The sequence below is a fragment of the Oncorhynchus tshawytscha genome, linkage group LG28 (genome assembly GCF_018296145.1).
Source record: "Oncorhynchus tshawytscha isolate Ot180627B linkage group LG28, Otsh_v2.0, whole genome shotgun sequence".
NCBI classification, from domain to species: Eukaryota; Metazoa; Chordata; class Actinopteri; order Salmoniformes; family Salmonidae; genus Oncorhynchus; species Oncorhynchus tshawytscha.
In genome coordinates this window covers 7,836,938-7,909,026 of record NC_056456.1, presented here as the reverse complement: position 1 = coordinate 7,909,026, position 72,089 = coordinate 7,836,938, and the positions used below count along the sequence as shown (strand labels likewise).

Below are 72,089 nucleotides of genomic sequence, written 5' to 3'. Positions count from 1 at the left end.
TTTAGACCCCATCATAGCACTGAGACTGCACTTGTGAAGGTGGTAAATTACATTTTAATGGCATCGGACCGAGGCTCTGCATCTGTCCTCGTGCTCCTAGACCTTAGTGCTGCTTTTGATACCATCAATCACCACATTCTTTTGGAGAGATTGGAAACCCAAATTGGTCTACACGGACAAGTTCTGGCCTGGTTTAGATCTTATCTGTCGGAAAGATATCAGTTTGTCTCTGTGAATGGTTTGTCCTCTGACAAATCAACTGTAAATGTCGGTGTTCCTCAAGGTTCCGTTTTAGGACCACTATTGTTTTCACTACATATTTTACCTCTTGGCGATGTTATTCGAAAACATAATTTAAACTTTCACTGCTATGCGGATGACACACAGCTGTACATTTCAATGGTGAAGCCCCAAAATTGCCCTTGCTAGAAGCATGTGTTTCAGACATAAGGAAGTGGATGGCTGCAAACTTTCTACTTTTAAATTCGGACAAAACAGAGATGCTTGTTCTAGGTCCCAAGAAACAAAGAGATCTTCTGTTGAATCTGACAATTAATCTTAATGGTTGCACAGTCGTCTCAAATAAAACTGTGAATGACCTCGGCGTTACTCTGGACCCTGATCTCTCTTTTGAAGAACATATCAAGACCATTTCAAGGACAGCTTTTTTTCCATCTATGTAGCATTGCAAAAATCTGAAACTTTCTGTCCAAAAATGTTGCAGAAAAATTAATCCATGCTTTTGTCACTTCTAGGTTAGACTACTGCAATGCTCTACTTTCCGGCTACCCGGATAAAGCACTAAATAAACTTCAGTTAGTGCTAAATACGGCTGCTAGAATCCTGACTAGAACCAAAAACTTTGATCATATTACTCCAGTGCTAGCCTCCCTACACTGGCTTCCTGGCAAGGGCTGATTTCAAGGTTTTACTGCTAACCTACAAAGCATTACATGGGCTTGCTCCTACCTATCTCTTTGATTTGGTCCTGCCGGATATACCTACACGTACGCTACGGTCACAAGACGCAGGCCTCCTAATTGTCCCTAGAATTTCTAAGCAAACAGCTGGAGAGAGCTCCTATAGAGCTCAATTTTTATGGAACAGTCTGCCTACCCATGTCAGAGACGCAAACTCGGTCTCAACCTTTAAGTCTTTACTGAAGACTCATCTCTTCAGTGGGTCATATGATTGAGTGTAGTCTGGCCCAGGAGTGGGAAGGTGAACGGAAAGGCTCTGGAGCAACGAACCGCCCTTGCTGTCTCTGCCTGGCCGGTTCCCCTCTTTCCACTGGGATTCTCTGCCTCTAACCCTATTACATGGGCTGAGTCACTGGCTTACTGGGGCTCTCTCATGCCATCCCTGGAAGGGGTGCGTCACCTGAGTGGGTTGATTCACTGATGTGGTCATCCTGTCTGGGTTGACGCCCCCCCTTGGGTTGTGCCATGGCGGAGATCTTTGTGGGCTATACTCAGCCTTGTCTCAGGATGGTAAGTTGGTGGTTGAAGATATCCCTCTAGTGGTGTGGGGGCTGTGCTTTGGCAAAGTGGGTGGGGTTATATCCTTCCTGTTTGGCCCTGTCCGGTGGTGTCCTCGGATGGGGCCACAGTGTCTCCTGACCCCTCCTGTCTCAGCCTCCAGTATTTATGCTGCAGTAGTTTATAGATCGGGGGGCTAGGGTCAGTTTGTTATATCTGGAGTACTTCTCCTGTCCTATTCGGTGTCCTGTGTGAATCTAAGTGTGTGTTCTCTAATTCTCTCCTTCTTTCTTTCTTTCTGTCTCTCGGAGGACCTGAGCCCCAGGACCATGCCCCAGGACTGCCTGACATGATGACTCCTTGCTGTCCCCAGTCCACCTGGCCGTGCTGCTGCTCCAGTTTCAACTGTTCTGCCTTATTATTATTCAACCATGCTGGTCATTTATGAACATTTGAACATCTTGGCCATGTTCTGTTATAATCTCCACCCGGCACAGCCAGAAGAGGACTGGCCACCCCACATAGCCTGGTTCCTCTCTAGGTTTCTTCCTAGGTTTTGGCCTTTCTAGGGAGTTTTTCCTAGCCACCGTGCTTCTACACCTGCATTGCTTGTTGCTGTTTGGGGTTTTAGGCTGGGTTTCTGTACAGCACTTTGAGATATCAGCTGATGTACGAAGGGCTATGTAAATACATTTGATTTGATGTTATGGGAGCAGGTAGTGCTTTACCTTAAGTGTATATAAATATCTAACTAAATATTAATGCATGTATTTACAACATAATAGTTACATTTAGTTAATATGTAAATACCATATCGTTACACTTTAATAAGGGTTTAGCGCTATAGGTTATTACATAAGTGGAACAAGGATATATAATTACAAGATGTCTTGTTCCAAATGTAACTAACATGTTCTATAATTACACTTTTGCAGTCCACTGTATAGCCCCATATTAACAATGCATCCTATTATGTAACCTTGTTACATGTAACTACATAAGTCACTACCACCAAAATAAGCTAGGCTAGGACTCCGTCAGCTGTTGTAACAATACATATCCTATAATTAACTACAGCCTCAGTTATCTCATTTCATTATTATTTGGCTTGAAGGATGTATTGAATTAAATGTAAGAGCAATGTATTTACAATGGATATGCATGTACCTGGCTTCAAAGGTGTGTGAAATGTTATTCAAAATAATATCATATAATGTATAATGTTAAAGCAAGCAGCTTCAAGTAAAGTGAAACACATTAGGGTAAACTTTTTTATTGCAATCATTGGGGAAATACACTTCAATGTAGATGAACTGTTGTTATAGCACCTATAAGTGTAATTACAAACTCCACCGGATGTATCAACATGTCAGTTATTACAATGTCGTTATAAAGAAAAGTATTGTAACTGAAATGTTTCTACACAGGAACAAGCAACTTAATGTAAAGTGAAACACATCATTAATTACTAATGTAATTACTATGTAGTTACTATGTTACAATGATGGCAGACACCCAATACAGTACTTGTAATTGTGATCAATGGGAATCCATCTCAATCGAGGAAAAACTTTGTTACCTCACATTTAATTGTAATTACTATGTACCTTCAATATTATTAAATATTTCGCAGGGTATATCAAAAGTTTAGTTTTTACAATGTCGTTATAAAGAAAAGTATTGTAAATACAATGTTTCTACGCATTTTACTTACTAATGCAATTAATGTAGTTACTGTGTTACAACCTATTTTTGATAGTAGTAGTTGAAGATTGGTAATACACATTCTTGAGGGTGTGGTTTATAGTCTGTTGATTGGACAGTGATATGTTTGGAAGCAATGGAATACAGAGTCTTCCGTTTTGTGTGGAGTGACCCAAAAAACACTGATAGCAACAAAACATGCTTATAACCCTGTCAAAAGAATAAAACACATTCCTTTGCTGTAGGATCGTAGTTCCAAAGGTATCATATTGGTTGATATAAATGAAAAGTTGTGATTCTGTTGTTTTCAGCTAAATAGAGCTTGCAGGGGTTGCTTGCATTTAAAGGGTCGGCATTGACCTTTTTAAATTGATGTGGCAAAGCAGCCAGCACCGGGTACTCCCGGTTCCATTTCCTCTACAGGGTGCATGCTAAGAGTGAAAATCTTATACCTGACATACTAATCGGATGTCTTTGAAGAGTTGTTAGAGTACTTCTTTATTATTTTCTTTACCCAAACCAGTACATCCACTCAATTAAATGCTTCTTTAAAATTTTCTGATTGCTCCTTAGCTTCCAGACCTGCCCCTTTTTTTGTCTGCCACGGTCTTTCAATGTGTTCTTTGTGACATCCTGTGTGAGGCACCACAAAGTTGTTTGTGGTTGACTGTCTGGAGATTGTAACCCAGCCTATTCAGAGATCCGACATATGCTCTCCAGCAGTCACTCAGAATGGTGTAACTTCTTTGCACATGTCGTCTGATGATGGGGATTAAGGCTTCCTGTGAACGGTTTTCACCATTTTAATTGGGTGCCGTCTGTTGTTTGACCCTCATCATCCCAAACACCCAACCCTGCCTTCTCCACATTGGCCCCATCTTTCCACGATTGTGCAGAAAGATAGAAACAAGTGCATATCATTATTTTCGTGATAGGGAGTTGGCCAGTGGTTAGTCACGCCTTGGAATGGTGGGGAATCAGCAAATCCATGGGAACTAGCATAATGTCACTTATGACACAAGCTAATCGATGGGTGAAGCTGTATAATGTTGAAAGACCCAAAACATGATCCTAGGAAACATCACTGCTGATGTGTCCAAGAGCACAGAGATTAATTTATCAAATAATTCAGTATATTAAATGGGCAAGTCCTCTTTTTTTAATCCATATCAGTATATCTACTGAGGAGTACTTTGATTACCATAAGTGAAATATATCAACAAATGATCTCTCAGTTCCCAAGCCCAGATAATGAATGTTACTTCCTCAAAATGGATAATGCTATACCTTTCTCTTGTGCGAGAACTTAGATTTATCTATCTACCTGTCCTTGCTGGACCGGTTCCATTTCACGTCTATACAGTCCGATCCATGTGCGCTGTTGGCCAGAGAACTGATCTCTCTGCCTGTCTGCCTCCCTGCCTGCTTGCTCCTCGCCTACCCTGGTCTATCTCTCCCATTCTGGACAGGTGCCCTCACCACTCTCTCTCTCCCCGGAGCTTTGCTCGCCTACATCGCTGACTTTTTATTGATCTGCGGTTGGACTATTTGAATAGTGACTTTTAGGGCAATAAACAAACATGATGCTGTTGTTCCTTTTGCTGGTGTCTACCCTGGGCTTTCACAATGTTGGCGATACTTTTAGAGCCCGATGCACTGTGAATGAGGAAATATGTATTATTGTTTCTCCCTCGAGTATTGTGAGAAACTCCTCGCTTGCTCCGGAAATGCAGATGAGAACTATGCACATTTCTCCCAAACAATATGGGAGAAATTGGACTCCTGTGCTTTCATGTCAGGACTGTTCTCTTGGGATTTAACTATGTCTCTGGACTTTACACATCTCCTGAAATATGTGGCGTTAAAGACTCTGTTGACTATGGATTTTCATTCAGGTGCTGTCTGTAACTCCAAATGTTGTAACCCTCGATCTAGACTTGCCATTATCTTGCTGCTTCTTTTGTCTGGAAATGTGCAGTCCTGACATTCTTACCCCTGCCGAATTAAGTAGTCAGAATGGCCTGAAGTTTTTGCATATGAATGTAAGAAGTCTTGATTTGTGAATAAAAAGATAAAAACTGCCGACCCTGATGTATTTATGCTTTCTGAAACCTGGCTCAAAAAAATCTATTACAGACAGAAATATTGGCATAAATTGTTACAATGTTTTTCATACAGATCATAAATCTAAGGGTGGTGGGGTTGCTGTATACGTAAAAGAGAAGTTCTTGGTGGTCGTTCTGACTTCTGTTACTAAACCTAAGCAATTTGAATATCTGTCTGAACCTAAACCTTGGCTCATCTTTAAATATTGTTGTATCTTGTTGTTATAGACCTCCATCTGCTACTGTTGTTCTCTGAATTGTATTTTCAAATTGTTATCACAGAATGTCAATTCTGATGGGCAAGACCTATATCAACCTTCTGAATCAGGACTGGTTAACATCTAGCTCTGATCAACTCAAAATTGTATGCAATACCTATAATCTCACTCAGATTGTCAACAGTGTAACTAGGTCGAATATAAAATATCCTCTGAAATCCTCTATGATTGATTAGATCTTAACCAATACTCATTGTTTTAATGCTTCTGGTATTTTTGCAAATTACATAAGTGATCACTGTGCTATTGCATGTGTGAGAGATGGTAAAATTCTTAAGAAATCTCCACGTGTCATTACAAAAAGAAACTGTAAGCGGTCTGATATTCAAGTTTTTTTACATGATGTATCAAGCATTGAATGGAATAGAATGGAATTAATCCCTGATGTTGAACTAGCCTATTCTTACTTACACAACACATTCCAGGATGTATGCAATAGGCATGCCCCTCTGGATTAAGGGCAGAGAGAACCCTTGGTTTACCAAGGAACTTACAAAAATCACAAGGGAATGAAATGCTATGTGGCTAAAGCAAGAGGGACTGGTTTGGCAGATGATTGGATGGCTTTCAAACATCTTCGAAATATGGATGTGGCTATGATCTGTAAATTGAAAGCAGACCACTACCTGAAATCTACTTCACATAATTTAAATAATCCATCCAAATTTTGACAAGTAGTGAAAGGTTTGGAGTGCAAAAAAGATACACAGCTTCCCAAACAATTGGTAGACACACAGACTGTAACTGAGAGAACCTCCATTCTGAAATCTTTGAATCAGCATTTTTTAGATGCAGGCAGTTTATTTGAAAAGGTCAAAGGTATAATTGAGCCCCTTGTGAATTTACCTGACACCCCTGTGCACTCCTTCACCAGGTTCTCCTTTTCATCATTCTCTGTTTCGGAAATGTGTAAAGCCCTGAAAGAAATTGATGGGAAAAAAATCCCCTGGCCCTGATGAACTAGACCCCTGCTTCCTACACCTAGCTGCAGACATCATTGCTCCCCCATTAACATGTATTTTTAACCTCACGCTTGATGTTGAGGAAATCGCCAAGTTATGGAAATCTGCTTTTGTACTGCCTCTCCTGAAAGGTAGAGATCCTTCGCTACTTGACAACTATCAACCCATATAAAAATTGTCAGTACTGTCAAAGATACTGGAGTTCTTAGTTAGTAGGCAGCTAAAGGCCTACTTCCAAGAAAACAGCATCTTAAATGGAATGCAATCAGGTTTTAGGTCTGGCCACAGCACTTTTTCAGCAACATTGAAGGTTTTAAATGACATCCACTGTGCTCTTGATAAGAAGTTAATATCTTTATTGATTTGTCGAAGGCTTTTGACACCGTGGACCATGCTGTATTAGTACAAAGGTTTAAATGTTGTGGAATTACAGGTCATGCTCTAGATTGGTTTATAAATTACTTATAAAATCGTACACAATGTGTAATGGCGAATGGATGTAAATCTGAGTCCATAGAGGTGTGCGCAGGGTTCTATTTTGGGTCCACTGTTCATTTTGTATAACAACAACATTAGGGATCTTATTGAAACAGCGGATGTTCATTGTTATGCAGATGATACTGTTCTTTATTCAAGTGGTAATAGTTTATCTTTAGCTTTTGAAAATGCCCAGTGCATTTAACATCATACAACAGAATCTGTATGATTTAAAGCTGGTTCTAAATTCAGGTAAAACAAAATGCATGTTATTATCAATGCCAGGCATAATCATGTCATTGCTACATTGACTGGTCATACTATAGAGCAAGTTAAAGTGTACAAATATTTGGGTGTGTGGGTTGATGACAAGCTGAGCTTCACTGCGCATGTAGAGAACTTGTTAAGGAAGCTCAAGCTGAGAATATGTTTTTATTACTGGCAAAGGCTTGTTTTTCTTTGGAAGCCAGGAAGGAGCTGGTACGATGTACATTACTGGTGGTTTTAGATTTGAGTGATATATATGCAGGCTACACTGAGAGCACTTGATTAAGTGTATCATGCAGCCCTTACAAATCAAAAACGTCTAACACATAATTGTGATCTCTACAGCGCTGTTGGCTGGTCATCATTGACCTTGCGTAGGCTTAAACACTGGTATACACTGATTTACAAGGCCATATTGGGTAACATGCAATTTTATCTCTGTTCTTGTTTAGTCAGGTCGGTAAATAAATATCAGTTACGGTCCCATTCTCATTTGCTTCTAACAGTACCAAAAATTAGAACAGGTCATGGTAGAAATAGATTTAGTTACTTAGCCCCGTGGTCCTGGAATTCTCTCCTGAACATTTTAAAGTTTAATGATCTACTTTTGTTGGAGTTTAAACACTTGATCGATGTATACATCATAGAAGAGTGTAATTGTCGTTAGGACAGCTGTTTTTAGTCAATACTTTCTTGCTTTTAACGTAATTTGTAATTGTTGTACTGTATGTGTGTTTATAGTTTTGTTTAATGCTTTGTTTAATGTTGTGTTAGTGTATGGGTTTCTAAACTTGACCCAATTTAGAAACCCTTCCTCCTCTTGAACCTCCTCGGGGCTTTGTTGCAGACCTTCAATAATAATAGGTAAGATAAATGTTAGTTGCATGTATTTGAGAAGACTTGAGTGTCCCAGGGAAGCATGACCATCAACTACTATAGAAGGGGCACCGAAATCAAATCTCACTTAGGGTCCCAAATCATCTTGAGCTGACTGTGCTCCTGTCTTATGTGGAAATAAACTTTAATGGAAGTTGTCACAAAATAACTGAGTTTGTCCGTTGTTGCTATCTGCACTGTAATGCATTGTAAACATTTTTATATTTGATAAAACATTCAGCCTATATTCAGTCAGCAAAACAGGCTTTAAAAAATTCTAACAAATTGAGTAATCAAAGTAATTACTGACAGATTGATTATCAAAATAGTTGTTAGTTGCAGCTCTAAATACAGACCTAAAACACATTTTTAAACAGCTTTTACTTACTTTGCCTGAATAGTGTAGGCTCGCAAGAATAATAAATTAGGGCAGCAGCAGTTGTGCAAGCCTCCCCAGTCATGTCATACTGCCCTTCCCAGCCTGCCACCATGACAAGTAACCTAAATACCTGTGGGAAACACTTGTCAAGGTGGGTGGCAGAGCAAGAGACCCTTTAAGCTGTCCAGTAAATAATGCATGAAATATCCCAAAAGCCTGATTATGTCAGTTTCAACCGGCCTTTGTGCTTGCCTCCACCCCACTCCAGGTGTCGCCCATCTTCCCCATTATCCCTTGTGCATTTATACCTTTGTTCTCTGGTTGTCTGTTGCCAGTTGGTCTTGTCAAGCCTTCGTTTTTTCCATATTCCTGTTTCTTGTTAGTTCCTGTTTTATAGTTCTCCCGGTTTTGACAATTCTGCCTGCAATGAGCCTGCCTGCCGTTCTGTACCTCTTGACACTGCCCCGGATTACTGACCCCTGCCTGCCCTGACCCTGAGCATGCCTGCCGTTCTGTACCTTACAGACTCTGCCCTGGATTACTGACCTCTGCCTGCCTTTGACCTGTCATTTGCCTGCCCCCTGTTCCATAAATAAACATTTGATATTTCAAACTGTCTGCATTTGGGTCTGATAGATTATTAAAAACACCCTTTTGCATACAGTTTAAGTGAGCAAAAATGTCCTCAGAGTGAATATAGGTAAACGACTGATGATGCCCCCTCGTTTCAACAAATCTTGCAAGGAAACATGCACATTTAACTCAGACACAGATGCGTGTTTTAGAGACTGGCACTAAGTGATAAATGAAATGGAATGTAGGCTAAGTAATTTTATTACATTCAATTATATTCTATGATTTTCAATTAACTTATTCAGTAGCAGTAGTGATACGTCCACCTTGTTGGAAATAGGAGAACAAAAGCTTTCCAGACAGACATGAAACATTAACTTTCCATGTGTATCCATCTTTGCACGCATGCCAGATAATTTTCTGTTTGTGGCCACAGATAGAACAACTCACAGATTTCTTGAGCAGGCCTTTCTTCTGGAGGTATTTGATAAACTTGTTTTCAGGTTTTCTGTTGACAAAATATCACTGTGAACGGTTTTCACCATTTTAATTGGGTGCCGTCTGTTGTTTGACCCTCATATATCACTTAGCACACACTTAGCCATGTTCCATTCAAAATCATTAAAAACAGTTTTGGATTTGGGAGTGCACTTTAAGAGTTTAAATTTGTATACAGCTGGAAATTGTAGAAATTGTTGTGAAATATCCACTTCCAAGAAATGTTTGTAGCGTTACTCAGGAACAACAAAAAAGGCTGTTCACTTGTTCTCATGTTGTTGAACGACATCGAGGACAAAAGCGCAGTGACAGTCAATGAACAGTGAGCCATCGTATTCATGCATGAAAAAACTAACAATTAAAGGAAAGCATTGCAAGTTTGAATTTTGTAAAGTTAGTGTAGGAAAGGTGGGAAAATGATTGACTCTATAGCGACCCCTATCTTCCATATCTTCAATCTGAGCCTAGAGGAAAGTCTTTGTCCAACAGGTCTGGGGGGAAGCCAAAGTAATTCCACTACCCAAGAATGGTCAAGCGGCCTTTACAGGTTCTATCAGCTTGCTGCCAGCTCTTAGCAAACTGTTGGAAAAAATGGTCTTTGACCAAATACAATACTATTTCACGGTAAACAAATTAACAACAGACTTTCAGCATGCTTTTGTTGGGTGAAACAGAAGACAACACTGTTTATACTTTGTTGGTGTGGACAACCTACCGTCAATCATACCTTAACATTGCTACATTGGATTAGATACAAAGTATCTAAGATGAGAAAAAATGTCTAGACTGTGGTTTCTTACTCTACTATCTCGGCCATGAGGTTGCATGACTATCAGCAGGTGCAGGCAGTTCTCAGCCAGAGAACTAAAGCAGGAAATCTCCATTTACCCAGAACTTTTCCATCATTGCGCATTGCAAGCATACAAAGGTTATCACATATATACTGTAATCATGGCATAGTATTCATAATAGGAGGCAGGTAAAGCCAATACCATTAAACCAGGCATGGTCTTCTTCACTGCCCATTTTCCAAGACAACAAAAAATCAAAACACAACAACACAGGAAATACAAATTATAAGATACCCATTTCCAAATTTCCCAGTGAAACATTTAACCATCCCAGTCAGAACATCATCGTCACTAGGGCTGAGAGTATTAGAGAGCTTAGCCATATCAAGCAGGATTTTGGTCATGTTATCGGAGGAGTCAGGAAGTAAGATTACATATTCGTCATCGAGGTCCAATCCCAGGGCCTTACACTCGCCTCCCTGTGCTGCCAGCAGGTAATCCAAAGCCAAACTGTGCCTAGCCATAATTGCCTTAAGATTCTGGACATCCAGGGAGAGCTGGCTAAAACCCTTGTAGGTCAAATGAATATGAGCTTGTAGCGAATAAGTCAAATTATTAATCCATTTACCTAAAATGGATACACCAATGCTAGGAATAATGGAGATACTGAATATCTTAGCTGATTAACCTCTCTAGGGGGTGTGGGATGCTATCGTCCCACTTGGCTAACTTCCAGTGAAATAGCAGAGCGCCAAATTCAAAAACAGTCAACAGTCAAAAATATTCATTATAAAAATTCATAAAACATACAAGTGTTATACATCAGTTTAAAGATTGACTTCTTGTTAATCCAACCACGGTGTCAGATTTCAAAAAGGCTTTACGGCGAAAGCATATCATGCGATTATCTTAGAACAGTGCCCAGCAGACAAATCATTACAAACAGTTACCAGCCAAGTAGAGGAGTTACACAAGTCAGAAATAGTGATAAAATTAATCACTTACCTTTGATGATCTTCATATGGTTGCTCTCGCAAGACTCCCATTTACTCAATAAATGTTTGTTTTGTTCGATAACGTCCCTCTTTATATCCAAAAACCCTTGTTTTGTTCGCGCGTTTTGTTCAGTAATCCACGGGCTCAAAGGCAGTCACAACAGACAGACGAAAAATCTGAAAAGTATCACTAAAGTTTGTAGAAACATGTCAAATGATGTTTATAATCAATCCTCAGGTTGCTTGTCATAATAATCAATAATATTTCAACTGGTCGCTCGCATAAAAAACATCTGGGACACTGCTGTGCCCTCTCATTCACGGGCTCAAACAATTTCTCAAGACTGTTGACATCTAGTGGAAGTCATAGGAAGTGCAATTTGAGTCCTAAATCAATGGATACTGTAATGGCATTCAATATAAAACTCCATAAAAAAATCCCACTTCCTGTATGGATTTCTCTCATGTTTTCACCTGTCCTATCAGTTATGTTATACTCACAGACATTATTTTAACAGTTTTGGAAACTAGTAGAGTGTTGTCTATTCAAATCTACCAATTATATGCATATCCTAGCTTCTGGGCCTGAGTAACATGAAGTTTACTTTGGGCACGCTTTTCATCCGGAGGTGAAAACAGTGCCCCCTACCCTAGTGAGGTTAAAGGACAATGCCATATGCCTCATTGTTAATTGGAATAAACCTTTTCGTACATGTGGAAATGGGATCAGTGGAAGTTCCCTGCCTCCACAGAGGCGGAGACTGAGAGCATTGGTGAGATAGTTTCACAGAGGAAACAACATGTAATTTAGAATTACCAGATAACCTCTACTGCCGCAAATCCACATAAACCCCAGGGTGATCCCATACAATCGTTTAGAGCAAGATATGTCACTCTAGTAATTAAATATGAGACATCCACTAAATGCCACCCATAGGGTGTACTAAAATGTTGCCTGCGCTCTTCTTCTTCAAGGAGGTAGCCTGCATAAGATCTACAATGCACTGTCACACACACAGCCAAATAGCCATTGTTATAGATATATAATATCACAACACTTTCTACCTTCATATTCTCTAAAATGGGTTCAGCCACTGTGGTCCACAGGTTTTCACTCTAACCATACATCGTTGGGTGAGTACAAGTAAGCCTTTTCCTAACGATCTTCCAATTAATCATAATCCCGGGGATTATGCCATGGTCAAAACTCACGAGTTACAGTCCCTATTGCATTTGTCAAACACCCTCCCCAGATCTTGTATACCCCAGTCCCTTTCGATACGTTCTTATTACCCTGATCAATTAGCTGATGTCCATAAGAGTCCCAGGGTACAATTACGCTGGCTCCTCATCATTTGCCCTCCTCATAAAATACAACATTCCACAGGCCTGAACTGTCTCTGCCATTTTTCTACTCATTGAACCAAACAACTCTCATGGATTTGGGTTTAGACAAAATTAACACCGCAGTCCCGTTTGGGGACACTTTTCTACGTCAGTCTCAAACAAACTTTACCCACGTGTTGTTCACCCACACAAACAAGTAGTGTGGATAGAGCCAACACAGTCAACCACCAATGACCACATGCTGTCGTCTTCCCTCTCTTATACCCCCTAAGGGTTTGTGTGTTTAAAACATAACCTTGCTGGTCATATAAAACAGTTGGTTCTTCAGGGCTTAGGTCTTGCCCTTCATCTTTTTTAAGTCTTTGGTCTCGACTCACAACTGCTTCTGCCTCTTGTTTCAGGCAGTGTCTGGCTCCATCCATCTCCTGTTGGCTGAACACCTTCTGGCAGTGGGACAGATGGTGCCAGCCGGACCTTTCCTGAACTCTGACCGCCGTTGGTGTTGCCATGGTTACCTTGAATGGCCAAATCCAACTTGGTTGGTTCCATTTTCTCTCGTGGATCCGGATTTTGACCCAGTCTCCAACCTCCACAGGCAGGTAGTCGGGGTCCTCACCAGGTACCTCCTCCTGAGCTTTCCTAGTGTGAGAGTGGAGAGATCTGACAAAAGCAGATCTTTCATGTACTCAAAGTGTTCTACTTCAGTTAGAGTGAAGTATAGTTGTCTGTCAGTCATGGGTCTGTGTGCGGGAACATTCATGGGTCTTCCTGTCAACATTTAATGTGGTGTACACCCCAGGCCTTTATTAACACCACTGCACATTTTTATTAACACCAGTGGTAAACAATCCATCCATGATTTCTTCTTAGCTAACTCTTGTTTAATGGATTGGTTAGCTTTCTTGGTAACCCCATTACTCTGGGGGTGGTAGATGGACACAAACTTCTGGTCCACTCCCATCATTATGGCTACCTGCTTCACTACATCACCAGTGAAGTGGGTACCATTGTGATAAAATAATGTATATGTGAAAGATAATGATAAAATAATTCCACTCTGAAACCTTATAACTGTATGAAATTGATTAGAATCATAAAATTATAATCTGATGATGTGTGTAGTTTTAGTCAGAATGTATAGTGGAAAAACACAGACTGTCTGAGCAAGGAGTAGCTTAGGATTTGAACTTGTGTGTGCCTAGTAAAATACCGAAGAACAATTAAAACTGTGTTTGGACCGACCTGGCTAGGCCTCTGAGAGACTTGGGAGAGGGCAGAGAGAACTTCTCAAGATCTCCCTAATCTCGGGGGAATGAAACTGTTGGCTGGTGGTGAGAACTGTGGAGAAGGATAAAACTCACCTACTGTTTATGTGTATATATGTGCGTAGGATACCTACTGTTTGTGTGAATGTGCGCAGGATGTGCGCAGCTATAAAATGGATGTTTTTGTATTCTTGACTTTAGAAAGTACCGTTTATTCAGAGAACGATCTTTTTGCATAAACTGAGTCTTTGACTAATTATTATTAAACCTGTGGTCTTACAGATCTCAGGGATTGGTCAAGAGTTATGGATTGATTGTTATTATCATTGAAATTGAAAATTCTCTTGACACATTGTCTGCAGATAAAACCTCAGGAACACCAAATCTAGGTATTATCTCCCTCACTAGTAGCTTTGCTACTGTCTTAGCATCACAGTGTGTGGTGGGAAATGCCTCCACCCACCTGGTGAACCTGTCAATAAGGACTAAACAGTACCTTTTCCTTTCTTTTCTTTCTGCAAGATCTATAAAATCCATGGCAAGTTGGACAAATTGTCCTCTTGGCGTAGGGAAATGACCTGGTTTCAGAGGTGTTCCATTGGCAATGTTAAATTGCATGCACGTAGCACATCGAAACAGAAACATGCTGCCACCATGACAATCTCTGTCTGCAATTGCATTTTATTACTAAAGAGATTTATACCAAGGTTCCTGTGTCTGTGTCATCTATCTGGAAGAATGATTTTTGAAGGAAACTTACATCACCCCATGCAAAGGACCACCCAACACTTTTGTAGAGATGAGCACTCAACATGTACTGCACTGACATAAATGAATGATGATTGGTTGAAAGAAATTGATAATAAGAAGATTGTGGGAGCTGTACTGTTAGATTTCAGTGCAGCATTTGATATTGTTGACCATAACCTGTTGTTGAAAAAACGTATTGTGGATTCAGAGCCATCTATCTAATATAAGGGTTTTGTTTAACAGATGCTTCTCTAATGTCAAACATGTAAAGTGTGTTGTACAGCAGGGCAGCTCTCTAGGCCCTGTACTCTTCTTTATTTTTACCAATGTCCTGCCACTGAAACAATAAAGCATGTGTGTCCATGTATGCTGATGATTCAATCATAGACGCATCAGCAACCACAGCTAATGAAGTCACTGAAACCCTTAACTTCTTGACGCTACCCATACCTTAAGCGGGATAATTGTCATCAGCAACCGCTGAATAGCATAGTGCCCCAGTTAAATAATATTACTAAAAATATTCATATTCATGAAATCACAAGTGCAATATTGCACAGTTTAGCCTTTTGTTAATCCACCTGTCTCAGATTTGGAAAATATGCGAAATAAAGCAATCCAAGCGTTTGTGAAGTTTATCGATCACATGTAAAAACATTAAGTACACTTAGCATGGTCACGAAAATCAGAAAAACAATCAAATTAATCGTTTACCTTTGATGATCTTCGCATGTTTTCCCTCACGAGACTCCCAGTTACACAACAAATGTTGCTTTTGTTCCATAAAGATAATTTTTATATCCAAAATACTTCTGTTTGTTTGGCGCATTATGTTCAGAAATCCACAGGAAACGACAAGGTCACGACAAGGGTAGCATATTTCAACCCTGCAGGCGCTACACAAAACGCAGAAATAAAATATAAAACATGCATTACCTTTGACGAGCTTCTTTTGTTGGCACTCCAATATGTCCCATAAACATCACAATTGTTCCTTTTGTTCGATTAATTCCGTCCATATATATCCAAATGTCAATTTATAAAGCGCGTTTGATCCAGAAAAAAACAGCTTCCAAAAAACACAACGTCACTACAAAAACATTTCAAAAGTTGCCTATAAAAGTTGCCTGGTCAAACTAAGTAGAGAATCAATCTTCAGGATGTTATTATCATATATATCAATAACGTTCCAACCGGAGCATTCGTTTTGTCTACAGAGTAATGGAACGCAAGGCGATATAATGACTACTGAGCATAACAAGGAACTGGCATTCTGCCAGATTAGTGACTCAAATAGCTGCCATCCGGTCCCACATCACATTAGAGGCTTCATTCCACGTTCTACTAACTGTTGACATCTAGTGGAAGGCGTAGGAAGTGCGAACAGATCCATATCTTATTTGGATGTGAATAGGCGATGAGTTGAAAATCAACCAGCCCCAGAATTTCCACTTCCTGTTTGGAAGTTTGCCTGCCCTATGAGTTCTGTTATACTCACAGACATAATTCAATAGCAGTTTTAGAAACTTCAGAGTGTTTTCTATCCAATAGTAATAATAATATGCATATATTAGCATAGGAGTAGGAGGCAGTTCACTATGGGCACGCAATTCATCCAAAGTGAAAATGTTGCCCCCTATCCCTAATGTTTAAGCTGCAGCTGGCTCAGAACAGAGCGGCACATTTTGCTCTTTATTGTAATCAGAGGGCTGATATAAATACTATGCATGCCAATTGTGCGTTGTCTCATGGGTCTCCTGGTCGCCACAGAGCCTGGACTCGAACCAGAATGTTCGAGACCAGTTAGTCCAGTTAGCACTGCGCTGCAGTGCCTTAGACCACTGCGCCACTCGGGAGGCCCTGGGAAGTTACTCTCTAACAGGATACATACAACCCCTGTTGGACAGATGGCCTGTATTAGTAGGCCTACACGTGAGGCTTGACGTTAGCCTACTCTCCATCCGGCTGTGACTGAGCTCTCCTAGATAGCCATGGCTGTATGAATCCTAGACTGTACATAAGGTTAGGTATGAATATATGTGCAGCCAGACAGGTGATGAGGTGACAGGGCCAGAACTGTCCAGAGAAGTTAGCTACTCACTTTCAAGAAGATTGTTACTGAACTCTGCTAGCCAGATGGCTGAGACTGGGTCAGTAGTACTAGTCAGTAGTCAGTCAGTACATAGATGTGATAGAACCCATACTGGGAAATGTGATGGAACCCATACTGCAGTAGAAGCTTAGTGGCAATCCTGGATATCTCAACAGAGACATAATCTCAAAGCCAGTCATACACCAAATCATCCAGTGAGTGCAGTAGGTTTATACAGGAGCAGACACGCAGGCCAGGCAATATTCATCATCAGTAATCAAGGGTCGACACAGAAATAGAAACACAGACTTAATGAATGATTAAGAGAGTGGGGTGAATCATGGATGGAATGGAGTTTAGAAATTGAAATAGAATATGGGGGATTTGAGGTAAGGATATCTTAACTTAAATCTTCTACTATAGCAAATATAGTGTTTTATAATTACAACGTTTTATATCATGGGAAGGAAAACCCCTCAAATTATTTATTGGGTTATTTGCAAATGCAGAATTCTTTATTTTCTCTAACACTGACATTACATTAACATGTACAGTATAACTTTGATGTCTGAAAACCATGAAACATTCTGGTACAGCTCACATTACAGATTCCCCTTAAAATTCAAATGCTGCATTGAGAAAGGCCTTCCAGTTGAGGATTCAGGTATATATAATGGAAAATATGATTTGAGACGCACATCATGCAATGCCTTGTGTATCTTTCAATCTTAGTAAATTGTGTACAACTTGAGGACAATAGTAAAGGCACTGTTAATATTGTAAATCATTGCACATGATCTTTTTTGCTTTGTATTCAAAAGAAATAGCTTGTGTTCACAGTACATGTAAGCTAATCTTTAATGTAAAATCATAAATAAATAGTCCCAGGTCCAGTGGTACTGATGTTGCCATGTTCCATTTATGCTATTTTTTCCTGTGATAATTTCATAAAATTATTGGGATTAGGGTAAAAAATGTATCATAATTTTGATTAGACATTAAACTGCATTATTCACTCTAACCTGATGAAGGGAGGTTCAATAAATACTCTAGCTGGGTGTTGTCCTAATCAGGGTGTCTGATCAGTGGTTAGGTGTGACCCTAGTCACCTGATGTTGATCCAATGATGTAGGTGAGACAGGAGAGGATCAAGACAACACATCAAATACTAATTATTACCTTATCAATACAGGCTTACGGGATTAACATTGAGATAGCAAATAAGAGCATTAACAATATACACATGTTGTTTGTACTTATGTATTATAATAGACTTTATTTTAGAAGTGTGCTTCAAATTAAGATACAAATGGACCTAGGCAAACTCATGAGCATTACTATGGAGTTCTAGAATGTTTTACTTGATTCCAAAATAGCCAAACTTGTCTTTCACATTTTGGAATGTCTGGCCTTGAATCAAATAATTTTCTGAAATAGATTACAGTTCAACCTGGTTCTAACAATACATGTTTGGCGAAATCATGTTGGTTTTTCTACATCTAAAACTTTCCCTCCCTCTTGCTCTGAGAGAAAGCAAGAGTAAAATAAGAGAGCAGCATGGGGACATGGAAGGCTGGCCTGAGAGTCAAACCCCTGGGAGGACCCTGACCATTTGGCTTGATGTTGAATAAACACAAATGTGTCTCCCCCCTCTAAAAACAGGCTCTGCTCTGCCCCATGCTGATCCTGTTTATGTGATTTAGCCAGGTTTCTGTTTTAAGTCCAGGTGCTAAACACCTTCCCTCTGAGATGAGAGATGATTAATGCCTTTGAATGAGCAACGGTTTAATGGCTCAAAGCTTAATTAAGCTGTGGATGGACACACTCACCAATGGGATCCAACAGCATATATACAAGGGCCAGCCCAGCCAGTCAGCTGAGGTGAAAAGAAAACTCCATACTTTGGATATCATCCCTTTGATGTGACTGATGACCCCCGCCTTTTAGGCCCCATCCCTGTCCCCTACCACCATGGAAATTTGATTAGTTTTCCCATTTTAATTCCACACCACTTGCAGAGAGGGTCCTTGGGCTGGTGGTGACAATTGTGACCAAAGCCTGATCCCATATAAATATCAGAGGGTGTGGAGACCAACAGGTCATTCGGTCAGGAACTAGCTATCAGGGAAGCTGTGCTTTGAGGAGGAACCATAAGGGAGCATAAGGAGTATTTACCATGGATATACTGCTGCCCTACCTACTGCTCATTCTGTGGGCTCTCAACGTAGCCTGTAAGTACTGTTGTTTGTTTGTCTTTCTCGATTTGACCATAAAGCTCAATGATGTACAGTGATGATACCTACTGATGGACTTCAATCAACATTAAGACTTTATAATCCATTTTGAAACACAGTAGAACCCAGGCACTGGTACAGAGTGTGAACAGAACAGCCGTGTGACCTGCTGATGTGTATCTGTGTCTGATACTGGCTGTTTGATTTAAACTGTTTGGTTTTCAGAACCTTGTTGTGCTATATTATATATAGCTATTATGCTATACGTGAGAATATTGTATGTCACTTTATTATTAGGTAGTGTCTTGGAACTTGCCATGGTCACTAAGGTCTGGGCCTTAATGTAGGAGTGCTGATCTGGGATCCGTTTTGTCTTTCAAATTATAATTAATGGAAAGGGAGGATCTGATCCTAGAGCAGCACTCCTACTCTGAGATATTATACTTGACCAAGGAATCAGAGCCCTGACAGCTCAGGAATGCTGATGTCACCTTGGACTGCTATACAAGGCGTCGATGTGTCTGTGTTTATGTTCTCCAGCAGCTTCCTTGTTGAACAAACATGTGGAGCACAGGAACCCGTTTGCACTGAGAGCCTGCTGCAAGAGACAGAGCCACTTTGTTTACATCGGCCAAGGTAAATCAATGGTAAAGCACCATAAAAGGGCAGCACTGTCTCATTCCCCATACATGACTTCTAAAGTGGTACTATCAAAGTCTAGTCCCATACTGAAGCCAACTCTTCCCAAGGGACTAGGCTACTACAATACAAAGTCTTCCAAAAACCCTTGACTAAAAATTCCCTTGTTTTATCATAGACTTATCTCCCCCTTATTCAACAATATTTGTCAGCAGAATTATGTGGTTTGAGAAATGCAAACAAAATTATATCTTCATGTAAATTGGTGTAAGATACATGCTTCCATAGAGACGTTTAGGAGTTTACAGAATTTGGGGTGAGAGAAATTGTGGGGCTTAGCAATGATTGTTGTTATCATAGATTGTTTACCTTCTGTCCTCAGACATCTCTGGTAGTCCCGTGAGTGTGGATGTGGGGATGTGCAGGACCCATTGTGGGGGAGAACAAAGCAGGACATCACATGAGGCTGGACTACAGCAGGGCTATTCCAAACATTCCTCCATGTTGGAATACCTCAGGAGCAAAAAAGTAAGTGAGCAGTTCCTCAAATGACCAAAAGAGAGCGCTACAACTTCAGGATTGTAAAGAGTTTAGGAATTTTAAGGAATTAAATCAGGCCTCCATATTTGAGAATTTGATCAATAAAATACAAACATATATTCGATGAAGACAAAACAAACTTTTTTCTTAGTTAAATATGGTTACTTGTTGCATTATTAGGGAAAATATTATCTCAACATTAGGGTGCTGAGACCCAAGATAAGAACACCATTACAACTTAATAGGCATATAGTCTTGACTAAAAACATTTCTTGACAAGTTTTCTATTTTCCCCTTTATAAAAGGTAAGGGTCCGCAAACCTACCACTCCAATCAGTGCCAAGGGTTCTAGTCAGGTTACGTCTTGCGGGGTGAACCATAACTGTGAGCCGACCGGGGTGAGGGTGGACCAGATGCTGCTGTTCAAGGGTCCCCGGGAGGTGGAGGTCATAGAGGAATGCCACTGTGAAAACAAACTGACCCAATGTGTCCGGGTTCCGGCGCTCAAAACCTACTTCTTTAAGACCCCATACGAGACTGTCATCGATGTGGGAAGCTGTTCGGGTTCGAAAGGTTCTCCAGGTGTGTAGGCTTGTTATCTTTCTGAAGGACTATAAAAACAGCCAGCATTTTGAGAAGGGTCTGACCGCGTCCAGGGAAGAAGTGCCTTCTCTTTCTGTTGTTTCCCGGCTACTTCCTCGGTCTACGGGTCGACTGTAGCATTGTAGCTAAACCTAACCCTGATCCTAACCTTAACCTAATTCACCCAACCTGTTATGTTAGTTCTCCTAACCTGCTCTGCTAATTATCCTAACCTTATACATTAGTTCTCCTAACCTACTACGTTAATTATCCTAACCTGACAAAGAGGGGGCTTGGTTTCCCTGGGCTGTTCTTCCCTGAGCGGTTCTTCCCTGGGCGGTTCTTCCCTGGAGTTTCCAGGATGCGGGCCGCAGTCAGCCCTTATTGAAACTTTATGGTCGCAAAAACGTAATGAGTTAAAAAAAACAGGTATGGGACATAATGTACAATGTGCATAAAATTGTTGCTCGCATAGGGGTTAGGATTGAGCCCAGAAGGAGTAGATTATTATTTTTTGTCTCTCACAACCATTGATACATACATGTCCTTGTGTTCTTAAAATTTAATACTTATTTGTGTGTCATTGCTGTAATACATGGTATAACATTTTTCATAGCACTCACAAATAAGTTCCTATTGGTAAAGTTCTAATAATAATTCAGTGGTAGCATAATTACAAAGTCCATATCACAGGACGCATGGAAGACAATAGCATTTGAATAAGAAATATCAGACAAACAGTTAATGGACACAGAGCTCATGAAACAGACAATCATCATGGTTCATGATCATGTTCAGAATCTAAGTAACTCTAATAATATTGAATAACTATTTCCTTCTCAGATGGGTTCTCCTGCGTGCCCACTAAATTTGACTCGGCCTTGGTGAAGACCCCTAACAAGGTAGACCTGGTCCAGACAGTGGAGGTCTGTGAGCTGAGTAAGAGCTGCTATAGAGTTCCCTACATGGAGTACTACCATGAAATAGTCCATGATGCTAACGGAGTCAAAGAGGAGAAACTCAAGGTGAGCTCATGTTCCGGTATCCTGTCTTTTTATTAGCAACGCCCTGCCCTGTCAATATGCCAACGTTACCTGTGCTACACTCTAGCAATGTATCATTTTCTTTTTCATAAAAAAATAGCAAAAAGAAAAGCTTGCAGTAACACCTATGCCTTTTTTACTTGTCTTTTGGTCTCATTCTTTACAGAAACTATTTTGCCACTCTTCTATTTTTAATAATGAACTTTAAAGCTATGCACAGACTACCTAAGATGAACCCTTATCTGATCTTATTCATTTATCAGCTAGGCAGCTTCACACCAATCAGATGTTTGATCAGAGAGCAAAGGAAGTTAGTGATTCCATCTGAGTTTCAGACACACTAACAAGTCACCTCCATTTGTCAGATAGATCTGTAAATAAAAGGTTATTGGCCCACTTTAATACATTTCCCCCGCACATCCAATCCACTCCCCACTGGTTGGCACAGCACAGACAGACACACGTCTGTGACTGCCCAAAAAAGTGATGTCTGTTTCTTTGGCTGGGAGATAAAGAGATGGCGTCTCTTCAATGGGTTCAGCTCCAAAAAAAAGTAAAAGTTTAACTGGATGGATGCTATAATATGCACAGTGGCCTTTTATGGGGCACAATGCCAACAAAACACTTACAGTGCCTTCAGAAAGTATTCACAGCCCTTGACTGACGTTTTATTGGATTACAGTCTGAATTTTAAATGGATTAAATGTAGATTTTTTTTTGTCACTACACACAATACCACAATGTCAAAGTGGAATTATGTTTCTGAAAATGTTTACTAGTGAATTACAAATGAAAAGCTGAAATGTCTTGGGTCAATAAGTATTTAACCCTTTTGTTATTGTAAGCCTAAATAAGTTCAGGAGTAAAAATGTTCTTAACAAGTCACACAATAAGTTGTATGGACTCAGTCTGTGTGTAATAGTGTTAACATGATTTTTGAATGACTACCTCATCTCTGTACCCCACACTTATAATTATCTATAAGGTCCCTCAGTCGAGCAGTGCATTTCAAACACAGATTCAACCACAAAGACCAGGGAGGTTTTCGCAAAGAAGGGCACCTATTGGTAGGTGGGTAAAAAAAAAAAAAGCAGACAATGAATATACATTTGCTCATGGTGAAGTTATTAATTACACTTTGGATGGTGTATCCAGTCACTACAAAAATACTGTCATCCTTCCTAACTCAGTTGCCGGAGAGGAAGGATAAGGCTCAGGGATTTCACCATGAGGCCAATGGTGACTTTAAAAGTTACTGTGATAGGAGAAAACTGAGTATGGATAAACAACATCGTAGTTACTCCACAATACTAACCTAACTGACAGAGTGAAAAGAAGGAAGCCTGTACAGAATAATAAATATTTCAAAACATGCACTAAAGTAAAACTGCAAAAAATGTGGCAAAGAAATTAACTTTATGTTCTGAATACAAAGCGTTATGTTTGGGGCAAATCCAATACAACACATCACTGAGTACCACTCTTCATATTTTCAATCATGGTGGTGGCTGCACCATGTTATGGGTATGCTTGTCATCTAGGCAAAATCCTATAGGAAAACCTGGTTCAGTTAGCTTTGCAACATATACTGGGAGACAAATTCACCTTTCAGCAGGACCATAACCTAAAGCACAAGGCCAAATATACACTGGAGTTGCTTACCAAGACAGAATTGAATGTTCATGAAAGACTACATTAAATATTCCTTTAGTGGGCTAGTTACAGTTTTGGCTTAAATCGGATTTTAATTCTATGGCAAGACTTGAAAATTGACTGTCTAACAGTGATCAACAACCATCTTGACAGAGCTTGAAGAATTTTGAAAAGAATAATGTGCAAATATTCTACAATCCAGGTGTGCAAAACTCTTAGAGACTTTCCCAGAAAGATTTACTGCTGTAATCGCTGGCGAAGGTGATTCTAACACGTATTGACTCAGGGGGTTGAATACTTATCTAATCAAGATATATTAGTGTTTAGTTTTTACAGATGTTCGATTTTTCCTACACTTTGACAATACAGAGTATTTTGTGTGGATCGTTGACAAAAAATGACAATTAAATCCATTTTAATCCCACTTTGTAACACAATAAAATGTGGAAACGTCAAAGGGGTGTAAATACTTTCTGAAGGCACATGCATAAATAAGAGCAAACAAAAAATACATAGGGTTCACGTGTGTACAAGGGGGTTCAACATTTTCAAGTCTTGCCATAGATTTTAAAACTGATTTAAGACAAAACTGTAACTAGGCCATGAAGGAACATTCCATTTTAGGCCTCCTGAGTGGCACAGCGGTCTAAGGCACTGCATTGCAGTGTCACTACAGACCCTGGTTCGTTCCCAACTGGCCATGATCGGGAGTCCCATAGGGCGGCGCACAATTGGCCCAGCGTTGTCCGGGTCAGGGGAGGGTTTGTCCAGAGGGTAGGCCATCATTGTAAATAAGAATTTGATCTTAACTGACTTGCCTAGTTAAATAAAAAAAATATTTAAAAAACCTCAACCTGCAGCATCTTCTTTGCTTAAGTAAATAGTTTTTACTACTATTGTTTAAGACTTTATTTTAAGTAATTTAAAAAAAAAGTGCAATATTGATTGTTGACAAAGATAGAGATGGCAAAATATAGTTATTTAACTAATCTAGGTCTGTTAAATTGAGCCTATAGGCCAGGAGTATTCAAATCTGATAATGAATTGCACCTACCTGGGGTCCCAGGTCTAAATAAGTCTCTGATTAGAGGGGAAAAATGAAAAAATGCAGTGGAACTGGCTTCAAGGTCCAGATTTGAATTTGAGGGCAATAGACCGTCTGCTACCCCCTCTCACAAAAGGTGTGAGGAGAGCAAACACAAATGTTCTTTGCAGGTGTTGAATCAAAGCACTTAACATAGATCCCCCCCCCCCTCCCTGCTGGTGGGTTGGCCTGGCTGTTTTTTTCAGCCTGTGGTGATTTGATTGCTGATGGCATTGTCTCTGTATTGCTAATGTTCCAACAGGAAATAGACGTGGGCAGATGTTTAGGAGGCTGCACCACAGGAAACCGCTGTCTTCTCAGGTAAGCTGAACACATGCAGCTGCTCCCTCCCTCCCGGAAGCACTCCAGCCCTCCTCTCTTCTCCTCCTCCGTCATTCTACCACCCCTATCCTAACAACTGCCTGCTAGCTTATAGCTCTAACACTCTGTAATACCCATAAAGTGTAACTGTTGTGGTTTAAATAAGGCTTGTTTGGTTTGGTTTCTGATTTACACTCCCTCCCAATTGTCCTCAAGGTATTTTCCATTTTCAAGTTTTGATTTGTGATTTCGGTGTATATTTTAGGGATAAGTCTATTTTAACATTTGAAAGTGTGTCTACCAGAGAAATAGATAGGATTTCAGTATTTGGAGTGCTTTTTTATGACACATGTTGTCTTACAACTTCTGTTTTCTCTCTCTGTATTGCAGGAGCCACTCTGATTCCGAAGTGTGCTATCTGTGGGCAGAGAGACCCACCAACTCTTGTGTCCCTCGGGGCTACGACAGCCACATGTCCCTCAACCAGCATGGCCAGATCCATACAGTTCTCTCCATCTCCTCTTGTTTCTGTCAGTCCTGAACCAGTCCTCAGTATGATGCCCTCTAGTGGAGCAGAAACACACTGATATCCCCTGAGAACAAGAAGCTTCTGCCCTGTCAGGTCCAGAAACAACCCCTATAGCCTCTAACCCTTAGCAAGTAATGTAGATCTCAAATACTTTGATGCAATGCATGATTGTAATGTAACTTGCCAATCCACTTGTCTATCCAAATGCAGCATTGAAGTGCCACAAAGTGCCCAAGGATTAGGGGCTAGGGATTATTTTTGTGGGGTCTTCAAATCTTCCTTGTTTTAGACTGCAGTCCTATACCATTCATTTCTCCAGTGTAGAGCTAATGATCTCTTTGCAAATAAATTGCTAAAAGATATTCTTGTATTGTATGTAATATATGTATAAAATAATTGTCTAAATAAAATGTATTCCAAAACTATTCATCAACTGGCTATCAGCCATCAAATTATTGAGTGAACCTCAAACTGGCCCATATTCTCCCATAACAGAATCAGTCAACATCAGGACACACCTACTCATTCAAGGGTTTTTCTTTATTTTCACTATTTTGTACATTGTAGAATAATAGTGAAGACATCAAAACCATGAAATAACACATGGAATCATGGAGTAAAAAGTGTTAAACAAATCAAAATATATGTTATATTTGAGGCTCTTGGCATTCTCTAAACCAGATTCATAAAGTAGTCACCTGGAATGCATTTCAATTAACAAGTGTGCCTTGTTAAAAGTTAATTTGTGTAATTTCTTTCCTTCTAAATGTGTTTGAGCCAATCAGTTGTGTTGTGACAAAGTAGGGGTGGTATACAGAAGATAACCCTATTTGGTAAAAGACCAAGTCCATTTTATGGCAAGAACAGCTCAAACAAGCAAAGAAAAATGACAGTCTATCATTACTTTAAGAAATGAAGGTCAGTCAATGTGGAAAAATGTCAAGAACTTTGAACGTTTCTTCAAGTGCAGTTGCAAAAATAATCCTGCGCTATGATGAAACTGGCTCTCACAAGGCCCGCCACAGGAAAGGAAGACCCAGAGTTACCTCTGCTGCAGATGATAAGTTCGTTAAAGTCACCAGCTTCAGAAATTGCAGCCCAAATAAATGCTTCAGAGTTCAAGTAACAGACACATCTCAACATCAACTGTTCAGGGGAGACTTCGTGAATCAGGCCTTCATGGTCGAATTGCTGCAAAGAAACCACTACTAAATGACACCAATAATAAGAAGAGACTTGCTTTGGCCAAGAAACACAGGCTGTGTAAGGGCTATTTGACCAAGAAGGAGACTGATTGAGTGCTGCATCAGATGAACTGGCCTCTACAATCACGCGACCTCAACCCAATTGAGATGGATTGGGATGAGTTGGACCACAGGGTGAAGGAAAAGCAGCCAACAAGTGCTCAGCATATGTGGGAACTCCTTCAAGACTGTTGGAAAAGCATTCCATGTGAAGCTGGTTGAGCGAATGCCAAGAGTGTGCAAAGCTTTCATCAAGGCAAAGGGTGGCTACGTTTTTGCCATAGATATAAAAGCAGATTTATGTCAAGTAACTAGCCCACTAAGGAACATTGAATTTAAGGCCTTGTTACACTGGTATAAAGGATTTGGCGACAGGTGCAGGAATACACAATAGGGGTTTTTAATACACCAAACACGCTGAGCTGTACCCAAACAAAAGAGCGAGGGTAAACCTCGTTGAACGACACCCATAACACACAATATATAAAACACGCAGCATAACAGCTGCACCAACGCATAAGTACTCACTCCACCAACAGACATGGAAACAATAACCGACAAAGACAGAGGGCACATATTTAACATACTAATCAGGGGAAATGGGAACCAGGTAATCAGACAAGACAGTTCAGTGTTGATGATAATAAATCCTGTTCAGTGAACCCTAGAATGCGGTGAAGTAGATCTCCAGAATTTGTGAACAGAATGAGCAGCAGTACCGGGGGGATCCGTCACAGGCGGAGTGACACAGCGGTCTAAGGCACTGCATTTTTAAAACTATTTGCTACCTCCCACCCAAGTGGTGACTGACATTTTAAAAATTATTAATTTTACAGGACCTTTCTCAATTTGCTAAAAGCATGTGTGTTATGACGAAAGGAACCAAAGGGCATACCACCGGTAGTGCTTAATACTCACTATAAAACTTTTTCTAACCAGTAATAATGATAACTACAACATATAATGTAAATAATAAATTGATAATAAAAACCAATCTAGTGCCTAGTTCTGTTGCTAAAAATTGCCCATGTTTAAGAAGATCTAGAGACTGCTAAAATAGTTGAAAAAAAGCTGAACATAAAAAGACTAAATTTAGCAACACGATTCGATTGCCACACACAATTGGCAATCAAAAAAGTGGATTAAGATATTTTACAAGAGTGTTCTAGTCTGGATATAAATACTTAATTGCTTACTGGAACTAAAAAAGACAACTGTAATGCATCCTGTAAAATCCTTTAATTCCACGAGGGCGCACAAGCCTGAATTTATCCACACTAATGAATGTTTAATTTGCATATTTAGAGATGGGTTCAATTATGAGTTTAGCGAGGTCAAAATAGTTGGTGTTGTGTTTGACCAGCTGCCAAGACATAATTAAAATGTAAATGAAGTGTACATCCCCAAATAGGTGGCCTTATACAAGTAGGCTAATTGTCGTTCCCCGTAAGACGTTATCCCCATTTGTCTAAATGAATGGATTCATTTTGTGGCGGTTAACCTCTTCCTCAGCTATGCTGTCTACAGAAAGGTTTAATCATTTTCTGGATCTTTTACATTTAATGTTTTAATTTGACCCAAATTACCATGAAAACATTTTTTTTTCTCATCAGACATTGAGAGGAACATTTGAATGAAATCTACATTCGGGTTCACACCTTTAAATTAGCATTCCTTTACAATCGCTGATTGTTGATTTACATTTGCGACTAAATAGCATAATTTGTTATGGTTGTTGTCCGAGGGTTTAAGGACACTATGCCAATGCTGGAGCATTTGATAAAACCCTGGGGCGTCCAAAGCTCTCCCGTCACTTGGACTTCGACTGCTGGAGGACAAGAAACTGATGCCTCAAGGACCCACAACAATAATAATGCACCACCACAGATGTTACCTGTTGCCATGATCATTGCCATGTTAGTGGGCTTGGCTACTGCAAAACCATCACTAAATTTGGAAAATCACTTTTCCATGGAGAACAATTCTGAAGAAGTGCGTTCAGCTGCTATCAAGAGGCTCCTGGAGGTTTTTGGTATGGAGGACCCTCCTTTCCTCAAGGGCGATAAAGCAGCCACCTCAGTACATGATCGACCTGTACAACACAGTCTGAGATGTGGACGACGTTACCAAGGACCCCTACCTTCTGGGGGGGAATACAGTTCGCAGTTTCTTTAACAAACGTACGATTTAACCTTGTTAATACAGAGGCGATAGATCGTCTCTGTTATACCTACCTGCCACTATGTATGATTCACTTTATACAATGGTTGAAATTATTTGTCTTTTATGCAGAAATTATGCACGGGTAGTAGGCCCAAAGTTTATCTATCATCTCCCTATAAAAGTTTGTTCCTGGATGGTTGAAGAGGGCAGGGTCTGCTGGTGACAGTGTGGACCCTAGGAGGAAGCCAGATGGATCAGAAGGTAGTTTGTTCTGGCATTGATTTGCACTTTTCACACCAAAGTACGCTCATCTCTCGGAGACAGAACCCGTCTCGTTTCTGAGTAGTATGACGACTGCGTGGTCACATGGTGTTTATACTTGCGTACTATTGTTTGTACAGATGAACATGGTACCTTCGGGCATTTGGAAATTGCTCCCAAGAAGGAACCAGACTTGTGGAGGTCTACAATTTGTTTTCTGAGGTCTTGGCTAATTTCTTTTGATTTTCCCATTACATAATTTTCTGGAATTTTCCAAGCTGTTTAAAGGCACAGTCAACTTAGTGTATGTAAACTTCTGACCCACTGGAATTGTGATACAGTAAATTATAAATTAAATAATCTGTCTGTAAACAATTGTTGGAAAAATGTATTGTGTCATGCACAAGGGAGATGTCCTAACCGACTTGCCAAAACTATAGGTTCTTATCAAGAAATTTGTGGAGTGGTTGAAAAACGAGTTTTAATGATTCCAACCTAAGTGTATGTAAACTTCCAACTTCAACTTCTATTATGCTCATCTTTACACCCCCCCCCACACACACACACACGCACACACACACACACATCTTCCTCACAATGACAACAGCAGAAACAACTGATATCTGTGCCCTCTGGCCTGTTGTTGTGGCACCTGAGAGAAAGGGAGATGCCCTCCAAGCCCTGGACTCCTCTTGGCTATATCGTGTTCCTGATAGAGGTTGTATAGTAGCTGGAGGTGGTTTAGTGAACCTTGCCTTAACGACTAACTCCCCGCAATATTTCCAAGTCTTTAGGCTCAGTGAGCTAACACAGTTGTGTTAGAGTTCAAATCTTGTGTTGGTCACAGTGTTTGCGCTCTCCAACTAAGGATCATTGACTTGTGTTAGCTCCCCAAACTAATGACGAGGCTTTAGCTCAGTGAGCTAACACAAACATGCAGGGGAATCCGAGTTAAAATCCTGTTTCAGTCCCAGTGTTTGGTCTCTCCTCAGGACAACACATTTCAGAGGCTTGCTTACTTATGTTTGCTCCCCAAGCTAATGCCAAGATTTTAGCTCAGCAGGCTAACACAGCAGGCTAACGCAATGACCTAGGTTCAGTAACAGTGTTGCATCTCTCAAACAGAAGCGTGCTGACTTGTGTTAGCTCCCTGAGCTAATGCCAAGGCTTTAGCACAGTGGACTAACACAGACGTGTCTCTCCTCAGGACAACCCATTCCGCCAGAGGATCGCTGAGGTTCTCTCAGAGGACGGAGAAGGAAACATGACTCTGGATGACTTCTTAGATAAGTTCTCATTGCTGAGTGATATGTCTCCATGAGACCTGAAGGCCTACTGCACATTTCAAATAAATTGACAGTGGGCCAAAATTCATATTGTCTAGTCAATCATAGAAAGGGAAGTTACTTAGCAAACAGACACACAAAGCAATGTCCAAGACAATGTCCATAGAAGATGGGATCAAACCTGGGTTCAAATACTATTTCAAATCTATGGACTATGGTCATGGATAACTATTAATATTTAAGAAGCAACTTACAAAAGAGCCTCATTCTTGCAGCCATGGAGGTGAGCAGCTGGAGCAGAGGCTATAGATGTACAGTATAATAACCACGCTTGGAGGACCAAAGGGTTGTGAATGTTTGATAAGGGCATTATTGAAGAGTCCAGCCAGCCTACAGTGCCTTCAGATAGTATTCACACCCCTTGACTTTTTCCACATTTTGTTGTGCTACTGCCTGTATTTAAAATGGATTAAATTGATATTGTGTTTCACTGGCCTACACACAATGTCAAAGTTTTAAAAAAGTATGAAAAAAATGAAAAGAAATTATTGTAATTCAACCCCTTTGTTATGGCAAGCCTAAATTTTAAAAAAGTGTTTTACAAATCACACAATAAGTTGCTTGAACTCAATAAGAGTGTTTAACATGATTTTTTTAATGACCTAATCTCTGTACCTCACATATACTGTACAAATATCTCCAAGGTCCCACATTCAAGCAGTGAATTACAACCACAAAGACCAGGGAGGTTTTTCAATTCCTCGCAAAGAAGGGCACCCATTGGTAGGTGGCAAAAAAAAAATCAAAAGCAAACATTGAATATCCCTTTAAACAGGATGGTTATCAATTACACTTTGTATGGTGTATCAATACACCCAATCACTATAAAAGACACAAGCGTCCTTCCTAACTCAGTTGCCGGAGAAGAAGAAAAACGCTCAGGGATTTCATCATGAGGCCAATTGTGACTTTCAAAGCAAATCAAATTCAATTTGAATTGAATTTGTCAAATGCGCCAAATACAAAAGGTCTACTTACAAGCCCTACAAGCAGTTAAGAAAATACCTATTAAAAAACATTATAATAATAAGAAACATTGCGAAAAAATAACAGAATGAAAATGTTATAAAAAAATAAAATAAAAATAAGTAAGAGACAAGAATAACAAATGACTAACTTCTCTGAACCACCCAAACCGGATCCGGGATAATTGTCATCAGCAACGCCGAATAGCATAGCGCCACAGTCAAATAATATTACTAGAAAATATTCATATTCATTAAATCACAAGTGCAATATTGCAAAACACAGCTTAGCCTTTTGTTAATCCACCTGTTATCTCAGATTTTGAAATTATGCCTACAGCGAAAGCAGTACAAACGTTTGTGTAAGTTTATCGATCGCTCGACAAAACAATAAGTACACTTAGCATTAGATAACTTGGTCATGAAAATCAGAAAATTAAATTAATCATTTACCTTTGATGATCTTCGGATGTTTTCACTCAAGCGACTCCCAGTTAAAACAACAAATGATCCTTTTGTTCCATAAAGATATTTTTTATATCCAAATACCTCCATTAGTTTGGTGCGTTATGCCCAGGAATCCACCGGAAATAGCGATCACGACAACGCAGACAAAAATTCCAAATTATATCCATAATGTCCACAGCAACATGTCAAACATTTTTATAATCAATTCTCAGGGTGTTTTTCAAATGTCTATTCGATAATATATCAACCGGGACAGTTGGCTTTTCACTAAGATCGGGAGTAACAATGGCCGCCTTTCTCTTTTGCGCACAATTCACTCTGAGAGCCCCCACCTATCCACTTACGCAATGTGGTCGTTCACGCTCATTCTTCAAAATAAAAGCCTGAAACTATGTCTGAAGACTGTTGACACTTTGAGGAAGCGATAGGAAAAGGAATCTGTTTGATATCCCTTTAAATAGAGCAATGGGAGGCTATGGAACATGGAGTTTTCAAAATAGAAGCTACTTCCTGGTTTGATTTTTCTCAGGGTTTCGCCTGCAATATCAGTTCTGTTATAGTCACAGACAATATTTTGACAGTTTTGGAAACTTTAGAGTTTTCTATCCTAATTTGTCAATTATATGCACATTCTAGCATTAGGTCCTGAGAAATAGGCCGTTTACTTTGGGAACATTATTTTTCCAAACATAAAAATAGTGCCCCCTTTTTTCAAGAGGTTAAAGAGCAGCTGTAAATAACAATAGCGGGGCTATATATAGGGGGTACCGGTACAGAGTCAACGTGCAAGGGCACAGGTGTTGAGATAATTGAGGTAATATGTACATGTAGGTAGAGTTATTAAAGTTTAAAACAGTTACAGAGTTTAATGGCTGTGATAAGAGAAAACGGAGGATGGATCAGCAACATTGTAGTTACTCCACAATACTAACCTAATTGACAGAGGAAAAAGAAAAAGCCTGTACAGAATAAAAATATACAAAAACATGCATCCCGTTTCAACAAGGGACTTAAGTAATACTGCAAAAATGTGGCAAAGCATTTAGGTTTTTGTCCTGAATAAAAAAGTGTTATGTTTGGGGCAAATCCAATAGAACACATTACTGAGTACCACTCTCCATATTTTCAAGCAGAATATCTCCACGGGACATATTATTGGTATGCTTGCAATTGTTAAGGACCGGGGAGTTTCAGTATAAAAAGAAAACGGAATGGAGCTAAGCACAGGAAACCTGGTTCAGTCTGCTTTCCACCAGACACTGGGAGATTAATTCACATTTCAGCAGACAATAAACATCTATGGCAGGACCTGAAATGGTTGTCTAGCAATGATTTGACAGAGCTTGAATAGAGCGTTGATAATAATAAATGGGCAAATGTTCCACAATCCAGGTGTGGAACGTGCTTAGAGACTCACAGCTGTAATCACTACCAAAGGTGCTTCTTCAAGGTATTGACCCAGGGATGTGAATACTTTTATAAATTAGATGCTTCTGTATTTCATTTTCAATAAATTTGCAAAATTGTCTTTTCCACTTTGTCATTATGGGGTATTGTGTGTAGATTGGTGAGAAAACATCTATTTAGTACGTTTTGAATTCAGGCTGTAACACAAAAAAATGTGGAATAAGTCAAGGGGTATGAATACGAACACACTGTGTATACACACAGAGTGTACAAAGCATTAGGAAGACCTTCCTAATATTGTGTGGCACCCCCTTTTGCCTTCAGACAAGCCTCAATTTGTCAGGGCATGGACTTTACAAGGTGTCGAAAGCATTCTACAGGGATGCTGGCCCAAGTTGACTCCAATGCTTCCCACAGTGTCAATTTGGCTGTAGTGAATCTCTACTCCGAATAGCTTGTATCATCTCATCCCACAGATGCTCAATTGGATTGAGATCTGATGACTGGGCAGGCCACTGCAGGAAGCTGAATTCACTCATGTTCGTGGAACCATTCCTGGACAATCCTAGCCTTGTGGCATGGGGCATTATGGGACAATGATGTTCAGATATCCTGCGACATTCAAACGTTTCCCCACTTTTATCAAGGGGCCCAATGTGTGCCATGAAAACACACCCCACACCACCACTAGCAGCCTTTTCTCCATACCCTAGTCCTCCCATCAGCGTGAAACAGCAGGAACTGGGATTCATCATAGCAGGCAATGTTTTTCCAAATCTCCAGTGTCCAGCGTTTTCGTTCCTTAGCCCACTGCAAGTACAGTTTCTTGTTTTTTTGCGGAAAGAAGTAGAACTCTAAAGTTGTCAGCTGCCGTACCCCATTCGTGTCAAGGTAAGACGAGTTGTGCCTTCTTTTCTGGGTCTTTGGGCACCAATGTTGTACTGGACTGTCAGTTGACAAACTGTAGCCCGTCTGTTGCTCTGCACAAAGTGTCAGCCTCTTATCAATTACCCACTTTCAACTACTGGCCAGCTGTTTTTTGTGTGTTTTTTTAACCTTTATTTAACTAGGCAAGTCAGTTAAGAAAAAAATATTATCTTCAATGACGGCCTAGGAACAGTGGGCAGAATGACAGATTTGTACCTTGTCAGCTCTGAGATTTGAACTTGCAACCTTTCGGTTACTAGTCCAACACTAACCACTAGGCTACCCTGGCCAGCTGTTAGCTGGATGTCCTTTGGGTGGTGGACTATTCTTGATAGACACGGGAAACTGTTGAGCGTGAAAAACCCAGCAGCGTTGCAGTTCGTCACCTACTACCATACCCCGTTAATAGGCACTTCACTCTTTTGTCTTGCCCATTCACCCTCTGAATGGCACGCATACAGAATTCATGTCTCAATTGTCTCAAGGCTTAAAAATCCTTCTTTAACATGTCTCCTCCCATTCATCTACATTGATTGACGTGGATTTAACAGGTGACGTCAATAAGGGATCCTAGCTTTCACCTATTCAGTCTATGTTCTGGAAAGAACATTCCTAATGTTTAGTACACTCAGTGTACATGTAGCCTGGCTGTACAAAAAAGGCCTTGTATGGTTTGTGGAACCATGCAGGTTAATTAACTGGCGATGACAGATCAAATGTTTCACCGCACCGGGTCAATTAACATGGAAATGTAGGAAAGCTCCATTCAGAAAGGCTTAGTTACTGGATGAAAAGAAAGTAAGTAAGTCTGTAAGTAAAGTGAGGTCTGTTGGTTGTTAAGGAACATGGAAATATGATACAGTAAACAACTTAGTCATCATATACAGCATAATACAATGACAGCTTCTAGTCACAATTGTTGATTAGACCCTTTCACCACCTCTGTGGCCTGACTGACAGGGTTAACACCCTCATTGAAGTGAAACAATCAACAAAGGCCACGACATCAAACTAGGACTTAGTGCAAACATATTGGCTAAGTGAAAACAGACAAAGTCCTTGAGACTATTAGACTACCTAGCTTACTCTGTTCTTCCTGCTCTTCTCTCAGACTTCAACAATAACTTCCTGTAGTGGCCTTTGTTGACCTGGAGAAGACCCTAAACAAGCTGAAGCGGAACAAGCAGATGGAGGACAAGGTGCAGAGGGTGTGTGAGAAGGTGATCAACAAGGCTGACCTGGACAATGATGGAAGGATGTGGACAACGACCAGGTGTGCAGACTGCCTTCATAGTTCATGTTGCATGTTATTTTGGCATTAATACGTGTCACATATCAGTTTGCAAAAAATGAGAAAATAAATCATTGAGTCTCTTTTTTCGCTTTCTTGAGTAAGGGAACTCCAAAATGCAGCCTAGCTCAGTGATCTCTGGTAGTGGTGCAGCCGGTGGAAAATACAGAGTAGGGGTTGTTAATGTCTTCTATTTGCACCGTGATTGGCTCAGTGTTCTGTCACTCATGGGGACATTACATCACCGCAAAATCTACGGGGAGAGCTCGTAAATTCAAACCCCTTGGGTGCTGCCATAGAGTTAGAAGCGTCGATCCACGAATGAACAAGGTCATTGGCCACAGGTAAAATTACTCCAAACCTTTATCTTACGGTTCTGACCTGGTGTACAGGGAGAATACTGTAAGAACTGCACATGTTCTGAATTCTGTCGCTGTACATTTCAAATGTACTGAACAAATAGCTACATATACCAAGATGGCATAGCAGTCAGACGTCCTTTGTCCTCGTCTTGTCGTGTTCCCTATATATATATATATATATATATATATATATATATATATATATATATTTACATATTTCTTCGCATATCATTTATATATTTTCTTTTCCAAAAACTCAACTTCAAAACATTCTCCTGCAACCCGCCTCACCAATGGAAAAAAAGCATTATTTACCCCAAATCTGAAATCCTCAATAGAAGCTAACCAGAAGCTAGCCAGAAGCTAACCCGAAGCTATTCAGAAGCTAAGCAGAAGCTAGCCAGAAGCTAAGCAGAAGCTAGCCAGAAGCTAACCAGAAGCTAACCAGAAGCTAACCAGAAGCTAGCCAGTTTACTGGCTAACGTTAGTATTCAGCTAACCACGGTTTGTGGTAATAAGCTATCCTTTAGCTTGAAAAGCTATCACCAGATTTGTACTACGCGACTCAGTCCAGAACATACCGGACCTATTTTTCTCTCCATATCCCCTGATTTCAACCGCAAGCTCTGGACATTTATACATGGATCTCGCAGCTAGCTAGCTGCTATCCGTGTGACTAATGGCTTACGTCGATTCCGGTGCAAACATCAATTATTCCGGATCTAGCCACCTGAAGAGTTCCATCAGCCACTCCTGGGCTACAATCACCTATCCGGACCCGTTTAACTGACGATGCGGTGCCCCACCGGGCCTTCACGACTGGACTACCGACCTCATCTGCCCATCTGTGGCTCGCTAATCGTTAGCTGTCTTATCGGCTGCTATCTGAATAGGTCTATCGGACAAATCTTAAATGCCCAGATAAATTTACCCTGATTGATTTGATAGACAAATGTTCCACATAAATATTCTGCGGTTGGTGTTTGTGATTTAAGTGACCATTGTGCTGTTGTTGCTGTTAGAAATATTAAGGTTCCAAAGACAAACCCACGTTTTATTCGTAAGAGAAATTTGAAGTGTTTTAATGAGCAGGCTTTCTTTCATGATTTGTTTTATTTTGACTGGAGCAAGATTGAGCTTAGCCCTGATGTGGAAACTGCCTGGAAATTCTTTCATGGTGGTTTTTCCCAAATTGTAAACAAACATGCCCCATTCCATAGGTTCAGGGTTAAAGGGCGGGATAATCCATGGTTTTCTTCTGAGCTGTCTTGTATTGTTCACGACCGTAATCTAGCCTGGGCTAAAGCAAGGAAATCATGTTCTGATGCTGATTGGCTTATTTTTAGGCAGTTACGAAACAAGTGTTCTTTTCTTCTCAGGAAGGCCAAGTCTGAATATTTTATGTATGTTACCACTGATAACCTGAATGACCCTAGAAAGTTTTGGAAGGCTATTAAGTCTATGTCTGGTAACAGTAATGTTAATGAATTACCGTCATGTGTTTTGAAGGACTCTGTTGCTGTATATGACAAAACTGAAATGCTGAATTGTTTCAATGAGCACATTGTATCACCTGGTAGGCTGTTTGATTCAGTGTCCTCTGTCTCTGTACAACCCTGTGTGGATGAACCAGTGAGAGCTGGTCAAACATTTAGCTTTTTGCCATTCTCACAGTGCAGGTGGTATATAAAGCCCTGAAATCCTTAGATCAGAGAAAGCCTGCAGGTCCTGATCTTTTGGATCCCTGCTTTTTAAATATGGCAGCTGATTTCATAGCTGAACCACTTACATCTCTGTTCAATCTAACCCTGGAATGTAATGAAATTCCAAAGATCTGGAAATCAGCATTTGTCCTACCACTTTCAAAAGGGGGAGATCCAACTCTTTTAAATAATTGTAGGCCAATCTCAAAGTGAACAGCTAAAATAGTTTTTATTTACTAACTCTATTTTATCAATGTACCAATCGGGCTTCAGGAAGAAGCATAGCACAATTACAGCAGCCATAAAGGTTTTAAATGATGTCACTGAAGCCATTGACAAAAAAACAGCACTGTGTCTCACTTTTTATTGATCTCTCTAAGGCTTTTGATACAGTTGATCATGCTATACTAAGGCAGAGATTGTCGAGTGTAGGTCTTTCGGAGCATGCTGTTGCATGGTTTGCTAACTATCTGTCTGATAGAACTCAGTACACTCAATTTGATGGTCTGTTAAATTGTCTGTCTTGAATGGTGTGCCCCAAGGCTCTGTACTTGGTCCTCTCTTATTCACTATTTATATAAATGATTTAGACAAAAATGTCAAATGCACAACTTCATTTGTATGCTGATGATACTGTTATTTAATGTTGTGCCTCGTCTCTTACAAAAGCTTTCCAGAACATGCAAACTGCTTTTTATACTGTTCAACATACCTTGTGTTAATTGAAGCTTATCCTCAATACTGACAAAACTAAACCAATGGTGTTTTCTAATGCAAGAAATAGACCTCTGAACCTTTCACATATTACTATCTGTCAGGGCAAGGAGATTGAGGTTGTAACCTCAAATATCTTGGAATTTGAATTGATCATGGCCTCTCTTTTAAATAGCATATTCAACAAATTGAAGCTGAAATTTAGATTTTATTTTAGGAATAAGGCCCGTTTTTCTTTTGAAGCCAGGAGGCTAGTATCAGCTACATTTATGCCTTTACTAGACTATGGGGATATTTGAAATATGAATGCTTCTGCTCAGTGTTTACCATGGCACTTTGAGATTTATTTTTTATCTACAAAACCCTTACACACCACTGCACTTTGTATACCAGGGTTGGCTGGCCTTCTCTAGTCACTCGTATGCTCAGTCACTGGTATACTTTTATTTACAAAGCCATTTTGGGTTTACTACCTTTTTATTTGGGCATTTTTATTGTTCAGAAATGTGGTGGGTACTCTCTTTGTTCGCTGGACTTTATCCTGCTAACTGTTCCAAATGTCCGGACTGAATTTGGTAAAAGGGCTTTTATGTACTCTGCGCCATCGTCTTGGAACACCTTACAAAATACTTTTAAACTGGAAGAACTTGTCCCGATTGGTGTTTTTAAATCACTGATGAAGGATTTTGAGGCTGATTCCCTGACCTGTCAATGTTTTTAATTTGCTGTTTTTTTAGTTTGTTATACTCTTGTGAATGCAATGGTTTTTACTAGATTACTTGTAGTTTTTCATGTTATCTGTCTGTAATTTTTTGTAATGACTTGGTGCTGCCTATCTTGGCCAAGCCGCTCTTGAAAAAGAGATTTTAATCTCAATGAGCCCTTCCTGGTTAAATAAATACAAAAAAAATTTAAAAAACTTCTGACTTCAACTAACATTGGATGGTCAATTATCATGGTCAAGTCATTTTCACAAAAGTTGTGAAAAGGGAGAGGGCTATGTTTGATATAAAAATATAGATAAAAATCAACTGTACTTGTTGTTCTGGTGTAATGAGTATGATGGGAGACAGAGTGCTGGTTTCAAGCACAGGACACAGCAGGTGTTTATTTAGTAAAGGACCACAGGAGGAGGCAGGTGGCAGGGTACAGGGACAGGCAGAAGGTCATACACAGGGAATCCAAAAAGGTAACAGCACAGGCAGGGAAAAAGGCTAATAATGTAGTCGGGGAGATCAGGCAAGAAGTTGATGTCAGGAAATGTGATAGGCAAAAGTACAGGCAGGGAAAAGTCCGAAAACTATGATACATGGGAAGACTAATATGGAAATAAACAAAGCTCCAACTAGAATGTGTACAAATACAAACAATACCTCAATGATGGGGTGCAATGAATTGAACTGAATAGTGTGTGTCAATGACATACAGGTGTGTGAACAGGTGATTAGAATTCAGGTGATTGGGATCTGGAGAGTGATCTGTGTTCAGGGGATCTATGTGTTCGAGAGTGTGAGTTGGAAACAGATGTTACATCAAGCTCTGGTTTTGTCCCATTTTGATTACTGCCTGGTGATATGGTTAAGTGCAGCAAAGAAAGACCTAGCAAAGCTGCAGCTGTCTCAAAACAGAGCAGCACGCCTTGCCCTTAACAGAACTAACATCAACAACATGCATACCAGTCCTTCCCGGTTTAGGGTTGACGGAGATTAACTGCTTCTTTTCTAGTAATGAGAATTTTTACTCAAATGAAAATTTCAGATTGTCTGGATAATCAACCCAGCAAGCATAGTGGATCTGGGCAGGATCCTTCTGAGAGTCGGGGCACTCGGCTGAGAGTCAGACTCGGCCACGTCATGTGGCCCGAGTCTGGCCTCCTTCACAGTATTACTCACGGCTAGAATGTGGGGATTGAGTTCAGGCCGATTCCGATGTGAGTTATCTGGCCCAAATGTATTACTTGGGGCTCGGGCCAATTCCGGTGAGAGCTATCTGGCCCAAATGTATTACTTGAGGCTTGGCCTACCGAATACACAGTGTCTATGGAGTCAAATTGCACTTCCTATGGCTTCCACTAGATGTCAACCGTCTTTAGAAACTTATTTGAGGATTCTACTATAGAGGAGGGACTCATGAGACCTGTTTGAGTCAGTGGTCGGCAGAGTGCCTTGGTCTCATGACGAGCGGTCATGAGAGAGTTAGTTCTCGTTCCAGTGCTTTCCTTCAAATATAGGAATTCTCCGGCTGGAACCTTATTGATGATTTATGTTTAAAACATTCTAAAGATTGATTCCATACATCGTTTGACTTGTTTCTATGACCTGTAACGGAACTTTGAGTTTTTGTCTGGACGAAGTGCTCGCACCTCATGAAGATGGATTACTGGGCTGAACATGCTAACAAGTGGCTATTTGGACATAAAATTGACTTTATGGAACAAATCAGTCATTTATTGTCGAACTGTGATTCCTGGGAGTGCCTTCTGATGAAGATCAAAGGTAAGTTAATATTTAGTGTTATTTCTAACTTCTGTTGACTCCAACAGGGCGGATATTTCTTTAGCTGGATTGGGCTCTGAGCGCCGTTCTCAGATTATGCTTTTTCCATAAAGTTTTTTGAAATCTGACACAGGGGTTGCATTAAACTCTTAGACTATCGATACCGACAGAATAAGAACAAGTCTTTGATATGAATTACTAGTCTGCAGCTAGGAATTCAGTATCATTGAACGCGAAGAACGACAACAACCGAAACATCTATTCTATAACGAAACAAGTTAATGTCACTCTGAACTATTCACTATAACCAAAGACAGAGAGAGAGAGGGAGAGAGGACAATTCTACAAAAGAAACAACTTTTCACCCGCGATCAAGGCGACACACTGAGTGTAAATATATATATTGATTGCAATTGTTCCTGAATGAGTGAGCATTCATGTGCAAAGGATTAGCATTTCAATTGTTATAATTATCACTCTGTAGTGACTTCTTTGTCGACCCCCACTTCCCCTTTTGTCTAACAAGCCTCGATGCCGGTTTAGCCCACTAGGGCACATTCCCCTATCATTTCTTGTAACCACATTTACCTTGTTTGTTTATGCATTTCTGTGAATGACTAAGTCTTCAATTTAATGATAGTAAAGACACGACAACACCTTGAGGAAGCCATAGGAAAAGGAATCTGGTTGATATCCCTTTAAATGGAAGCAAGGCATCCAATGGAACAGAGAGCTTTCAGGAAAAACAGCACTTCCTTGTTGGATTTTCCTCAGGTTTTCGCCTGCAATTTTCGCCTGCAATATAAATCAAACTGGATGGACATCAGAAATAGAGGAAGGACTAAGAACAAACAAGAGAGAACTGTTGTAAAGAAGACTGTGTCTGTAAAATGTGTATAAGATGTATAAATTGAAGGTAAAAGCAGAAGTGTTTATTAGTTTACTCCAATTGGGGGATCGGCGGTAGGGTTTGCGGGGAATAATAATAAAGGTATATTCTTTAAAAAAGTATGTATGTCTATATAGGTATGTGTATGTATATATGTGTATATGTATGCATGCGTGTATGGATATATATATTTACCAAAAAAATATGGGGGATTGGAAATGATGCAGACAATTACATTGGAAGCAACATTCTTTCCACAATATTAAGCTGATCCTCCCTAGAAAAAAATTACATACCTTAAGGGAACATTTCGGCAGTTGCCGTATGGTTAGTGAGAAAGTCCATATTGCAAATGTACGGTCCCTTACTAGACGTCCGAAAACGTTTGTAAAATTCGCGGACGGCGTCGGGCCGAGCGGCAGGGCCGGACCTACCGGGAAGTCATCAAATGAACTTTGTCGGACATTCGGTTTCCGTTTCACAAAAATAATAAGATTTTGGTCATTTACCACTGTCCCAGAATATCCCACAGGGGGGCATAAGCAATCATATTGCTATCGGACAAAACATCACGATTCACGACGGGCCCTTATCTCGAAAACGGAAAATATTTCAAAGCCGAAACTCGGTGAGCGTAGGTTTGGCATAATGGGCAGTTGGCCCCGAACAAGATGGCATCCAGGCCTTAACGGTTTTTGAGTTATGGCCATTTATCTGGGATTAAAGGTCCAAAATGAAAATAGAGAAATTATTTTTCCACTTCATGTCAAAGTCAAGGAGCCTCCGGTGTCAATAAAAAAAGAACCAGCCATTTATCTATCGTCATTTAAGAGAAATCGTACAATGACAGATTGGTGATGTTCACGGAAAGGTGTTTTTTTTTTCAACGGTTACAGATCCAGTTGCAGGGTGTTCTTACGAATCTTTTTAAAGTGTGCTGCGGAGCTCTGTGAGATTTCTGTGATTTTCTATGATTTTCTGAAATAACACACACTCACTAAACCCTCTGTAAATAACTCAGTTCTTAACGTAAAGACTTACAACTCAGGATTCTGTAAAGGCATACCCCAATCAGGATATGGGTTTATTTATAGCTTCCTGTGCCAACCGGAAGTGTCTTAAATGATGTCATAGTGGCAGTTTCCAAGGGTTAAAAAGGTCAGATCTTTTCAAAACTTCATATGTGTGATTAGGCAATCCCCATAAACTGTAAGTCAGTCATTTCTCCCAACAGATGTCAAAGAAAAGCTCTCTCACACACACACAGCAAGGATGGAGTGACAAAGTGCGGTGCTTAAAGACACAGAGAGCAGGCAATGGCATTACCATATACCCTAGGCCGTGCCGAGTTCAACGAGATATCCCGCTTGACCGTAGCTCACTTGCATTTTACAACCATATTTTTATTTTTGGGTTACCAGGTGCCTATTTTAAACAGTCCATAAAGCACTCCGGGCGGCCCCCATGGATAGAGGGCCGTAGTAGGGTACTCCCATAGCGGGCATGGACAATAGGAGTCCCGGTAAATGCATTTACAACCATATTTTTATTTTTGGGTTACCAGTTGCACAACAATGCACGTGCATTTGCAATATGATTCTATAGTGAAAAAACACCACCAAATGGACATGATGAAATCAACACAACGAGTGATGGAAAGGAACAACTATCACTGCTCGGCCATCCTGTGTTCATCAGGCCAGTAAATTTTGCATTTTTGAGCATGTCAAATTTCATATGGTAAATGCCCATTGAACCATATTGCAAATGCACGTGCACTTGCAATATGATTCAACAGTGAAAAACATCACAAAATGGACAGGATGAAGTCAACACAACGAGCGATGGAAAGGAGCAACTATCACTGCCAGGCCATCCCGAGTTCATCTGGCCAGTCAATTTTGCATTTCTGCAGGATTTTTGAGCATGTCAAATTTCATATGGTAAATGCCCATTGAACCATATTGCAAATGCACGTGCACTTGCAATATGATTGTATGTGAAAAAACATCACCAAATGGACATGATGAAATCAACACAACGAGTGATGGAAAGGAACAACTATCACTGCTCGGCCATCCTGTGTTCATCAGGCCAGTCAATTTTGCATTTTTGAGCATGTCAAATTTCATATGGTAAATGCCCATTGAACCATATTGCAAATGCACGTGCACTTGCAATATGATTGTATGTGAAAAAACATCACCAAATGGACATGATGAAATCAACACAACGAGTGATGGAAAGGAACAACTATCACTGCTCGGCCATCCTGTGTTCATCAGGCCAGTCAATTTTGCATTTTTGAGCATGTCAAATTTCATATGGTAAATGCCCATTGAACCATATTGCAAATGCACGTCACTTGCAATATGATTGTATGTGAAAAAACATCACCAAATGGACATGATGAAATCAACACAACGAGTGATGGAAAGGAACAACTATCACTGCTCGGCCATCCTGTGTTCATCAGGCCAGTCAATTTTGCATTTTTGAGCATGTCAAATTTCATATGGTAAATGCCCATTGAACCATATTGCAAATGCACGTGCACTTGCAATATGATTGTATGTGAAAAAACATCACCAAATGGACATGATGAAATCAACACAACGAGTGATGGAAAGGAACAACTATCACTGCCCGGCCATCCTGTGTTCCCATAGCGGGCATTAATATCAGAATGACCGGTAAATGCATTTTGGAGCATATTTTAATTTTTGGGTTACCGGGTGCACAACAATCAGTATCCATCGTAATATTTTAAACAGTCCACAAAGCACTCAGGACGGCCCTGACAGAGAGAGGGCCGTAGTAGGGTGCTTCCATATCGGGCATTAATATGAGAATGACCCTTAAATGCATTTAGGACCATATTTTAATTTTTGGGTTCCCAGGTGCACCCACTTTATTTTGGGTTCCCAGGTGCACCCACTTTATTTTGGGTTCCCAGATGCACAACTTCTATTTTGGGTCACCAGGTGCACGCGGTTCCTAACAGCGCAGCTATCTGCTTTATAGCCCGAGGGAGGGTGCTTAAGTGTGGGTGCCCTGGTTCACCTGGTGTGCGAGGTTGTGGATGTGGGGGGTCCCATGCTGGAATCATCCCCGGAAATAGAGGAGTGTTACCTGGGTGGTGAGTAAGGGCCTACAAGCCTGGAGGTCCATATTTTAATTTTTGGGTTACCAGTTGCACGTTTTCAATCACCAGTTGCACGTTTTCAATCACCAGTTGCACAACAATCAGTATCCATCGTGATATTTTAAACAGTCCATAAAGCACTAAATGACGGCCCCCACGGAAAGAGGGCCGTAGTAGGGTGCTTCCATAGCGGGCATTAATATGAGAATGACCCTTAAATGCATTTTGGAGCATATTTTAATTTTTGGGTTACCAGTTGCACATGTTCAATCACCTCAACAGGTGCACAGCAATGAGTATCCATCAGAACATGTTAAAGTGTCCATACATCACTCAGGACGGCCCCTATGGAAAGAGGGCCGTAGTAGGGTACTCCTATATCGGGCATTAAAATCAGCATGACCGGAAAATGCATGTAGGACCATGTTTTATTTTTTGGGTTACCAGTTGCACGTTTTCAATCACCAGTTGCACAACAATCAGTATCCATCGTGATATTTTAAAGTGTCCATAAATCACTCAGGACGCCCCCGACAGAGAGAGAGGGCCGTAGTAGGGTACTCCTATAACAGGGCATTAATATGAGAATGACCCTTAAATGCATTTTGGAGCATATTTTAATTTTTGGGTTCCCAGGTGCACATTTCAGATCACCAGTTGCACAACAATGAGTATCCATCAGAACATGTTAAAGTGTCCCGGTAAATGCATTTACAACCATATTTTTATTTTTGGGTTACCAGTTGCACAACAATGCATGTGCATTTGCAATATGATTCTATAGTGAAAAAACATCACCAAATGGACATGATGAAATCAACACAACGGGTGATGGAAAGGAACAACTATCACTGCTCGGCCATCCTGTGTTCATCAGGCCAGTCAATTTTGCATTTTTGAGCATGTCAAATTTCATATGGTAAATGCCCAAGGGTTAGAAAAGTCACATCTCTCCAAAACTTCATATGTGTGACTAGATAACCCTCCTAAACTGTAAATCAGTCATTTCCCCCAGGAGATGTCAAAGAAAAGCTCTCATACACACACACAGCAAGGATGGAGTGAAAACTGCGTTGCTGAAAGACACAGAGAGCAGGCAATGGCATTACCATAATCCCTAGGCTGTGCCGAGTTCAACGAGATATCCCGCTTGACCGTAGCTCGCTCGGTCTGAGCGCAGCGACCATTAGAAAAGTAGGCCCAAAATGAAGCCTGCCCCACAACGTCATTTGCTTTTGGGTGACAGCGGCAGAACCGTTAGGTTTAGAAGGAAAATTCAACCACAGGAATGTTCCTAAGGTCCTTCCGATCCGTGCAAGCCTAACCTTGACCGTGTTGCATTAACCCTTAACAGTTAAAAGAAGGTGTTTACATCAAACAGTTTGCATTGACTTCTCTCCCCATAGGAATACATTGCCTGCACCCCTAAATTCAACCTGAAGCCTATATGGGTTATGAATGCCGTATGAACCTGTCTTCGGTAACAGTCCATCAGGCCACTATGAGGTCTACCTGTGTTGATTCTAAGCTTCCTTGAGCAACCGGAAGTGGTTAAAATCACCCTAAAATGTATATCCATACCCTGCCTGCAGTTTGATAGACATAGTGCATTCAACCCTGTGTAAATCAGTCAATTCTTAACGTAAAGACTTAAAACTCAGGATTCTGTAACAGCATACCCCAATGAGGATATGTGTTGACTTATAGCTTCCTGTGCCAACCGGAAGTGTCATAATTGGTGTCTCAGGGGCTGTTTCGAGGGGTTAAAAAAGTCAGATCTTTCCAAAACTTCATATATGTGATTAGGCAACCCCCATGAACTGTAAATCAGTCATTTTCCCCATAAAATTTCAAAGGAAAAATAAATCACACTAAAACACAACTTGGAAGGAGGGACGTATTGGGGTGCGTAGAGACAGACAGTGACTGCTATAGTTAGCTTGGTTCGAGCTAAAAAAACCGTCAGACCTAGAGTTCCGAAACTTTAGAAACCTGTTCTAGACCTCAGGTCGATAGTGCGTGGTGAGTTAGGTGGCTCTAGAAGGTTCTCGGACCGAGAAACAGCCTCGTACATTTGCAATGATTTCAATTCATTTTGACCATTACGAAAATGACGACATTTAGAAAAGTCTCAGAGACGCAAGGCTAGGTGCATTGAAACCGGCTCGGCCCATAGAGACAGACCCCAACGTTTCTGTCCGATAGCTCATTCAAGGACCCCGTAGCAAGGCATGGAAAAAAGTGGATTTTCAGCACCAATTAGGGTTTTACTCGGGCACCGAAGGACCTATCGAGCCGAAACTCGGGATTCGGGGTCGCCTCACATAGGCCTTCACATAATGTCCGACCTGGACCAGCAGCTAGAACGTAACTATGTGTTTTACGTTTTTATTATGTTTTAAACCGAAGGCGCTGTGAATTATGGGCCTGCTCTGACATATGTGATAGTTGGCTTCTAAATGAGTAGGAAAAAGTGGGTTTGGTGTTAATTGATATCAGTTTGGTGTCATAATGACATCTAATTGACTGATGGACACTGACTTGCTAGTTGACTTTTGTACATTTGCAATGTGTTTAAACGGAGAGGGACCATCACCAAAATGGCATTCTGAAATCAACACAAAAAATGGCATCACCATAGTCTCCAGACTGTGCCGAGTTCAACGAGACGCCCCGCTTGACCATAGCTCGTTCTGAGTGCAGCGACCTTGAAAAAAAGAAGGCCCAAAATGAAGCCTGCCCCACAATGTCATTTGATTTTGGGTGGCAGTGAGAGAACCGTTAGGGTGAGAAGCACAATTCGACCTCAGGTACGTTCCTAAGGTCCTCCCGATCCGTGCAAGCCTAACCTTGACCCTGTGGCATTAACCCTTAACAGTTAAAAGAAGGTGTTTACATCAAACAGTTTGCATTGACTTCTCTCCCCATAGGAATACATTGCCTGCACCTCTAAATTCAACCTGAAGCCTATGTGGGTTATGAATGCCTAATGAACCTGTCTTCTATGACAGTCCATCAGACCACTATGAGGTCTACCTGTGTCGATTCTAAGCTTCCTGGAGCAACCGGAAGTGGTTAAATTGACCCAAAAGGTGTTTTGATGTACATCACCTTCAAAGGGGAAAATGACCCCATTCAACCCTGTGTAGATCGTAGATAGGTCAATTCTTAACTTAAAGACTTAAAACTCAGGATTCTGTAGGTTTCTATGTCAGTCAAGACATGTGTTGACTTATAGCTTCCTGTGCCAACCGGAAGTGCCTTTAATTGGGTCACACTGTCTGTTTTGAAGGGTTAGAAAAGTCACATCTCTCCAAAACTTCATATGTGTGACTAGGTAACCCTCCTAAACTGTAAATCAGTCATTTCCCCCAGGAGATGTCAAAGAAAAGCTCTCATACACACACACAGCAAGGATGGAGTGACAAAGTGCGGTGCTTAAAGACACAGAGAGCAGGCAATGGCATTACCATAATCCCTAGGCCGTGCCGAGTTCAACGAGATATCCCGCTTGACCGTAGCTCGCTTGCATTTTACAACCATATTTTTATTTTTGGGTTACCAGGTGCCTATTTTAAACAGTCCATAAAGCACTCAGGGCGGCCCCCATGGATAGAGGGTCGTAGTAGGGTACTCCCATAGCGGGCATGGACAATAGGAGTCCCGGTAAATGCATTTACAACCATATTTTTATTTTTGGGTTACCAGTTGCACAACAATGCACGTGCATTTGCAATATGATTCTATAGTGAAAAACATCACCAAATGGACATGATGAAATCAACACAACGAGTGATGGAAAGGAACAACTATCACTGCTCGGCCATCCTGTGTTCATCAGGCCAGTCAATTTTGCATTTTTGAGCATGTCAAATTTCATATGGTAAATGCCCATTGAACCATATTGCAAATGCACGTGCACTTGCAATATGATTGTATGTGAAAAACATCACCAAATGGACATGATGAAATCAACACAACGAGTGATGGAAAGGAACAACTATCACTGCTCGGCCATCCTGTGTTCATCAGGCCAGTCAATTTAGCATTTTTGAGCATGTCAAATTTCATATGGTAAAATACAACTAAAGTATGTTGATACAGTTCTTATACGTGTGTAATTGACACAAAATTACAAAAAACGGTCCAGAAAGCACTTTTTTTAATTAGGGAGGATGTTCCCTCGGGGGGGGATCAAATCAGCGGGTAATCAGCGGATATTTTAGAGCGCCACTGATCGTTTTTTGATCAAATTCAAACTTTCATTAAAACACACATGCAAGGTAGTGAATTAAAGCTACACTCGTTGTGAATCTAGCCACCGAGTCAGATTTGTAAAATGCTTTTCGGCGAAAGCATGAGAAGCTATTATCTGATAGCATGTAACACCCCAAAAGACCCGTAGAGAATGTAAACAAAAATAATTAGCGTAGTCGGCGCTACACAAACCGCACAATAAAATATAAAACATTCATTACCTTTGACCATCTTCTTTCTTGGCACTCCTTGATGTCCCATAATCAATACTGGGTCTTTTTTTGGATTAAATCGGTCCATATATAGCCTAGATATCGATCTATGAAGACTGTGTGATAAACGGAAAAAAATAGCGTTTCATAACGTAACGTCATTTTTTAAAAGTTAAAAAGTCGACGATAAACTTTCACAAAACACTTCGAAATACCTTTCTAATGCAACTTTAGGTATTACTACACGTTAATAAGCTATAAAAATCATCAGGAGGCGATGTAAATCGTTAGCTGGTCGTGTGGAAAAAAATGTCTGGAAAAACACAGAGACAATGCCTCAAGTTGGTGGTCGGAGGGAATCGGTTCCCTTTGGTCGGATCTACCAAGAATCAAATCAGAATCAAATGAGAAGACTCTATACATCCTGTGGAAGCTGTAGGTACTGCAAGCTCGGCCTCATTTAATACGGTTCACCTTTAACAATTCATGGAAGTGGCGCATGGATATTTTTTTCCATCTCCAGTGATCAGATTTTCCTGCGCTTTTCGATGAAACAGACGTTCTGTTATAGTCACAGCCGTGATTTAAACAGTTTTAGAAACGTCTGAGTGTTTTCTATCCACACATACTAATCATATGCATATACTATATTCCTGGAATGAGTAGCAGGGCGCTGAAATGTTGCGCGATTTTTAACAAAAAGCTGCGAAAATTCGCAGCCTTAAGGGTGTGTGAAGTTTTTTACAAAATGTTGACATTTTTTACTTTTGACTTTTGACTTCCTATGAAATCATATTGAAAATGGACAAAACATATTACTTATGCGCATGTAAAAAAAAAAAAAAATATGATGATAAAATTGGACAAAAGTATATTCATACAGTTCTTACACATGTGTAATTGACAAAAAAATCGAAAGAATTTCGAAAAACGGTCCAGAAAGCACTTTTTTAAGGGGTGATAAGTTTTTGACAAAAAAATCATTTTTTCAAAATTTTGCTTTTGGATGTTGACTTGGGTGACATTTCCAATATGAAAAACCATGGTGGAGCGGATTCGCCACCTGTTGAATTTTTAAAGTGTTACAATAGGCAATTGCCATATGGCAGTTGCAATACACTTTGCATGAATCAACGCCGAATTGGGTGGTATTGGACAATGTGTATATGGTTTGTCCGATGCCAATGACTTCCCATTCATTTTTGTCCACTTCAGGGGGGTATTCCCTTACATTAAATAAAAAAAAATACTGAACTTTTCAAGAACTTTGAAAGTTTCTTCAAGTGCTGTCTGTTATACTCACAGACAATATTTTGACAGTTTTGGAAACTTTCGAGTGTTTTCTATCCTAATCTGACAATTATATGCATATTCAAGGTTTTACTGCTAATCTACAAAGCATTACATGGGCTTGCTCCTACCTACCTTTCCGATTTGGTCCTGGCGTACATACCTTCTCGTACGCAACGGTCTCAAGACACAGGCCTCCTAACTGTCACTAGAATTTCTAAGGAAACAGCTGGAGGCAGGGCTTTCTCCTCTAGAGCTCCATTTTGTAGAATGGTCTGCCTACCCATGTGAGAGACGCAGACTTGGTCTCAACCTTTAAGTCTTTATTGAAGATTCATCTCATCAGTAGGTCCTATGATTGAGTGTAGTCTGGCCCAGGAGTGTGAAGGTGAACGGAAAGGCACTGGAGCAACAAACCTCCCTTGCTGTCTCTGCCTGGCTGGTTCCCCAGTCTCCACTGGGATTCTCTGCCTCTAACCCTATTACAGAGGCTGAGTCACTGGCTTACTGGAGCTCTTCCATGTTGTCCCTAGGAGGGGTGCATTACTTAAGTGGGTTGAGTCACTGATGTGGTCTTCCTGTCTGGGTTGCCCCCCCTCCCCTTGGGTTGTGCTGTGGCGGAGATCTTTGTGGGCTATACTCGGCCTTGTCCCAAGTTTGTAAGTTGGTGGTTGAAGATATCCCTCTAGTGGTGTGGGGACTGTGCTTTGGCAAAGTGGGTGGGGTTATTATCCTTCCTGTTTGGCCCTGTCCGATGTATCAGCAGATGGGGCCACAGTGTCTCCTGACCCCTCCTGTCTCAGCTTCCAGTATTTATTTAGCAGTAGTTGACATGTCGGGGGCCTAGGGTCAGTCTGTTATATCTGGAGTACTTCTCTTTTCATATACGGCGTCCTGTGTGAATGCTCTCTCTAATTCTCTCTTTCTCTCTTTCTTTCTCTCTCTCGGAGGACATGAGCCCTAGGATCATGCTGGGTTGCTGCACCCTCAACAACTACAGTGATTATTATTATTTGACCATGCTGGTCATTTATGAACATTTGAACATCTTGCCCATGTTCTGTTATAATCTCCACCCGGCACAGCCAGGAGAGGATTGGCCACCCCTCATAGCCTGGTTCCTCTCTAGGTTTCCTCCTAGGTTTTGGCCTTTCTAGGGAGTTTTTCTTAGCAACCGTGCTTCTACACCTGCATTGCTTGCTGTTTGGGGTTTTAGGCTGGGTTTCTGTACACCACTTTTGAGATATCAGCTGATGTAAGAAGGGCTATATAAATACATTTGATTTGATTCACACGGTCTCCTCTGAACAGTTAATGTTGAGATGTGTCTGTTGCTTGAACTTTGTGAAGAATTTATTTGGGCTGCAATTTCTGAGGATGGTAAATCTAATGAATGTATCCTCTGCAGCAGAGGTAACTCTGGGTCTTCCATTCCTGTGGCGGTCCTCATGAGAGCAAGTTTCATCATAGCGCTTGATGGTTTGTGTGACTGCACTTGAAGAAACTTTCAAAGTTCTTGAAAAGTTCAGTATTTTTATTTTATTTAATGTAATTTTTTTCTAGGGAGGATCAGCTTAATATTGTGGAAAGAATGTTGCTTCCAATGTAATTGTCTGCATCATTTCCAATCCCCCATATTTTTTTGGTAAATATATATATCCATACACGCATGCATACATATACACATATATACATACACACTTTTTTAAAGAATATACCTTTATTATTATTCCCCGCAAACACTACCGCCGATCCCCCAATTGGAGTAAACTAATAAACACTTCTGCTTTTACCTTCAATTTATTCATCTTATACACATTTTACAGACACAGTCTTCTTTACAACAGTTCTCTCTTGTTTTGTTCTTAGTCCTTCCTCTATTTCTGATAGAGGTTTGATTTATATTTGTAACTATGCTATTTCACAGAAGTTCCAAACCTATATACATTTTACAGATCCCGTATGCTTTGCATTGTTTATCGTGTTATAGTCCCACCCTTCTGCTCCATTCAACCCCTCCCATCTATCCCTCAACATCATCCATTTTGGATTTCTATTTGCCATATATTTCTCAACTGTGCTGTGATGCTTCACAAAATAATTGAACCTTCCTATTCTCATAGATTCTACAGATTGTAAATTGAAAATAAACATTTTTGCTAAAATAATAATTATATTATTGATTGATTATGGCTTTTCAAATCACCCAGTATTGCTATTAGTTCTAGGCAAATGTTGCAATTCTTCAGCCATTCCTGGACCTGTGACCAAAAACGAGCTACATATGGACAATACCAAAATAAATGATCTAATGACTCTGCCTCCTAACAGCAGAATCTGCAGAGCTGGGAAGATTGTATCCCCCATATATATTACATTCTTTTAGTTGCAAGAATTTTGTATGGTAATTTATATTGAAAAATTCAAAGTTTTGATTCTGGCGTTGTTTTGCGTATCAATTCATAAACCATGTGCCATGGAATGGGTACTATTTTGCAATTTATATGGCACAGCTGTCAGTTTTTTGGTCCTTAAATGAAATTGGTATATGTTTTTATTTATCACACTTTTCTTTAACCATTTATGTTCTTTAATACATGGCCGACATACAAGTTCTTTACTTCTTTCCCCTTCTACTTGCCTCTTCCATTTTTGTGGAAATGCTGCAATTAATTGGTTGTAATTTTGGGTAGAGCAGACATTTCCATATGTCTATGTTAGCTGCATGTGTGACATAACTCCACCAGCCCTATTTATGATATCATTCACTAAAATTATACCTTTTTTAAACATTTCTTCAGGTTGATTAAACTGAAATTGCAACCAACTTTCTAAGGCTTGGTTAAAAAATAAAGATATTTTGGAAATTGTTTCCTTTTCAAACAACCGAAAGTGAGCAGGTGTAATCTGAATAAAGGGGAAAAGGCCCTTCCAGAATATAGGATGAGACATTCGTACCAATTGACTAGAGAACCAGTTTGGATTTAAGTATAACTTTTGTATGCCTTTAGTGAGAGGTCCAATACTTTAATATTTAATCATTTCTGCCCACGAAATTCATATTTTCGTTACATAAATAGGCCCTTTTAATTTTATCTGGCTTGCCGTTCCAAATAAAATGGAATATTTTTTTGTTCATATAATTTAAAAAGCAGGTCACTAGTAGGTGTAGGCAAAACCATAAGCAAATAGGTAAACTGTGATATGACTAAGGAGTTAATCAGGGTGATTTTTCCACAAATAGACAGGTATTTTCCTTTCCATGGTAGCAAGATCTCATCTATTTTTGCTAACTTTCTGTAAAAATTTATTGGAGTGAGATAATTTCTTTCTTTTGGGATTTGTAAACCAAGTATGTCCACATCTCAGTCAGACCATTTAATTGGTAAACTAGATGGCAATGTAAAATGTGCATTTTTTTTAGTGATCCAGTACGTAATATTTATCATAATTTGGTTTTAATCCAGAGAGGATAGAGAGATTCCAATTGTGGCTTTAAAAGAAAACATGAATCATCAGCGTACAATGACACCTTAGTTTTTAAGCCACGGATTTCTAATCCCTTAATATTATTGTTTGATCTAATCTTAGCAGCTAACATTTCGATGGCAATAATAAATAGATATGCCGATAGAGGACAACCTTGTTTTACTCCTCTAGATAGTTTAAAACTTTCTGAGATGTAGCCGTTATTTATTATTTTACACCTAGGGTTACTATGCATAACCTTAACCCATTTTATAACAGATTCCCCAAAATTGAAATATTCTAGGCATTTACTGTATATATAAACTCCAGTTATACTTTATCAAAAGCCTTTTCAAAATCAGCTATGAAAACCAGGCCTGGTGTCCCCGATATTTCATAGTGTTCAAATTGTTTCCAGTACTTGTCTTATATTATCTCCATTGTATCATCCATGTAAAAAACCTGTCTGATTAGGATTAATAATATCTGACAATACTTTTTAAATTCTATGTGCCAAACATTTTGCTAGGATTTTTGCATCACACCACTGAAGTGTAAGACGTCTCCAATTTTTTTTAAATGGACTGGATCTTTAAATATACCACTTGGGTCCTGTTTCAGTAATAATGACATCAGACCTTCTTGTTGCGTGTCTGATAATCTACCATTTATATAGGAGTGGTTAAAACAAGCCAATAATCGTCCTTTGAGTATACCCAAAAACGTTTTGTATACTTCCACTGGTATGCCATCCAGCCCTGGAGTTTTCCCATCCTTAAAGGCCCCAATTGCCTCAAGCAGTTCCTCCTCAGTAATTTGGCCTTCACATGAGTCTTTCTGTACAGATATTAATTTTACATTATTATTAGGAAAAACATCCATACAATTAGTTTCAGTTAGTGGAAGTGGAGGAGCCTGAAATGAAAACATATTATTAAAGTACTTTACTTCCTCTTTCAAAATAATCATGCATGACTCCATCATTTGTAACAAGTTTTAATACATTTTTTTGGTAGCATTTCTATATTGAAGATTGAAAAAGAATTTGGTGCACAGCAATACATTGGCTCTGGGATATGCAACCATTTCATAACTCACTCACTCAACTTTCAAAACCTAACAAATAAAAATAAACATACACCACACCATCCACACATACTGTGCTTTCTGTTTACTTAGTTTTTATCTTCACTATGTTGAATTAGTGCTTGTGTGTTCAATTAGTTATATGTGAAGATATATAGAAAAGCTATATTTTTTATTGTATTGTTACAATCCATAACCGGGCTAGAATTGTATTTATTTTCCTCATCTATGAGAACTTTGCAATTTTTAAAATAACCATATAATAACCATATGCCTCAAATAATGATACATTTCTGTTATGACTAAAAAAGTAATATGTGTAGTCTTTGAGTCTCTGAACAACTGGTTATCACTATATAGTTTATCAACGACGAGAGCTACTCGTTTCGCTTTTAATCTATTTTCTTTGAAAATTGGATACAGAACTTTGCGCCGTTCTGCAATTTCCTTCGGAAACTGATCATTCATGCCAATTTTGGTCCCAGCAAGTCTTTTACCCAGGCTTTTAACCATTATTTTATCTTTAAATTAAGCAGATTTGGCAGCAATTGGGCGCTCATACCTTTGGCCTCTCTGTCCGAAGCGGTGTACACATTCAAGTTGGATTTTGTCGATAGCTTCGCGTGGGACCTGAAGCGCTGTAAGGAGGAACTCTCTAACCACAGATTCAGGAACTTCCCCTTCTTTCTCCTGGATACCTGTATGTACCAGATTCTCTCTCATTGATCTAGTTTGTATGTCCAGTAAGGCTTCCCTCAGAACGGTGTTCTCCTTTTTAATTTAATTCATTTCAGTTTCAATCTTATTGACTGTCCCTTTTAGCTTGTGTGTTTCCAATGTCGCAGCTTTTTCATCACTCATCTCGAGGCTTGCCTTCAACTCTTTTATAGTCCTTACTAACTAATTCAAGTATACCCAGTTTGTCATTTATTGATTTTAACAGATCGGTTTCGACCTTTACCATTCCCGGTGGTGAAAATATTAAATCGTCTGTGTCTATAGAAGTGTCACGTTTCCGTTTTGAAATCGGTTCCCCTGTCTTACTCTCCGTCATGTTTGGGTGTTGCTTGTTTTCGTAATATTTGTCGATAAATGTCTCTAGTCTTAAGATTTGTTTTGTGTTATTATCCAGATTGAAGGTTACCACCCACCAGATTATGTAGTGCTAATATTTTAGTCTTACTTGCCAATATTGAATATTACGTTTTATCTTGAGGTGCTCTACATAACTTCGTTCAGTCCGCCATTACCTTTACGTTCGCTCTCCTAAAAAGTTCAGTATTGACTGACCTTCATGTCTTAAAGTAATGATGGGCTGTCATTTCTCTTTGCTTATTTGTGCTGTTCTTGATATAATATGGACTTAGCCCTATTTGGTAAAAGACCATCTTCTGTATACCCCCTACCTTGTCACAACACAACTGATTGGCTCAAACACATTAAGAAGGAAAGAAAATACACAAATTAACTTTTAAGATCGCACACCTGGTAATTGAAATGCATTCCATGTGACTACCTCATGAAGCTGGTTGAGAGAATACCAAGAGTGTGCAAAGCTGTCATCAAGGCAAAGGGTGGCTATTTGAAGAATCTCAAATATAAAATGTATTTTGATTTGTTTAACACTTTTTTGGTTACTACATGTTTCCATATGTGTTAAATCATAGTTTTGATGCCTTCACTATTATTGTACAATATAGAAAATAGTAAAAATAAAGAAAAACCTTTGAATGAGTAGGTGTTCTAAAACTTTTGACCAGTAGTGCATGTAACCTCTTATTTTAGGCACTAAACTACTTCCATTTACTGTATACTACCATACATTTCATAAACGTGTACTGGGGTACCTACAGACGAGTCTTATGAGACTTGTTTTCTTCGTAGAGCAAGACAACCAACATGCACATATTCATAAGACTCACTTTTCCACAAAGGGGTTATATTAGTGTGTAGCCTAAACTGCTTTGACACTACAGACAAATGTTTGCAGATCTGCAGTATCAACTTCAGACGAGTCCCATGACGCTTGTGAGGGTTGTAAGAGCAAAACGGAGAACCCTTTGTGTTTGTGAAAGTCATCTTTCCATGGAGGAGTCATGAATTGTTACATCTCGCTGTGTTGTTGTCCTCCAGTGGCTAGCTAACTAACCAAAATTGGCTTTTTCCTAAATTATCCATGAATGGAGATAGGGATTTGGACTCGTAGTTTTACTTAATTCTTTGTTCAGGTCAATGATTACAACGGCGATTCTGATCCAACCATAAATTCATACATTGTGCCCCTGAACTAAGAGAGCGGGAGCTCAATATTTACCTAGATATAGTAGGCTAATGTTAACTAGCTGGCTCATTGTTGCCCATGAAAGGAAGTTAGGCTAGCGAGCAAGAATTTTAGCCAGGAAGCCTAGGACAATTAAAACGAAATGTGTGTACTGTACAACAGTCAAAGAGCGTTTCATCAACATGAAAGAGAGGACGATGGCATTGGCATTTCTCTACAAGTATGGTGATTCAAGATGTTTTTTCTACTTGCGCACAGACACACACACACAGTTAAATCAGAACCATGGATAGTCACATCATATTTAGCATAAATTGTTTTTGATATCTTTTTGATATCTTTTAGCTGTCACTGGATTAGACTAAGCATAGTTGATTTAACGATGTTATCCCAACAGATACTGAAGGCCGTAAAATGGCTTTTCTTTTCTTGGCTTCCCCAGTGATTTTACCCACGCTACTGAGCCTATGCTATTTAAGAAACTGTAGTATTAATCCTCAATGGACAGACCAGAATATTCCGTGCCTCCAGCTGAATTGGATGACAACGCAAAGACCATCAATAACTGTCACGACTTCCACCGAAGGTGGCTCCTCTACTCCTCTACTCCTCTACTGTTGTAGTCCTGTTCCTGTTCTTTGGACTAAAACGCCCTTTTTTTCTAAATTTACTCTCTCCTGCCCCTGACTCCACACCCACTTCTCCTTGGGGAGATAATTGACAGAATCCTGCACCAATAAATCATGGAGTCAGCAGAAGCGGATGCTCCCTCCCCGTCCATGGAGGAGCGTGTTCTCCAGCATTCAGCTGTGCTACACCGTTTGGGGATGGTCACGGATCAGGTGATGGCGAGAATGGAGAGATAGGAGAGGAGCGGCCTCCCTTCCCCGTCTTCGGCCACTCTCCAGCCTGCACCACCACCTTCTCCGGCGGCGTCCGGCCCCAGCGGGATTCTGTTTCATCTAAGGCAGGAGACGAGGAACAAACAGGATTTCGCGCTGGAGTTCCGGACCCTTGCCGCCGGCGGGGGTGGAATGACAGGTCCCTGATGGACCATTATAGGTGTAGCCTGCGGGAAGACGTCCGCAGGGAGCTAGCCTGTTGAGACACCACCCTCACTCTGGACCAACTAATCAACCATCAGGCTGGACAACTTGCTGGCTGCACGCGGGCGTCCAGATCAGGTCCTGTTCATTCCACCCCCCAGCGCTCCTGCTCCGACACCCATGGAGTTAGGGGGTGCTGCAGCTAGGGTGACCGGAGGAGGAGCCTCCTCCTGGATCAGTTGTGGTCGGAGAGGACACACTGCTGACCGGTGCTGGAGGAGCTCGTCTGGGAGTCAAGAAGAGAGGCAGAGCACAGCTCGAACACCTCAGGTGAGTCAGCACCCGGCTCACCCAGAACCCCCTGTTGGTCATATGTATGTGTTGATTTCCTTTTCTGAGTTTTCCCCTCATTCCCAACATAAGGCACTAGTCGATTCAGGCACAGGGGGGAGTTTTATGGACCACAGGTTCACGCTTAAGTTAGGGATTCCCTTGGTTCAGATGGAGAAACCCTTCCCTGTGCATGCCCTAGATAGTCGAACATTAGGGTCAGGGCTGATTAAGGAGGCCACGGTTCCACTGGACATGGTGAAGCAGGGGGGTCATGAGGAGTAGATTAGTCTCTTCCTCATTGATTCTCCTGCGTTTCCAGTGGTGCTGGGGATTCCCTGGTTGGCTTATCACAATCCTAAAATTTTGTGGAAACAGGGGGCTCTTAAGGGGTGGTCAGAGGAGTGCTCAGGTAGGTGTGTGGGAGTTCTATCGGTGCGACGACGGTGGAGAGTCCAGACCAAGTCTCCACCGTGCACATTCCCCCCGAATTTGCCGATTTGGCAATCGCCTTCTGTAAAAAGAGGGCGACCCAATTACCACCTCATCAACGAGGGAATTGTGCGATAAACCTCCAGGTGAACGCCGCACTTCCCAGGAGTCACTTGTATCCCCTGTCATAGGAGAAGATGTCACCAAATCTCTGGGACAGGGGTACATTCGGCCCTCCACGTCATCTGCCTCCTCGAGTTTCTTTTTTGTGAAGAAGGAGGGAGGTCTGCGTCCGTGCATTGACTATAGAGGTCTAAATTCCATCACAGTGGGGTTCAGTTACCCGCTACCTCTCATCGCCATGGCGGTGGAGTCATTCCACAGAGCACGCTTCTTCACAAAACTGGATATCAGGAGAGCGTACAACTTGTGAATCCGTGAGGGAGATGAGTGGTGGACTGCGTTTAGTACCACACCTAGCCATTATGAGTACCTCGTATGGGTTGAAAAATGCTCCAGATGTTTTCCAATGCTCTCTAGAGGATTATCTCCCCACTTCTCCTTGGGGAGATAATTGACAATAACTTGAGACAAACATATAGTTTAAGTCATGGGAACGCCTTGATTGACTGGGGAGTTGCCAAGTCTTTGTCAAACCAACTTGTTTATTCATCAAGACCCAGCCCTTTCAGTCCACCGCCAGCTATTGCGCTCATAATAAGAGCATTGAAAATAGCAAAAATGATTCTGACGCCCCCCCGAACCAATAGCCAGCACTTAGATCTACCATTGTGTTTGGTTTGTTAAAACGAGTGTCACGCCCTGGCCAAAGAGAGGCTTTTTATTCTCTATTTTGGTTAGGCCAGGATGTGACTAGGGTGGGCATTCTATGTTTTGTATGTCTTTGCTTTATGGGTCTCAATCAGGGACAGCTGTCTATCGTTGTCTCTGATTGAGAACCATACTTAGGTACCCTTTTCCCCCACCTGTTTTGTGGGAAGTTCACTTTGTCTTTGTTCAGGGCACATAGCCCAAAGCTTCACGGTTTGGTTTTGGTCTTTGTTTTGTCGGCGTCATTTTCAATAAAGAGAGAATGTACGCTTACCATGCTGCACCTTGGTCCAGTCCTTCAGCCAGGCGTGACACCGAGGCCTCAGTGCTATTTTGACTCCAAATTTACAGTCACAATTAGCAGTCTACTGTTATTGTGCACTGCATGCTAGCATCTTTCAATAACAGAGGCACATTGCTTGAAATATAGGCCCAAAATGTGGACACGAGGTTTGAAACACATTTAGATCACACAGAATATGAATGCATCGGGATGGGCCCACATTCAAAGAAAATAGGAGTGTAAATTAGGACTTTAATTAGGATATCTATACAATTTTCCGTCCTCATGATGACATCTATTTTGTGAAGTGCATCAGTCCCTCCTGCAGGAAAGCACCCCCAAAATACGCTGCCAACCCCTGTGCTTCACGGTTGGGATTGTGTTCTTCGGCTTGCAAGCCTTCCCCTTTCTCCTGCAAACATAACGATGGTCATTATGGCCAAACAGTTCTATTTTTGTTTCATCAGACCAGAGGACATTTCTCCAAAAGTACGATCTTTGTCCCCATGTGCAGTTGCAAACCGTAGTCTGGCTTTTTTATGGCAGTTTTGGAGCAGCTCGGAGTGAAGGGCGATTCTGGCATCATGGCAGCTCCTGGGTGACTGACGGCTCTGGCAGCTCCTGGCTGACTGATGGCTCAGGACAGACTGGCGGCTCTGGCGGCTCAGGACAGACTGGCGGCTCTGGCGGCTCAGGACAGACTGGCGGCTCTGGCAGCTCAGGACAGACGGGAGGCTCTGGCAGCTCAGGACAGACGGGAGACTCTGGCAGCTCAGGACAGACGGGAGACTCTGGCAGCGCTGGGCAGGCGGGAGCACCTGTAGGGAGAAGACGGAGAGACAGCCTGTTGCAGGGGGCTGCCACCGGAGGGCTGGTGCGTGGAGGTGGCACCGGATAGACCGGACCGTGAAGGCGCACTGGAGCTCTTGAGCACCGAGCCTGCCCAACCTTACCTGGTTGAATACCTGGCTCCCCGTAGCCAGGCCAGTGCGGTGAGGTGGAATAGCCCCCACTGGGCTGTGCTGGCGAACCGGTGACACCATGCGTAAGGCTGGTGACATGTACACCGGCCCGAGGAGACGCACTGGAGACCAGATGCACTGAGCCGGCTTCATGGCACCTGGCTCGATGCCCACTCTAGCCCGGCCGATACGAGGCGCTGCAATGTACCGCACCGGGCTATGCACACGCACCGGGGACACCGTGCGCCTCACGGTATAACACGGTGCCTGCCCGGTCCCTCTCGCTCTCCGGTAAGCACGGGGAGTTGGCTCAGGTCTCCTACTTGACTTAGTCACACAATCCCCGTGTGCCCCCTCCCAAGAAATGCCTCACGGGCTTCCTTGCCAGCCGTGTTCCCTCGAAGCGCTGGCTCCCATTACCTGCTGCCTCCGCTCTCCTGGCTGCCTCCACCTGTTCCCATGGGGGCGATCCCTTCCAGCCAGGATCTCCTCCCATGTGTAACAACCCTTGCCGTCCAAAACTTCCTCCCATGTCCAGGAGTCCTAAGATCACTGCTGCCCGATACCACGCTGCTTGGTCCTTTTTTGGTGGGTGGTTCTGTAACGCTTGTTGTCTGGGGAAGGAGAGGAGGACCAAGGTGCAGCATGGTAATGGTTCATATTTTAAATATTTTAATGAACACTGAAAACAAAACAATAAACAACCAACGACCAGTCCTGTAAGGTGCAACACAACACTAAACAGGAAATAACCACCCACAAAACACAATGGAAAACAGGCTACCTAAATATGGCTCTCAATCAGGGACAACGATTGACAGCTGCCTCTGATTGAGAACCATACCAGGCCAAACACAGAAATAGAAAATCATAGACAAACTAACATCGACAACCCACCCAACTCACGCCCTGACCATACTAAAACAAAAGACAAAACAGGATCTAAGGTCAGAACGTGACATCAGCACCTCAGGAGTAAATGTCAGTTGGCTTTTCATAGCCTATCATTGAGAGTATCTCTACCACTCCTGCTGTTTCTAGAGAGTTGAAAACAGCAGATCTGCTCCCGTCCCCCCCTTCTTGGATCATGGTTTCCTCAAAGCTGAAAATCCAAGTCGTGTTCTGCGCATATGTTTCTTAAACTTTACTTTACACACATTTTTGTGTTCACCCTCCCTTCACATTTCTCACTGTTTATCCTGAAGGATAATTCTTCAAGTTTTACTGGTGAAATGTCCATGCAGCATCAGCATACCAACCATTTCATCTCAATCATTTTCATAGGGATATGCATTTACATCTTCTTGAGTTATAGTGTTGTTTCAAAATAGCCTAAAGAGTTTTGAATTATGTGCAGTGATTGAATTTTAGAACAGATGGTGTTAACAAAATGTATCATAGCCTACCTGTGTTTAATTTAAATCAAAACACATATTTTGCAGAGTGGCCTGAGCTTTTGAGTTTAGGCCACAAGAGAAAAATGTCACCATTTTCTCAATCATCCTAAAATCTCATAAGAAATTTTGTCTTACAGTAATTTTATACCATCTTTTACTTTTGATACTTAGAGTTGAAGTTGGAAGTTTACATACACTTAGGTTAGAGTCATTAGAACAAATCAATAAAACTCATTTTTCAACCACTCCACAAATTTCTTGTTAACAAGCTATAGTTTTGGCAAGTCGGTTAGGACATCTACTTTGTGCATGACACAATTACTTTTTCCATCAATTGTTTACAGATAGATTATGTCACTTATAATTCACTGTATCACAATTCAAGTGGGTCAGACGTTTACATAAACTAAGTTGACTGTGCCTTTAAACAGCATGGAAAATTTCAAAAAATGATGTCATGGCTTTAGAAGCTTCTGATAGGCTAATTGACATCATTGACATCACAGGTCAATTGGAGGTGTACCTGTGGATGTATTTCAAGGCTGACATTCCAACTCCATGCCTCTTTTCTTGTTGACATGATGGGAAAATCAAAAGAAATCAGCCAAGACCTCAGAAAAAAATTTGTAGACCTCCACTAGTCTGGTTCATCCTTGGGAGCAGCCGTCATACCGCTCATGTGGCGACAGGGTAACCTAGTTGTTAAAGCGTTGGACTAGTAACCGAAAGGTTGCAAGTTCGAATCCCCGAGCTGACAAGGTACAAATCTGTCGTTCTGCCCCTGAACAGGCAGTTAACCTACTGTTCCTAAGCAGTCATTGAAAATAAGAATTTGTTCTTAACTGACTTGCCTAGTAAAATAAAGGTAAAAATAAAAAAATGTATGGAACCAGACTTGTGGAGTTAAACTTCTATGTAAACTTTGGACCCACTGGCATTGTGGTACAGTGAAATAATCTGTCTGTAAACAATTGTGGAAAAATCACTTGTGTCATGGACGAAGTAGATGTCCTAACAGACTTGCCAAAACTTTAGCTTGTTAACAAGACATTTGTGGAGTGCTTGAAAAACAAGTTTTAATGATTTCAAAGTGTATGTAAACTTTCTATTTCAATTGTACATAGGATGTGGTGTTATGCTATTACTTGATGAGCCATTGTTTACTTGACTGACTATGCTGCACTCAAAGAATAAAAGGTTCCAAAATAGTTATTTAGCTGTTCCCGTAGGAGAACCCATTTTGGTTCCAGGTAGAACCCTGTTGGGTTCTTTATAGAACCCTCTGTGGAAAGGGTTCTACCTGGAACCAAAAATCATTTTTAAAAGGGTTCTCCTATGGGGACAGCTGAATAATCTTTTTAGGTTCTAGATATAAATAAAGGTGCTAAGTGCCCAGTTCACACAAGGTTGGAATCAATTAAGTGATATTTTTATTTATTTATTTATTTTTTAAACTTTATTTAACCAGGTAGGCAAGTTGAGAAAAAAGTTATAATTTACATTTACGACTTGGCCAAGATAAAGCAAAGCAGTTCGACACATACAACAACACAGAGTTAGACATGGAGTAAAACAAACATACAGTCAATAATACAGTAGAAAAATAATGTGAGCAAATGAGGTGAGATAAGGGGAGGTAAAGGCAAAAAAGGGCCATGGTGGCGAAGTAAATACAATATAGCAAGTAAAACACTGGAATAATATGCAGAATAGAAATAAAAAATAATGGGGTGCAAAGGAGCAAAATAAATAAATAAATACAGTAGGGGAAGAGGTAGTTGTTTGAGCTAAATTACAGATGGGCTATGTACAGGTGCAGTAATCTGTGAGCTGCTCTGACAGCTTGTGCTTAAAGCTAGTGAGGGAGATAAGTGTTTCCAGTTTCAGAGATTTTTGTAGCTCTTTCAAATCACTGGCAGCAGAGAACTGGAAGGAGAGGCGGCCAAAGGAGGAATTGGTTTTGGGGGTGACCAGAGAGATATACCTGCTGGAGCGCGTGCTACAGGTGGGTGATGCTATGGTGACCAGCGAGCTGAGATAAGGGGGGACTTTACCTAGCAGGGTCTTGTAGATGACATGGAGCCAGTGGGTTTGGTGACGAGTATGAAGCGAGGGCCAGCCAACGAGAGCATATAGTTCGCAATGGTGGGTAGTATATGGGGCTTTGGTGACAAAACGGATGGCACTGTGATAGATTGCATCCAATTCATTGAGTAGGGTATTGTAGGCTATTTTGTAAATGACATCGCCGAAGTCGAGGATTGGTAGGATGGTCAGTTTTACGAGGGTATGTTTGGCAGCATGAGTGAAGAATGCTTTGTTGCGAAATAGGAAGCCAATTCTAGATTTAACTTTGGATTGGAGATGTTTGATGTGGGTCTGGAAGGAGAGTTTACAGTCTAACCAGACAACTAGGTATTTGTAGTTGTCCACGTATTCTAAGTCAGAGCCGTGCAGAGTAGTGATGTTGGACAGGCGGGCAGGTGCAGGCAGCGATCGGTTGAAGAGCATGCATTTAGTTTTACTTGTATTTAAGAGCAGTTGGAGGCCACGGAAGGAGAGTTGTATGGCATTGAAGCTCATCTGGAGGGTTGTTAAAACTGTCCAAAGAAGGGCCAGAAGTATACAGAATGGTGTTGTCTGCGTAGAGGTGGATCAGAGACTCACCAGCAGCAAGAGCGACATCATTGCTGTATACAGAGAAGGGAGTCGGTCCACGATTTGAACCCTGTGGCACCCACATAGAGACTGCCAAAGGCCCGGACAACAGGCCCTCCGATTTGACACACTGAACTCTATCAGAGAAGTAGTTGGTGAAACAGGCGTGGCAATCATTTGAGAAACCAAGGCTATCGAGTCTGCCGATGAGTGTTTGACATGGTCGAAAGCCTTGGCCAGGTCAATGAATACGGCTGCACAGTATTGTTTCTTATCGATGGCAGTTAAGATATCGTTTAGGACCTTGAGCGTGGCTGAGGTGCACCCATGACCAGCTCTGAAACCAGATTGCATAGCGGAGAAGGTGCGGTGGGATTCGAAATGGTCGGAAATCTGTTTGTTGAATGTGCTTTCGAAGACCTTAGAAAGGCAGGGTAGGATAGATATAGGTCTGTAGCAGTTTGGGTCAAGAGTGTCCCCCCCTTTGAAGAAGGTGATGACCACAGCTGCTTTCCAAACTTTTGGAATCTCAAACGACACGAAAGAGGCTAGTAATAGGGTTTTCAACAATTTTTGCAGAATTTTTTTGAAAGGGTCCAAATCAAATCAAATTGATTTATATAGCCCTTCGTACATCAGCTGACATCTCAAAGTGCTGTACAGAAACCCAGCCTAAAACCCCAAACAGCAAGCAATGCAGGTGTAGAAGCACATTGGCTAGGAAATACTCCCTAGAAAGGCCAAAACCCCGGAAGAATGACAACATGACAACATGATTCTTCCAGCATGACAACGACCCGAAACACACAGCCAGGGCAACTAAGGAGTGGCTCCGTAAGAAGCATCTCAAGGTCCTGGAGTGGCCTAGCCAGTCTCCAGACCTGAACCCAATAGAAAATCTTTGGAGGGAGCTGAAAGTCCATATTGCCCAGCGACAGCCCCAAAACCTGAAGGATCTGGAGAAGGTATGTATGGAGGAGTGGGCCAAAATCCCTGCTGCAGTGTGTGCAAACCTGGTCAAGAACTACAGGAAACGTATGATCTCTGTAATTGCAAACAAAGGTTTCTATACCAAATATTAAGTTCTGCTTTTCTGATGTATCAAATACTTATGTCATGCAATAAAATGCTAATTAATTACTTACAAATCCTACAATATGATTTTCTGGATTTTTGTTTTAGATTCTGTCTCTCACAGTTGAAGTGTACCTATGATAAAACTATTACAGACCTCTACATGCTTTGTAAGTAGGAAACACTGCCGATTTTGCAGGTTATCAAATACTTGTTCTCCCCACTGTATATACGTAGATGGTGAAATAAAGAGCAAAATTATTGATCATTTTATATGATTATTTGTGCCCTGGTCCTATAAGAGCTCTTTGTCACTTCCCACGAGTTGGATTGCTCACTCAGTGCTCTCTGGTGTTCGAGCTTTAGTCTTTCTCATTCCACACAGACCGGGTTATGATCGCCTACATCATCTTTCTACTCTCGGACAAGGCCCTGGCTTGTGCAACAGTGGTGTGGCAACAGCAGCCACCATCCCACAGCTTCATATTTGCCTTTAATGCCGAGCTGCAATGAGTCTTCAACCACCCAGTCGGAGGACGAGAAGCGTCAAGCCGACAGTTCAACCTCCACCAAGGGGCCAGACCAATTGCTGACTTCTCAATGAGTTCTGTACTCTTGGCGCCTTAGAGTGGGTCGAATACTGAGGCACTGGTCACCGCTCTTTCCACTGTCTAAGTGGAAAGCGGTGACCAGGCACATGACAGGCACATGCGCGATGGAGCCTGCCTCTATTGCGAAGGTTCTCTGCCATCTCCGTGCCCAGAGTTGACAGGAAACGCCAGGGCTCACGAGGATGAGGGGAGACTCTGACGAGCTGTGCAGTTACACCCCAGCTACCCGGTCACCGTCTGACACTACCCGCAACCCCCCATTGGGGCAACCATCAGCACCACATTTAAGCCTTTGTGGACTCGGGGGCCGTGGATAATTTCATAGACCAAGACTTCACCAGAGAATTCTAAATCCCCTGTGTGAAATGTCCCAACCCTCTGCAGATTCAAGCCCTCGATGGACACCCCATTGGCTCCGGCCAGCTGGAATAACAGACCAAGCACATTCTACTGCAGGTTGGGGTGAACCACTCAGAGATTCTTAGTTTTCTTTTGATCACTGCTCCCGAGAACCCCCTTATCCTAGGATACCCCTGGCTAGTGCTACACAACCCACTATTTTCCTGGTCCAATGGACACTTACTAGATTGGAGAAAGAACTGCCAGGCTAAATGACTAAGACTCCCACCAAAAGCCTTGCCGTTTTCCCCGGCATCCATTGAAGACCAAGACTTTTCTACTCTCCCTCCCGATTACTTTGACCTCCGGGAAGCTTTCAGTAAGACACAATCCTCCACCCTCCCATCTCATCGTCCATACAACTGCACCATAGAACTCTTACCCGGCTTCACCCCTCCCCGGGGCCGGCTGTACTCCCTCTCGACCCCTGAAGCAGCAGTCATGGACAAATACATCCGGGAGTCGCTGGAGACAGGTTTCATTCGCTCCTCTACATTCCCAGCTGGTGCAGGCTTCTTCTTCGTGGGAAAGAATGATGGAGGTCTGCCCCCCTGCATTGATTACAGAGGGCTGAACAGGATTACAATTCAGAATCTAGGAAACACTGCCGATTTTGCAGGTTATCAAATACTTGTTCTCCCCACTGTATATACGTAGATGGTGAAATAAAGAGCAAAATTATTGATCATTTTACATTATTATTTGTGCCCTGGCCCTATAAGAGCTCTTTGTCACTTCCCACGAGTTGGGTTGCTCACTCAGTGCTCTCTGGTGTTCGAGCTATAGTCTTTCTCATTCCACACAGACCGGGTTATGATCGCCTACATCATCTTTCTACTCTCGGACAAGGCCCTGGCTTGTGCAACAGTGGTGTGGCAACAGCAGCCACCATCCCACAGCTTCATATTAGCCTTTACTGCCGAGCTGCAATGAGTCTTCAACCACCCAGTCGGCGGACGAGAAGCGTCAAGCCGATAGTTCAACCTCCACCAAGGGGCCTGACCAATTGCTGACTTCTCAATGAGTTCTGTACTACAGCTTCTCACCAAGCTGCTTGCCTATTGTCCTGTAGCCCATCCCAGCCTTGTGCAGGTCTACAATTTTATCCCTGATGTCTGCCGCCAATTCTTCACCAAACTGGACCTCCGCAACACTTACAATCTGGTAAGAATCAGGGAGGGAGATGAATGGAAGACTACCTTTAACACCCTGAGGGGCCACTATTTAGTCATGTGGTGGCAGCGCCTATCAAGGCCCTAATCCGCAAATCCCAGAACCGTTTTTGCTGGACCCCTGAGGCTGACAGGGCATTCGGGGAGCTCAAAGGATGTTTCGCCTCCGGACCCATCCTCATCCATCCTGATCCTACCTGTTCCTTTGTGGTAGAGGTGGACGCCAGTTTGTCTACCACACCAAGAGAGGTCGGGATATCGCCACAATTTTCTTGATGGACACCATTCTGCAGACATCAGGAGAGCGTGGGCCTCTGTCAGGCTTCTATTTATGGATTTTTTTGTCTGCATTGAACACCACCATCTTCGCCAGAACTTGAGTTCAATCTCGACTACAGCTTAATTTTGTGGATTATGGATTTTTTTACTGACAGGCCACAGAGTCTATGCTGATGGTGCCATGTCAGACACCCAAATCACTTGCACAGGTTCACAACAAGGGTGCATACTCTCAACACCAATAACTCTCAGAGTGCTCACGCCAACTGCCATCTTGTGAAGTTTGCAGATGACACAGTCCTCCTCTCTCTCCTCTCAAGGTCTGAGCAGGTCTATGACTGAGCCCTCCATTGACTGGTGTGATAGTGCGCTGCTGGAGTTGAATATCTCCAAGACAGAGGAAATGGTTGTCGACGTCAGGAGGAAGCCCTCCAGGACCCCATGATCATCCATGTTGAGGGTGTGGATATTGTGGACCAATATACATTTCTTGGTACCATGTCTGATAACACCCTGATGTTTGAGAAAAACAGACGCCGTCATCAAAAAAGCCCACCAGAGACAATACTTCCTCAGGAAATTGAACTCATTCAGTCCCCTCAAATCAATAATGAAAACCATTCAGTTATTTCATCGAGAGCATTCTGTGTTTCTCTTTTGTATGCTGGTTCACATCCCTCTCTGTCAAGAATAGGAAGCAGATAAGTCATTATAAATACCTGCTCTAAGATCACTGGGGTGCCTCTCAGAAGTCATGCCTCATTCTTTGAGAAGCAGGCCAGGAGTAAGTCCTATGACATCCTGGGGGACTGCACCCATGTCCTTAATCCACTGTTCCAACTGCTCCCCCTTGGACGCCGCCTGCGCTGTCTCAAGAGTCCCACCAATGGGTGCAGGGCCTCCGTTGTGCCCAAGGCCATCCGGCTGGTTAACAGGACCATTAAGGAAGACCTAGGGATATTCTACAGATATTTTAGCCCTGCCATTAATTAAGAACTGTGGCTACTATGAACTTTTCCATATTTACTTTGTTTGCAAACATTGGAGTTGAACAAGCTTATATTTTACAATACAACTTTATCAATCCATTGGGGGCAATTTGTTGAGGGCTGACAAGGTGCCTTAAGTGTTTTATATTTATTTTTATACTCTCTGTTTGTCTTGTCTGAAGCACCTTGTCAGCTCTGAACAAATTGCCCCTACTGGATTAATAAAGTTGCATTGTAAAATATAAGCTTGTTTTACTCCAATATTTGTAAACCAAGTAAATGTAAACAAACATTGTAAAGCCTTAAAACATGGTTAAAACTATGAGTTTGATATTATGGATGGTCAGTCCTATGTGTTCCACATACAACACCATATGAGATTCCTTCTGGACACTGTGAAACATGATACCTGTATGACACTGTCTGACATTCTAATAGCTGTCTATGTTTGATATTGTAACCAAAACAAGATCACTGACAACTCACTGACAACTCAACTCACTACCTTCCTAGAAAACGTAGGGGGAAAATAATAGAAAAGCATGAGGGGAAAAGAAGCATGGGCCTCTCTAATTTCTAGCACACACACACACACAGTAAAAGGCTATGTGTCAAAACCCATAGGTACGTGTCTCAAAACATCAAACTTAACAACAAGTCAGTTTTTTTTCTTTTACCCCTTTTTCTCCCCAATTGTGTGATATCCAACTGGTAGTTAGTCTTCTCCAATTGCTGCAACTCCCCTACAGACTCGGGAGAGGCGAAGGTTGAGAGCTATGCGTCCTCCTAAACACGACCCTGCCAAGTTGCACTGCTTCTTGACATACTGCTTGCTTAACCCGGAAGCCAGCCGCACCAATGTGTCGGAGGAAACACCATCCAGCTGGCGACCGAAGTCATGCGCCTGGTCAGGCGCTTGGTCCGCCACAAGCAGGAGCTAGAGCGCAATGGTACAAGGAATTCCCGACCAGCCCAGCCAGCCAACCCTCTCTTAACCCGGACAACACTGGGCCAATTGTGCTGCTGCCTCATGGGTCTCCTGGTCACGGCCGGCTGTGACACGCCCTGGGATTGAACCCAGGCCTGTAGTGACGCCTCAAATACTGCGAAGCAGTTCCTTGCACCATGCGCCACTCAGGAGGCCCAAATCACCTTTTTTAACAACAAATTACCTTTACCATTTTTTTTCTTACATCACATTCGTCAAGGTAGACTCTCTTGCCAGACTCGATGTAGTCTCTATCTCTCTCTGGCCGCTCTGCATGCTTCTTAGAGATAGGGGGCAGCATTTCTACTTTTTGATAAAAAGCGTGCATAATATCAACTTCCTGCTACTCATGCCAGGAATATATTATATGCATATGATTAGTAGGTGTGGATAGAAAAGACTCTGAAGTTTCTAAAACTGGTTCAATCATGTCTGTGACTATAACAGAACTTATGTAGCAGCCAAAACCCAAAAACTGTTCAGAAAAAAAAAATCCCTCTGACAGTTCCCTGAATTGTCTTTGTCAAGGGAAATTAGATAGCGCCCATTTTACAGTTCCTACAACTTCCACAGGATGTCACCAGTCTTTGGAATTGGGTTGAAGTTAATCATTGGTGAAACGAAGAAGAGGCACCTCCTGGCAGAGGATACACTGTTGATAGTTATGTAAGAGGGAAAATTGTGCATGTATTGTTGACTTGCTGTTATTGAATACAGATCGCCCCGTCAACAATTTGATCGATTATTAACGTTTAAAAATACCTAAAGTTGGATTACAAAAGTAGTTTGAAATATTTTGGCAATGTTTATAGGCAACTTTTGAAATGTTTTGTAATGACGTTGCGTTTTGGAAAGCTGTTTTTTTCCGGATCAAACCTGCTTTATAAATGGACATTTTGGGTATACATGGTGTTGGGGAATAATCAGAATTGGTTGGTATTCATCATATGTTTGTAAGTTACTTCTCATCAGAATGTTATTTTTGTATAATACTGTGGCGGGGTTTGCAGTATCTGTTCTATGTCAAGACTAAGTTGTTTGGGCCGGAGAGAGGGGAGAGGTCAAGCGTGTATCTCTTGGCTCCACAATGTCTGTGTGCCAATCAGTGTGTCTCTGTGATCTTGTCAAGATAGGATGGATTTGGTATATACCTGTTGATATGGAGGATTGGTTTATGGTTCTGAGTTTGAGAAAATAACATA

At 41.2% G+C, this 72,089-nt stretch overlaps 1 protein-coding gene across 1 annotated transcript; it reads left to right on the top strand.

Moving 5' to 3' along the window:
• The first annotated feature begins 19,013 nt into the window (after nt 1–19,013).
• LOC112264161 lies at nt 19,014–25,755 on the top strand. Its single transcript, XM_024440732.1, has 7 exons — nt 19,014–19,068; nt 19,615–19,707; nt 20,093–20,238; nt 20,556–20,832; nt 21,676–21,857; nt 24,875–24,933; nt 25,324–25,755. Exons 1-7 carry the CDS (start codon nt 19,014–19,016, stop codon nt 25,472–25,474), a joined length of 963 nt encoding a protein of 320 aa, XP_024296500.1. The 3' UTR covers nt 25,475–25,755.
• Nucleotides 25,756–72,089: the final 46,334 nt, after the last annotated feature.

Excerpts from the sequence above, each read along its gene's own strand:
- LOC112264161 (XM_024440732.1), top strand. The coding sequence starts at position 19,014 with ATGGATATACTGCTGCCCTACCTACTGCTCATTCTGTGGGCTCTCAAC. Across the intron at positions 19,708-20,092 it reads CTTTGTTTACATCGGCCAAG|ACATCTCTGGTAGTCCCGTG; the intron begins GTAAATCAATGG and ends TTCTGTCCTCAG. Across the intron at positions 20,239-20,555 it reads AATACCTCAGGAGCAAAAAA|GTAAGGGTCCGCAAACCTAC; the intron begins GTAAGTGAGCAG and ends CCTTTATAAAAG.